The sequence below is a fragment of the Excalfactoria chinensis genome, chromosome 1 (assembly GCF_039878825.1).
Source record: "Excalfactoria chinensis isolate bCotChi1 chromosome 1, bCotChi1.hap2, whole genome shotgun sequence".
NCBI classification, from domain to species: domain Eukaryota; kingdom Metazoa; phylum Chordata; class Aves; order Galliformes; family Phasianidae; genus Excalfactoria; species Excalfactoria chinensis.
Window position 1 is genome coordinate 41,206,012 of NC_092825.1, and position 72,089 is coordinate 41,278,100.

Consider the following 72,089-nt stretch of genomic DNA (forward strand, 5'->3'; position numbering starts at 1 on the left):
ACAAATGCCTTCTCAATTAGGTGGCCGTCAATGTATTTGGGTATTATGTATCCCAAAGCTTAGAGAACATTGGTGATTCTGTCTGAAACTGACAGTAATGAAAAAGTGACAGATGCTTTCCTTGTCTGCTGAGGAGTATGCATGAGGAACTGCATGTAGATCTCTGGGCCATTTAGTATAGTAATGTGTTAAAACAAAACAAAACAAAACTATATTCTAAGTTAAATACTAATCTCCAATTGCTAGAATAAGGGAGAAAACATGCTTCATGTTGAAAGCAGTTTTTACTGCGACATACCAGGAGACCAAAAGTTCTTCATGAGAAGAACTCCCTGTTGGATGCTTAGAAGTTCAAACCACAATCTGCAGGTCTCTGACTCAGTTTTTTTTCATGAGATGAAGACAAACAAAAAAACTACAGAACTCATTCTAAGTGAGGTTGCTCCTAAAACATTGGAAGCAAGATTAAAAGAAAGGGTTTTCCTATCCCATTGCTATTAAAGTTTGGGTTGAAGAAAATACAAAAATAGTAGAGTATATATTAAGAATTTTCTGGGAGTCTAAGGCATCACTTTTATAATGCTACTCCATTATTGAAGTAGAAGACACTTTCTGCTGACTCATTAAACACAAGGGAAACCAGCTGTGTAGGTTTCTGGCTAGTCACATTATACTATTCAGGGGGACTTGATGGTTACTCTCAAGGAGATTCGCTTTTTGGCAAAAAGCTGCTGATTACAAAAGGAAAGATAAAGCCACGACTATTGAAAGAACACCTGATACTCAACAAACAAACAAACAAAAAACAACAAAAGAAACCCACAGTCAACAATAACAAAAACCCACAAAATCAAAACCTTCCAGACTGAGAAACAGAAAGCGAGAGGAGAAGATTCACTGTGCCCAGAAGAATTTGATTGAGTGCCACTTAACTGTCTTTTACTAGTTAAAGCATCTTACTAAAGCCTCCCCATGCTCTACTTTAGCAGGTTGAAGGGCAAGGCCTTGTTGATAATCACACTGGCTCCAACTGGGTGATAATATTTTGTGACACACTCTGCAACTATACTCTTCCCTTAACCTTGAAGAATGGTTCTCACAATAATGTGTGACCTACAAGCAAGGATAATCCAATTACAGAATGAAAACTAGATTGATGCTCTGTTTGGAGATTTCTAGCTTGTTCTCTCCTTCCTTCACTCCCAGCAAGGTAAGGTAAAGTGAAACTAGAGATTATCTCCCTGCTGACTTCTGTCTCTTGCAGGCTGTTTTTAGGTGGCAGCATTTGTTTTCTCCTTTCTCACCTGTCCTTGTCTTTCAGCCATGGGAAACTCTGGGTAGGTAGCATTCTTTTCCACACTCTTCTTGTATCCAGAATCCAAGCAACTCTGATGTGAGAGGCCACAGGAGGTGGGACATCAGCCATCTAAGAAACAAATGTTTATTCTCAAATGGCCTTATATGTTCTCTCTGTAATCAGCTGAGAGGTTCAGGCATTTCCTAAGTATGATTCACATCATTAAAAATTAAATTTGCAGAATAGATGGGCTGAACCCTCCAGAGGGACAATTTTCTCTGCACTGTCTGTTCAAGTAACCTAGATGACAATCTTGGAATAGAAGCTTAAATTTTTCAGGGCTGCAGTTAGGTGAAGTGAATCCTATCTGAACTTAAATTCCAGGCACAGTATCTAGAAGGGTACTTTAAACCACAAATGTGACTGAGATTTTCAAGTAGCTTAAAGACCTTTCTTTATTGCAATGAAATGGACTTTGGGTGTGGAGATTCTGAAAGAAATTTTGGAAATACAAGTTTGCCTAATGGAAGCTGACAAAAATCGTCTGGTTGATATTTATGGGGTGTTTTTTTTTTCTCCCTTGCAGATGAGTCATTTACATGACTAGTCCAAGAACTATAGTCCTGTGTTTCTTAATCAAACATGATCTCCGAGAGTGACCGTAATCCTTTCAATTTCTTTTGAGGAACAATTCAGTGATTTCTATTCTCTTTAACACAGATGTTGCTTTGATTAATGAGTTAATTGTTTGAACAGTTTGAAAATGTAGAGGTTACCTCTAATTCAAGCCCCACTTAATGTAGATAGGCTGCAGTGTATGTTACAGAATTAAAGTTGTGTGACCCTGGTGAGATCACCAATTCACTTGTCCATTTCTACAGTCTAGTAATTATTTTCCATGGAACAAACTCTGCCATCTATACTCAAAATTTAATCAGGACAGAAGTCACAATAATGGCGCTGAGAGCTACTTCTGGCACAGCCCTGCATGACCTGAAGCTATTTAGCCATCTTTGCAGTAGCATGCTTCATTTTGCTTGACATGATGATAAAGCTCAGCAATAGGCAGCACTGTCAGTCCTGAAGAAAGCCAACCCACATCCCTGTCTACCCACTCTTAGAAGTGTGATGAGAAAGTTTCACACATTACCTTTACTTCTTTCTTTTAAGGATAGTATAGAGAGAGTTTATTTGAAAGAAATATTAGTCATTATCTCTGAGCTTGCCCATTTCTCGCCAGGTGACACTGTCCTCCTTCTTTCACAAAGTCTCACCCTGGTTTATCTCCACTCCTCTGACATATTCCTTCTTCTCTGTATCATGCTTTACCTCTTGTCTTTTGGGTGGTCATCTTGGTTTTGTTAACTGACTTTGATCTTGTCACAATACAGGATGGACTGCTGCACGGGTGTACTGCTCTGCACCAGCTTCCATAAAAATACACTTTCCTCTTTCTTCCATTCAGTGCTTCTGTTATTTTAGAGCTCAATGCACAGGGCTATCATTGCTTTACTTGCTTCCTCCACCAAGTAGTAGATCAAGAAGTGGGAAAGGCAGTGAGTTTTCAGCTCAGAGTGACCACTCAAAAGTATAGAAGGAAAGCTCAGTCTCATAATGTGGGAGCTGTTTAGTTCCCTTTGTCAGAACCAGAAGTGCTGAGAAATGCTGAGCAGATGCCACTGCTCTCCAGCTCACTGAGACCTACAGTTTGTGCTGACAAAGGGCTCTGTGCTTGCACATGAGTACTCATGATAAGGGAAGTGATTCAGTGTACAAATGTCCTATTATCAAGAATGTACAACATGTAAAGCAAGTACCTGCTCCTGGACCAAGATAGCAAGGTAGTCTGAAAAAAAAAAAGTGCCTACATGTTGCAATCAAAACCGCAGGAGATAATGTGAGTGCTATGAATCTCTGTCTGTCTGCTATAAAGCAGACACTATCTTCTGCCTTATTTTACTTTTATCTGCTTTAAAAATGCTCATTAAGAATGAACTCCAAGAGAGTGGTTTTTAGATAGGCAGGGGTTGAAATGAACATACAATGAAGGGTGACCTTTCAAAAGGGGGATTACCTATAAATAGTGATGGTTATCCCTGACAGCCTTCTGACATAAGCCTACCAGGAGTGTGAAAAGGAGACTCCTTCCACCAGTTCCTCCGACATGATTTCAGACTGGCACATGACACATTTTGGCCATGAATAGCTGAAGAGAATTTGCAAGGGATCAAGCAAAAAGCCCCAGCAGCTGGCTGCCTAGTGATATTCCCTTGGATTTAAAAATTAGCTCAGAACTACCTCCTCTTTCCCTACGAACACTGGCACATAGTTCTCTAGAAAGGAATATTAAGGTTTTGTGTTTGAAACATGTCATTCTGGGAGCTCGTTTCTTCAAAAAATTAACTGTAGTAATTTTTTAAAATTAGCCAAGCAGTGTCAGCAAAGTTTGTTCAAATCCCAGAGGGTTTGGTATCAGACTGTGGATTTTAACTACTGCTTTAACTTCTGCTCAGTACCATGGATCTACTAATTCCTTTATTTGCAATAAGGAAGAGTTGGTATTCCTGAGTGTTTGCTATTGTAAGAGTGAAAGAGGCAACTAAATTAACCAGGAAAAGATACACTCTGATCTGTTTTTAATGCATACTCTGGTTATTTGTCCTATGGATTCATCGTAAAACAGCATTTCAGAGTTCTTTCCTTGTTTGTATGAAATCCTCTGTCCAACCTGAAAAAAAAGGTTGTGCACAGCAGTTCTGAATACTCAGGTGTGGTCAGTGTCCAAATGCCCACATGTTAATTGCAAACACGCATCTCTGTATTGCCTTCCCAGGGGCATCCCACATGGAGCAAGGGAATGCCAGCAGCTGCTTTGCAGCAGGCAGAGCTGCTCTGCTTCTGACTCTTGTGGCCTCCTGTGCTTTGGAAAACAATTCTGACAAAAACAAATAAGTAGCCTCATTGTGTTTGTTAGATTCATATTGGTTAATTACTGTGTTTACTGTCACTATTAAAATAATGATTATTAGTGACCAGGAGCTGTGTACGAGACCTAAACCCATGTGCTACTCACTGTTGGTAAACAAAATAAGAGGCAGTCTCTGTTGGAAGGCATTTACAGCCTAAATAGACATGCAGACAAGAGGTGTTATCTCCAGTTCACAGAGGGTGACCAAGATAGGCTGATAGTATGTGCCAATGGACAGGACAGGTGTGAGGAGGCCAAGAACTTAATGGGTCACCAGGATGCCTGTGCTTCCACCACCCTCCCTCCAGCACTCACTGCCAACCTGGGAGATGCCAGGTTTCCCAGCACATAATGATAACAGGGTGTGACAAGCAACTTCTCTGGCTTCTCCAGCCCTGTTTTTGCCCTCAAAGCTGACTTCAGCCCAGCAGTGCCAGGTTCCTGTTTACCCAGGAAGAATTTCTGACTGGTTGTTGCCAAAAATGAGATTTTTTTATTCATTCTATATTGCAGACGTTCTTTCAGTGCACATTTGACAGTTGTTTCTCTGCTTTAGAATCATGATCTGGAGGCTGTTAACAGCTGTTGCATTTAATGGCAGTGCTTCCTTCCAGCCTTTCCACAGCAAAGTTCCTCCGAATTTGTGTCAGAGAAAAGTTGCCTTTAAAAAAATTAGGGTTCTTAAGGATGAGTTAGTGAGAGGAGTTATATAATATTGTGCATGCACTAGAAACAGACTCTGTGACCCAGAAGATAGCTTGCAGTCCTGTACTGCTGCTGCTTATGATATAATGACTTATTTTCAGTGCAACGGCACTGATCAGAACAAGTTATTTTTTGACATGAAAATGCCCCAAATGGTTACAGGAAACAGATCTTTGGTTTTGCTGTCCTGTATTCTTACTCATATGCAACTCCAGTTAAGACTGGTGTCCTGTTGTGACCTCTCCTACACACACAGGTATAAAAATGATCCCTGTCCTCAGTGATGAGGAGAATAGGAAACGCCAGCAAATGACAGTTCACATCTCCTGGTCATCCTTTCACTGTAAAGCTGGGGGTGGCTTTATCATGTAGTTGCTGTGCTGCCCTGATCTAACTGGCAGGTTAGTTTTTAAATGTGATTTATAACGTGGATCTTGTTTCCGCATTGGAGTGCTTTTGGATTACAGCATGAAATTTGAATGTGTCTAAATAAAGGGAATGCGGTAGTGGCAGTGGCTGGGAGGCAGGGATTATGTGAAAGCTTTCAGGACACTCGGAGCAGTGTGCTGCAGTAGCCAAAGGATTTTTATGGGCACAGAGGCACAAAGTAACCCCTCTAATCCCTTTCTCACTGGCTTACAGACTCTGAAGAAGCTTAATAATTACAGGGGAATGCAGTCAAAGTGTTTTTAAGGACATATGTGCAGAGGCTTATTTTAGTCATTTCCTAATAGCAAATGCACTGGCAGATTCTCAAGGAGAAATGTGAGTGTAAATTCTCTCTTCTCTCCCCCTAGCAAAAACATGATGATTTACACTTCTATCAAAAATAGGCTTAACCAGTGGTGAGCTGGAAGAATGTTTCTCAGACTGTAGGATTATGATCTCTTCAGCACCATGTCACTCACTCTCCTCTTCTGATGAAATGCAGGATGCATCCCTCTTCCGATGAGTCCCCCAGACTGCTGCAAAAAGACAATCAGAAGGCCTGTGCATTCCTGTTAAGACACTACTCTCCTGGAGAAGTATTTTACCTTCTCTGAAATTACTGGCTCAGCTGACAGTGACTCTGCTACATATGCATCCCTACCCATAAGTATGTCCCTAGCTGCACGTGTGCTATATATAAGCACACGCAGGAGGTGTCCAGGAACTGTTTCTGTGCTGAGCTTTCAGTTTCACAGCTCTGTCATTTTTGAAGGAATCTGTGCCTCAGGGGAGAATGATATGGTGTTACTCTTTCACCCTGGAAACTCTCTGTGATTTTGCTTTATTTTGCAGTCTTGCCCAATTCAAAAATCTTTGCACAGATTTTTCTTGATTCTTCCTCAAATGCCACTTCCTTAGAAAACTGAGCACAAAAAATTACAGCAATGGGAAAGCTTCTTTTTTTGAATACTAATAGAGGATGACAGAATGTATTGCATCATTTTATGGTGTGTGCTCGTGCAGTCCTTGCATCCCACTGTTGTTTGGGATATAAAACATATATAAAAAAAGAATTTTTATATGTCATTGTCAAGCTACTAACTAAAAATGATCTATATGCTCAGCTTTGTAACAAAGATGAAAGTTCTGTCCATATACTTGCCATTTCTGTAAGACACTTCTGCAACCTGTAAATTAACACAAAAGTATATGGGGTAAGAATTATCCCCAGTTGCCTAGAATTTCTCTTTTCAAATTGCATTGTTTTGCCTGCATCATCAAAACCTGATAGCTCAAATTCTGGTTCTTTTCTGCTGGGAAACATTGTTCAGGTTGGGATTGCAAATTAACTCGAGTTTGAATCCTTGGCATTTGTTATGCTGGGTCCAGTTTACTGTGTGTGAACCTTGGAGATGAAATAGTATAAACTAATCATCTAAGACTTTCCTTTCCTGTCTTAACATTAAAAACTTGTAGCACATTTTGAAAAGAGTTTGTTTGCTGAAGTGAGATAAACCTGCATCTTTTTTTCTGTGACCCCAAGCTTTTGTTTTGTTTTGTTTTCTGGAGGACTTGGCTGACTTTTACTTAGTACTTTCCCACAAAGGGAGGATATCCTGGTTCAGGTGCTCTAAGCAGTTTAGGTTTGAGCTAAGTTGGTGCATCTTCAGGTTCAAAGATGGAGTCTAGAGACTGAGTTGAAGCAATGGACGTAAATTCCTGTGCATGCTCCCACGTGAGCCACCTCAACTCTATATCTTCCTTTGCAAAAGAGATGCCATAGACCTACTTGGCAACAGTGGGAAAGAGAGAACTTTCATACTGTGATCAGAAAGATATCCTTCCCTGTGTGGTGGCTTCACATCTGTACCTCAAACAGCTTTAAGTCATCTGAGATTCATCAGAGAACCATAATACCTTTGCTGATTTTTTGAGATTGTTGTAAAGTAGACAGCTGAAATGAGCAGGTTTCTACCAATCAAATGTCCTGTTAATACATTCAGTATCCTGGACAGTACTATCCAAAATTACACTGAACAGCATTTCTGCTAACTACAACCTTGTGTGGAATAGCTTAGTGTGAACACAAGTGGCTTAATCTGGCCTTTCAAATCAATAATTGCAGTTACTAACTAAAAAATCAAATCAAACAGTGGAATTTGGATCTGAGATACCATCACCCTGAGGTACTGACTGTGACCAGGTTTTATTCTTTTTGAATGTTTCCAGTAAAAGCTGCTTCCTGGGCAGGAGAAAGATGAAATGTCAGGAAAGTGACTAACAACATGGAAACCTTAATGATGCTTATCACATGCAATAACTGAAATCACCATGGATTGAGGCAAGGATAACAAAGTGGGCTGTTCAGCACAATGAGTTCAAGCTATTGTTTTTCATGAAAATGTCTGAAACTTGGCAATGATTAGTCTACAAGAAGTGGAAGGGGAAGGCAAAAAACAAACAACTGAAAAAAACAACAAACAAAAGGAGAAAGAGATTGTAAAACCAGGAAATGAACCCCACAGATAAACTCCATACAGACATGAATTATACTGCAGACATAGTGATCCACATTTACACCTCATACATGACAATATAGTCAGTTCTTTTTCACTGGATTAAGTTTAATTTAATTGTCTTATTCACAAGCTAGCTTTTTTTGGTAATAAACAATTATTCTGATCACTTCTTGAACTCGTTCAGCCTTATCTTGTACAAATTCACTCTGTCCCATTGGCTTTATTTGTAGAAGGGAACAGAGATGATATTTTCTGATGAAGAAACTGTAAGCATTTGCAGCAGAAACTCACTACTGATGACAGTTCTTCATACTAAAAGAAATGCCATCCATAAATGCATCCATCTCTGTGGTGTCTGTCTGCCCCAGAAGGGACCTCATGTTACAGAAGGAACAAAATCTAAAAGGCAACATGGCATTAAAATATTGATGGAACAATGTTAGAAGGAAGGGGAATGCATATTTAATAAGTGTCTAGATGCTTTTCATGTACACATGTGACACCAGATCTCTCAGGCTAATCAGAGTGAGGTTGGGTTAGTCTTTGTGAGGGGAAGGTTCCAGATGATACATAGGGATATTCTGTTTTATCTGGCTTGAAGGTGTCTTTCAGTGAGTGCTTTGGCTGGAGGGAAGGAATAGGATAAGCGATGTCTTGATTCTAGCTTTCTGCTTAGGGGCATTGTGCAGGTACCCCTCCTCAGATCTCAAAAGGTTGATTCCCTTCATGACAACCTCCTTTATAAGGAAGCTCAGGCTTTGAGTTGCTTCTGTTGTTGCCTTCTGTGGGCTGATATGAAGGCGGAAAAATATTGCATATATTGTGTTTCCCCACCTGGAAACTAAGAGGTGTCAAGACTTCTGAACTGACAGTGCAAGGAAGTCTCAGTCCACATGGAGAAAGCATTTGAATGAGTAGAACAAGAAGCTCATTTTGTCCTTAACATGCCCTCACAGGGAAGGGTTAAGAAGAACATGATCCAGGCAGTTACTGGCAATGAGCTATAAATCTGTGACTTCTGCATCACTTAACTATGGTTGCAACTGTGATGCACATCGAAGCCTTCAGTTTCGCCTTAGTCTATGCTGGGCCTCCACATATGGGATTGTAAAAGTGCAAGTAAATGGGTATGCACACCTCTGTACTCAGACTTTTAAAGATGTGAACTCTAAGCAGCTGTTAAGTTTTACAGACATGAAACACACCTTTCAAACTGTTGCTTGTAGGTCTATGAATGTTAGGCTTTGAATTGCAAAACTGACCTTTGTGCTAAAGTACATAAGTAGTCCCACATGTGCTGATCTGTGTCTACGTGTTTGTATTTGGATGTTTGCTCCTTTATTTAGCTAAAAGTGATTCCTAATGCTTACAAACAGTCCTCTGTACATCTTTTATTATGACCAGATCTTCTTTAGCTCTCTCACTCCATGCACTTGGTATGAGTAATAAAAACTACTTAATTGCCCCAATTAAGGCAACTCTGTCTGATTGAACTTTTATATCAAAGGTTTTTCCATTATATCACTATGTATTTTTATATAGAGACAATAAAGTAATGGCTTCATAGAAGACTACTTGGAAACAGTGATAAGCCCCATTACAAATACAGTCTACTGGTGACAAGAGTGAGTTGCAGATTGCTTTTCAGTCTTAATCATATCCAACACATATTTTCCATATGTGGGTTTGTTTCCTTTCAATCCGTTTGGTTAGTGGCTAGAAAAAAAAAAGTAAGAATAAAAAAGAGAAAAGTTCCATTCATTTAAAGGAAGATAGTGTTTTCACAGAATATAAGCAGAAGTAAAACACACTGCAGACAATTTGTAGTCCATTACATTCTAGGCAAAGCATACTTGCAAAGTATTAATAGTAGTATGCTCTGAGCCACAATGTTACTTTCATCAGTAGTGTATTCCATGTTCTGCCACATCAGTGCAGCAATAAGACTCCGAGGATCATTGTGTTATCACAGAGTTCCTCTAAGATGTATCTAGTGACAGCACTGGTTATAAAGAACTTTAGAAAAAGGTGGAAATATTCCAGTTTCTATATAACTTTTATATACATTGCCAATTTGCCATTTATAGACTCACATGATTCATTTTACAGCTGTTTGTTTGTTCGTAAAATATTTACAGGAATTAGAATTTATTTCTTAGAGAAGTGCTGGAAAATAAGATGACATAAAGGAAATCAGGAGTATGAATTTGATGACTGGAAAAATTTTCCAGCTCCGCCTTTTAAGAGAACATTCAGGAGAAGTTGAGTAAGTTCTGTTAGAACAAGTGAGAGTGGAGAATTTTTAAAGAACCAAGTTATTCAAATCATCCTTGTCTGATTTAGAGCCTTTCACTGAGTGAAGGCAGGACAGTGAAGAAATTTAGCATGTGTGTGGAAACAGACAGGAAGATATTAGAAAGGGGTCCACAGCAGTGTCTTATCTATTTATTTGGCTTTTTGAGGACTATCAAAGCAACAGAGCAACCTATGTAAAACACTAGCAAATGAGCTGGAACAGTAAAAATACATATAGTTGGATATATTCAATACATACTACACCTAGTTGGAAAAACTTTAGATTAACCATACTGTAAGGCATTAAAAATACCAGTTTATATCTTTATCTAGTAAAAACACAAAAAGAAGAAAAATGGATCTTCATTTCCCTCCTGGCTCATTGCCTATAGTCTTTCTCTTTGGAAAAATACATTAAATTGGGCTGTACTGGAAGGCCTATCAATGAGCAGTTGTCCCTATAATACTGAAGTTCTCAGTAAGGAATAGGAATGCCTTTTGCATGGATTTCCTTTGCAAGGCAATGTCAAAAAGGAGATGGCATAGGTTCATATTCCTTCTGCCCTCTTTTCTCTTGACTTACTTCAAAGACATGGTGCCTTGTGAGGGCGCAAGAGCAGAAGGGTCTTTGGCAGGATGGAGGACAAGGTCTATTCACAAAGGCTCCTCTCTATATCAGTTGTGAAGAAAAATGAGTCATGGGGGACAGAGCTACCTGAATGTAGACAGAGGGCTGCATATGCTGATCTGCCTAAGTTGAAAGGATTGGATGCTTTTTAATTCGTTGCTGCTCCAGAGGAGAATAATTAGTGAATTAAAGTGGATTTTCCACTATAAGCAATGTGTTGTTGAGGCTAGTTTTAGGATGATTCATTTACCTCCTTGTCAATAATAAGAACAACAAACAAACAACAAAAACAACAAGCAAATAACAACAACAAAACTGAGATTACTGTCTTGTGAGAGATCTCTATTCAGTATTAAAAAGCTGCACAGCTGTGGAGTCTGGATTCCATTATAAAAACTGAACTGCGTAGACAGGACACTACTGGCATACAACACACTTTCAGTGTGTGTGGGGTGCTGGGTGCTTGGAACGTGTCTATCATAAAGTAAAAATGCTGTCTATATTCAAAGTAAAAGAACCAATAGGCCCATGGAGCTGATGTAATGAGATTCAGGCTGCCCTCAACAGCTGAAATATTCAGTTCATCAAATGGATATTTCAAATGTAAATATTTATATGGGCCGAAGGCTCTTTGTTGCTGTGCTATTTTGACATTTTCAAATCCCTTAGCTTTACTTCTGTTACAAAGATGGTCTATTTGCTGACAAGAAGAACAAAGGTCAGTGGCTGGTTATGTAGAAATGGTGTTATTATTGTAGTAAAATACCAGTTCTCCCAACCCACAGCGCTCTGGTTCCATGTGCTTCAACATCATAACCTGCATGTTGGAAGTAATGCATCCTCCTGGTTGTTATGAGGAAATAAAAATACATTAAAAATAGAAAAAAAAGAAATAAAATAAGTTATTAGGAGACTTGATTGGATGGAATTAATAGTTCATGAGGAGTAAATCTTAAATGCATTTACTTTTCATTTAGGAAACATTCCATAGCAGCTCTTAATAGGTACTTGTTAAATTTTACTGAACTTGTACTCACCTTCAACACCATTGCTATTGCAGTTCCTCATGCATCAACAGTGTGCTTACCTTTTTGGTTTCATCTTAAGAGTAAGAAAAAGTTTTGGAGAGTTTTATTATGACTAAAATAATTATTTTCTATTCTCTAAGATTTTAAAATCAATACTGTATTCTTCTTGGTATTATTTATACAGGTGATTCCCTACCTTTTCATAGTTGAGTGTAACAACTGCCACCGCTTTTCCTCTTCCTTTGTGTATCTCCCATTCTTTGACATTCTCTTTCCTCACCTCTTCCCTACTTTTGTTTCCCTTCTTCTCTTTTCTGCATGCCTCTCCTTTTACCCCATTCCTATTGCCCTCAAGCAATGTGCCTCCTTGCCTCCCACCTTCTTGCTGTCTTCTACCACTCTTCTGGGCAGCTGCTATCTCCTTCATAGTCCGCTCCCATCAACTCAGATCCTCAGGCAGAGCTTCTTGGTTTGGGTTTCTCCCATTTTGGCATGTCTCATTAGTGAGCACTGTTGAATTATATATAATGGCTTCTTGGAAACTGGAAACAAAGATTGAATGTTTACCAGTCACTCTTTGGCAGATACCCAGATTTCTATTCATATAGTTGGACTTTTGCCATAAATTATTTTCTATAAAATAGGATGTCAATAGTTTTCCTGATGAATATGTAGGTATGAAAAATCAATTCTTCCAAGATGTTCAAAGAAATTATAGGATGCTATGGCCTTGCTGCTATTCGCCTTAAATGAGATGATAGGTTACATTCTGAGGATATTTCTTTGAGTCTTCTTAAATGTTTGGGCCTCCAGCGCTGCTGGCTACCTGGCATTGTTGTTGTTAGTGAATGTTACATTGAGGCATCATTATTCATATTTTGTTGTATTTGCTGTCCCAGTCAGAAACTGAGACTTAAGCTTTCAGCAGGAATCTGGAACTGTATTTGACTTGTCAACCAAAATGTGGTGAATCTATTTCATGTGAAATGCCTTCCTTGAGCCTGCGGCATCCTGTGTGTACAAATCTCCTCTCATTTTCTCCACTCATCACCAAATTTTTAATTCCTGGCAACTGGCTCAGATTCTCAAGGCTTTTTACATTTTTCCCAAAGAAAGCATTGTATCATCCCACTTCAGAGCTAACACTGTGCTACCTTAATTGCCATGGAAAGGAAGTTTCTAAGAAATAGCTGTAGAAAAGAGTAACTGTGAAAGTATATGGGAGATGAGGAACACATGTATGTCCTAAGAACAAATGACCAAGTTTGGTACTGTGGCTGCCTGTATTGAAAGGCAATGAGTGTAATATAGAACTGTGCTGTAATTGCAGATCTCCAGCTGTCCTCTTAAGAGAGGCAGCCTGAGGTAGAAGACCTCAGTTCTCCTCCTGTCTTTCCACTTTTGAATAGTTTTCAGATAGGAAAATTTATGTGGTATCATCTGGACCATGACTAGCAATTGCTTTTTTGATGGAGGTATTTGAATTTCCACTTGGAGCTGAGTGCACATTTTGCTGACATATTTTGATACTCTCAAGTCACAACGTTATGTGTATCCACTGAAGGGAATGGATTTGAAGAGATGCACTGATGTGACTGTGAGAGCAATTCCCTGATTGTGAAGTTTATCATGATTCAGATGAACAAATGTCTCATTAGCCCACCCTGTCTTGCCAAAGAGGAGCAAACAATGAAATTTGCTTTCATCAGGCAATTTTATTTACTTTTTTTTTCCTTGAGAGCATTCTTTCCAGGCCACTGAGAAGCTAGTGCAATTAGTTGCTTCCTTTAAATTTTTCTGAGATCTGTGTGTTGTGCTTATGTATGCATATACATTTACATTCTGGCTTGCAAGTTACCCTAAAAGAACTGTTCATTGACAAGTAATGTTTGGTTGGAATCCTATAAGCACCACCCAGATTCAGTGTCTAGGGATTATTTATATCTTTATTTTATCACTCTACTGTCAGGTTTTCTTTTAGTTTGTTACTAATGTAATATTTTTGTAATCATTTTGTTCATGATTTCTTTCACACTGACTCCACTGCTACCTCTGCTCAGGCTCTGTGAGATCACAGCTGGACTAAGTACGGGTTTCCCAATACAAGAGAGACACGAACATCCTACAGTGAGTCCAGTGAAGGACTATAAACATGATGAAGGGACTGAAATGTCTTTCATATGAGAACAGAAGACTCATGAAGACTTTCTCAGTGTGTATAAATACAACATAAAGAGCAAGAAAGACCACCACTGCTTGGTGATGCACACTGAATGGAAAAGAGGCAGTGGGCACAAATTGTTTAAACATTAAACAGTTTTTTACTTTGGGGATGGTTGAATACTTGACCAAGTTGTCACAGGTCATTATCGGATTTCCATCCTCAGAAGTATTAAAAATGCAACTGGACATAGCCCTGAGCAACCTGCTGTAGTTGGCACTGCTCTGTGTGGAGTGATTGGAGTAGGTCATCTCCAGATGTCTCTGCCAACCTTAACCATTTTGTGTTTCTGAAATATTCCACTATACTCCCAGATGGTCTTATTTTTTCTTTTTTTTCCTTCTCATTTTGCATGCCTTCATTGTCTACTTTTCAAGACAAGCCAGATCAAGAGCATTTGTGTGTATATCTCATGCTGGTTCTTACATCAGTGTGAACATATCTTTTCTTTTACCACAACTCATATCTTGAGAATAGTTATACTAGAGATTTTCTTTCATTTACATCTGCTTATGCTCTTAAATTCAAGATCCTTTTCCACCAAACTTTCTGGTGCTTTAGAGTGCATGTATCTCATTATTCTAAACAATTTGCTCCATGCAGTTTTCTGACTTCTGCATCTCATTGACGTTTCCTTTTGCTCATATGTGTTGCCTTGCTAGGTATTCTGGCATGTTGTGCCATAACTGTTGTAAGCTGTATACACACAAATATCAAAACATGACTTTCTCCCAGATCCCGCAGTTTCGCAGAAATTCTCTTCATGAGAACTTTACACATATTTGGATAGAATAAAATGACTTCATATTGCCAACACCACCTAAAAGCCATCAGAACCACACTCATATTTCTGGCAATATTTTGCACCTGAAAGGAAGTCAGTGTTTATGTGCAGGTGACAGAAAATCCCATCTCCTCCCCTGATGGAATGAAGGCACCAGTTCCATCTGCTTCTTCCCTCACAAGCTTCAACTTAAACTGAGTAAGTGACTCATTAGGATTTTGCTGAGGTTTGTAGGTGTCCTACTCCATTAAGTTAGTAGAAAGAAAGAAGCATTTTAATAAAGTCAGTGGAAACACAGATTTCCTAAAGACCAAGGTAAAACCTTTGCGTGGTGAATGGCAGAATTTCCAAAGCCTTTTGGCAACCGTGTTTTTTGCTTACTCTCTTCTCTCCTCATCAGTTCTATTCTCCTCTTGGCTGTCTATCAGTTCCTGCATTTCAGTGCTGGGAAAATCATTCTCAATACACTTGGAGATATTGATAACTTATAAAGTTATTTCTGCAATGCAATCCTTCAGAAATGGGATTGACAGGATGGCTTAGCTCATTTATATGAAAAAGTCTTTCTTGTAACTGACCAGAATCTTTGATCATCTTTGATCATAATTATCATAATTGCCTATTCTGATCCCTTTCTTCCTTGATTTTTTTATTTTTTTATTTTTTTATTTTTTATGTGTATGTGTATGTGTGATGGTGGGGATCCTTGTGCATTAAGCATCTATTTTTTCCTCCTGGAAACTCTTAAAAAAATAAAATTAAAAAATAAAAAAAATCAGGGTTTCTTTATTTTCTTCCTGATTATAAGCTGACAACTGAGCAACACGTAGAGGAGAACAGAGCCCTTCTGAGCTGTGGCAGCTGGTAATTACCTTGCTCTGTGCAGGGCTCTCCATAACCCCAGCATTGCGAGAAGTATACTTGATTACAGCGTGTAAGCCCAGCTCAGTGTGAGAGTTCTGCTTCATTAGGGAAATAGAGCAGCAGTGCTTTCCCTGATCTCATTTCCATCTCCATTTTTGCCCTTCCATGTAGAGCTAAACTACCTTTATACTCAAGTAACCACCATCATTTTGTCCTTGGAGGGAGCTACAGGTAAATGCATGGAGGCAAAACACATGGTGAAATACTTGTAAAAGTGGATAAGGCGAGGGGAGGATAACCTGTAGGACCACCATATGCTCACCAGAAAAGAAATAATGAAGTTGTGATAGACTTTCTCTGGGGAGGGAATAGCACATATCATTTGAATGAGTTTACTGAAGGAAAAGAAAACAAATTGCTACCCCACAGGGGAAGAGGAGCAATCCATCTCCTCATAGAGCAGGCAGAGATTAAGTACAATGATACCAATGATAATTAGAGATCTTTTAATTGAGAAAAATACATGCATTGACTATTGTGGTTTGACAGCCTGGCTCCAGCTTAGCGCAGGGAGAGCCCATAGAAATCGTAGACATTCTATTAAAGTAAAGTAGGGAGGGATTTGGTGCATGAACTTGAAGGGGCTGTTTATACAACAGACTGATATTTGCCAGAATACATGCTTTCTTCTGTCAGTGATCAAATATTTAAATTATAATTATGCAGATTTCTGATTTGTCAGAATTTAGGACACTTATAATGGGATTTGAAAGGTACATCCTCTCAGCTCTTGTGCTGTTCCTCAGCACTCATCAGGGACTGCACAACCCTGAAAGCAAAACAGAAAGTTTACAGGGTAGAGAAGAATTGTTTCAGTATCTTTAGACCCGAGCAAAGATTTGAAATTATTTATTCTTTCATAGCAGTGATATTTAGCCTTTATGTTACAGCTATAGCTCCACGTTCAATAAAGGGAAGGTACAAACTAAGGGATAAGTAGGAGGTATCTATACCTTGTAATGGAGCAAGGAGACTCCTGATTGAAGGCAGACTGGGGGTAGTGCACACACTGTATAGTGCAGTCAGAAGCAACTAAGTTGGGGCTAGAGGCAGGCAGTATTCTGACATGACCTAGCTTGCAGCAAATTCAAGCATAGCAGGCAACTTTTCAATGGGAGCATCTCTCTCCAGCATTTGCTGTTTTCATGCTATGGTATATGATGAACTACCATCACATTTTTTGTGGCTGTGGAGTTCCCTTGGGGTCAGATCTGGGTTACCACCATGGCAATTGCAGATCCAGCTTGGCTTTCACCTCACTGCTGGCATAGATGTGCCCTTTGCTTATCATATCTCTCACATGTGTTTCACAAGCTAAAGACAAGCTACTCAGTTAACTTTCCTCAGTCATATGTGCATTCAGTGGGTGCTCCAAATGTTGCATTTCAGCTTACAGTGACTTTCTGGATGGCTTTGAAAGCTATAGCTTTTGAGCCTATTTTTTCCTCTTTCACATCATTAACTTTAAAAGGGTTCCTCTCAAGTTAGCTGTACAAAGTGAAAGAGGACTCTGATCTGACTGTCAGAAAATAATGGCCTTAGCTTTTGTTTACATGACTGTTTATATCCACCCCTAATACCTCTTTATGGTCCTGGGTTTGTCATGAATTTGTGTGTGCTGCAGTGTATTAAACATGCTAGAAACAGTAATGGGGCTCATTGCCTTGTCAGCCATCTATGTTCCTTCTGCTTTGCTCCATGTGCAGGGAAAGATAGTAGTTGTGCCCCATCTGGTACAGTTTCCATATCTGTACACTCAGTGGCTTCTTCATTTTTTAATGTATGGAGAAAGAAATCTATTGTCAAAACTACTCATAATGCTACTCTGAGTAGCATAATGCTATTTAGTTGAAACCACCACTGAAGGAAAGAATAGTCCATGCTATTATAAGATGGAGCAAGGCAGTATTACTGGAAAGAGGTAAAACAAACAAACAAAAAAGCCCTCATTGCAAACAAATCTTTAACCTACTTTTTAACATTCCTCTGAAGAAGAATGAGTTGTATTTCCACCAGTGTCTGAGGTTTAAAATAAGATCTTTCCTATTATGCTGCTCATGACCTCCTTAGATCTTGTCTCAGTCATAGTGTGTGGAATGAAATGGAGTATTACAGTGTTTGCTCCCAAGGGACGCTTGAGTCTTAGTTACCTTTTGAATTAACTAAACCATTTGGAAAGATTAAGCCATTCCCATGCTATTGTGTTTCATCTGGTCATTTTATTGTTTCAATTAGTGTTCTATTTTTTACTAACTTTGGTTGGTATTGTTAGGCCTCTCAATCAGAAGGCAGCTCACCAAATCAAATTCTTCTCTGCTTCCTCACGTCAGTACAGTCAGTGGTCATGTCACAAGTAGCACACGTGGATCTCACCATAGTCTCTCTACCCTACTGAAAAATGTAGAGTGTTCCTAAGACTGAGGATATTCATAATGTGAGGACTGCTGAAGTTGTCTCAAAATAACTTTGTAATATGTTAATTTCTTTCTACATAGCAAATGTAGTGGAACCCTTGATCACAGACTACATTGTCTCTACATTTGAGTATTAGCCCTATGCTCTTGTTCTCAGGTAAGTCTGTGCTTGACTCAAGAATGGGAATGGAAGCGTTATAGTCTAAACTGGGTTTCTAAGACTATTTCAAAGCTTTTTTGAAGCAGCACTAAAGCCTGCTTGTCTCATTTATCCCTATAGCATTTTGAGTTCTCTGCAGAAACACAGTCTGCTTTCACTGCTCCCATCACTCCAGAGCAGTGAAGTGTTACCAACAAAGCAAACTCTTTTGTCTCTTTGTCCGCATTCTTTCTAGCTAGATCTCAGATCTTTCACATTCCTCTGCACAGGAAACCAAACTTATCCAAGGCTCTTGTATCGAACAGTTGAAACAGCTTTTGTAGAAATTAGGTGCACTTTTTTTTTATTTTCTCCCTTAAACATCCCCTACTGAAGACATGGTTCAATATCAGGACACTCGTGTGACTGAAAATCAACAACAGTACCTGCTTTTTTGTATCCCCTTGGGCTGACAAAGCCTATGTGAAAAAATAGTAAGCTGCGAGAAAAAACTTTTCAAGAACGGTGCAAGTGTTGTGTTTTCCAGCTGATATAACTGATATTTTATGCATGTAGGGAACTTGTCAGCTTAAGAACATTGTCCTTGTCTAGTAAAGAGTTAAAATCTAGTGAGCAATTGAAACACCTGATCATTCAGCAATTACTTTCATTTGAAAGGTAAATCATTAATAGTGCTTAGGTTGGCAGTAGTGTGGGACCCATGGCAACTGGATGGTACATTTTGACTGTGGCTGTGCCCCTCACACAGTTACGTCTATATTGAAATCTGGAGATCCAGTATGTCTTTAAATCAGCCACCTTCAGCCTGGGAAATGCTCCGGTTGTGGTTAAAGAGAGTAATTCAGTCTGGCAAGAAAGAGGGAGAGAATCAAAATAAGGTTTAGGGGGTGCAGGTTTGTGCTATGCAGGTTAAAAACAATGCTGTTTCAGTCATGTAAAAATGAAGCCAGAGAGTGTTGAATCAGGCTTTTTATTTTTAACTATGGGAAGCAGACTCTGAAGTGTGTATGGGAAATGCAACAGAATGTGCTAGTGCTTGGGAATCTGCAGAAAACCTGCTTTCACATTTTGGAAAGACTGTTAAGGTAGGAGAATTAATAGCATTAGCAGCCTCTGAGGAGATACGCAGCTTTCAGATTTCTTAAGTGGGTGGGTGTTAAAGCAAGGTGGATGATGGCAGGATGATTTTCAGCTTTAAAGAGAGCACCCAGAGCTCCAGCGAACAGCTCGAACAGCTCACTAGCAAGATGAACAGCAGTGCTAAAGCTAGTAGGGGGAGGAATGGGAAGGGAAAGGAGGGAGAAGAGAGGGATGGAAGAAATAGCCTGCTGATTACCATCAGTCCTTGGCTGAGTGTACTAAAATACAAAAGGATGACTCTGTTGATTCAGCTTCACCTGCTGCTGGAAATCTTCTTCCCTGCCCTCCCTCACATCTGATCTCAGCTCTATGCTTAAAGTAAGTGTTAAGCACAAGGGAGAAAAGCTGCTGAATATTTTGGGCACAGGCTGTTTCTTTGTGAAAAGTACAAGACATTTTGAGACTGAAACGTCGCCTGGAAACACCTTTTCCTTTCTCTTTCCAAACCACATCTACCAATTTTTTTCTCCCAACATTTATAATCTGAACCCAGGTCAATCTAATTTTAACTGTAAAACCTACCTTGCTTTATCTTCTTTCCTGGCTGCTGTTTGGTAAACTGTTTCCTTTACAAACACAATTCACAATGCTGCAGCAATTATGGTCTTTTCATTCTCTCCATTGAAATCATGCAGTGAGATATCATCCATTTTGTAGAAGTGCACACTGGTATTATAATGTGAACAAGAAATGTGCCTCACATTTATTTACAGTTCTCCTTCCACAGAAAAGCCAGATACTGGTGAATGAAGGCTTAAGGTACCAGAGTAAAGAAGATAGTCCCTTTCCTTAGGCCCCCTTTCCTTTTCTCAGCTCTTTGGTGCCCTGGCCTGTGCTCCTGGCCTACTTTGGGCACTACTGTGGGCTGCAGTCTATGTCTCAGGCATCTGCTCCTGTTGCAGAGAATGGTCAGGAGTGGGACACCTAGTAAATGCAGACAGATTTTGTTTGGGATGTACTTTAAAAATAAATAAATAAATAAATAAATAAATATAAAAAAATATTATTTTGTTTTGCCTGGAAACCACTTATGTGATGAATCTTTGCTAGCACACATTTCTCTTATTGTCACCCCCTCCTTGCAAAGGGGTGTTAAATGAACTTTTCAAATCCTCCCTTAAACTAAACTGCAGCATCCATGCAGGAACTCTCCCATTCTCTCTCTCTCCTTTTTTTTTTTTTTTTTTTTTTTTTTTTTTTTTTTTTTTTTTCATTTTTTTACCCCAGTTTTTGTGTGCAGAGCCCTCAGGACTGTGGGACTTCAATCTTAATTGAGCTGGTAGTGTGCACTTGTAGCCCAGAAGGCCAACCATATCCTGAGTTGCACCAAGAGCAGAACCTAGAACCTAGCAGGTCAAGGGAGGTGATTCTGCCCCTCTACCCTGTTCTCATGAGACCCCACCTGGAGTATTGTGTCCAGTTTTGGAGTCCCCAGCACAAGAACGACATTGAACTCTTGGAACAGGTTCAGAGGAGGGACACAAAGATGACCGAAGGGCTGGAGCACCTCCCCTGTGAGGGCAGACCGAGAGAGCTGGGGCTCCAGTACCTGAAGAGGGCCTACAGGAAAGCTGGGGAGGGACTTTTTGTAAGGGTAGGTAATGACAGGATGAGGGAAAATGGTTTTAAAGGAAGAAACTCTTCACTGGGACAGGTTGCCCAGCGAGGTTGTGAATGCCTCCTCCCTGGAAACATCCAAGGCCCGTCTGGATGGGCTTTTGAGCAACCTGGTCCAGAGGGAGATGTCCCTGCCTATAGCAGGGAACTAGATGACCTTAAAGGTCCATTCCAATCCAAAGCATTTGATACATCCAAAGTTTTGATACACTTTCAATGTAAAAGTAGGCTTTCCCTCTCAGGCTGTTCCAGCTGAGCTTTGTCAGGCCATCTTGACAGTTGCAACATGAAAGTAGAAAAATGTCATTTTTTATGCATTCTTTCTTGATCATACTACCTCATCTATATTTTAATCATCTTTAAAATGCTTTTTTTCCCCCTATAAGGATTGTTTTGTGGTGTCTGGGAGCCCCAGATGGACTGCACAAAAGCATGCTTCTATACTGTGGGGTTCCATCCTTTCTGCCACTGGGAGCCTGATGGCAATGGGCTGCCTGACAAATATGTGAGACAAATGTGAAATCTCAGTGACTGCAGGTACTACACGTGTGCCAGGTCACTTTTCAGAAGGAAAATGAGTTCAGGTCCAGCACCTCCAGTTGGGTGATTCTACTTTGTTCCTGTCAAGAACAACTGAAGACTAAGAGGTGGTTCCATAGGATGGAGCTGGGTGAAAATGACCTGTGAATGTGCTGGGTGGGCTCTTTGCATCGCTTGGCACCTGGCAGGGACCCACAGGTACCCTAAAAAAGTCATGGGACAGGGGGAACATGTGGGGTTGTTCTATAGCAGGATGTCCTCAGAGCAGTACCCCCATGCCATTGTGGCTGTCTCCCCAAGTCATCATGGTGGTCAACCTGTGTCACCACAATGGTGACCTCATGATACACGATAAAGTCTCCCTGCACCACCATGGTGGTCACACAGTACCATCATGATGGTGACTCCATGACACATGGGAAGGTCTCCCTGAGCTGTGCCCCATATGGCCTGGGGTTAATACAGAGCTTTATGCTATTCTCTGGGACAGGCAATGCAGTGGAACTTATCCTCTCTTGGGCAGTGCTGGCTATAAATAGATCATGCTGTGGGTAGAGGAAAGGCCCACCACGATGCTAAGGGGACAGAACCTGTATGGAGAACTCTGGCAAGGTAGGCAGCAGCAGCCTCCCTGCCAGGCTGCACCTCTCAAAGCCTCCTCTGTCTTTGCTAGCTCCCTCTGAGCAGTTGCTAGGTAAAAGCAGGTGTGTCAACTGAAGTAGTGGAAATTTCTATTCATCTTATAAATAGTTGAACAGACCGACTTAGTGAAATGTGAAACGAGAAAACATCCCATCTTATCCTTGGAGGGCAGATCGGGATTCAGTCTATAGTGCTGTCATGTCAACTGTGTCAGCGCTGCTGTTCATGATGCCAATGCTCTATAAGTTATTCATGCGAACACAGCAAACAAAGGTTTAGCTTAACTGAGGGATGAACATTCCTCTACCTGCAGCTTTCTCCACAGCAGTTCGCAAAAAAACTCAGAGGTCACTTAATCTGTGATAGAAATAGATCGCACTATCTTTGGGGTCATTATGCTTTGCAAGCATAGTAATATGACTGCAGGCAGCCCTGAGGGCTTCTAGCACAGAGCTCGTGGTAGTAAGAGAAAATGTCATTAAAATCCTAATGCAGCTTGACTGGTTTACTTGATACTTGCTTGGGAAAATTATAAATTTCCCCTATAATTATCTTTATACACAAGGCTAATAGAAGGCTTTTTTCTTCTGCTAACCTCCAGTGTTTCTTGACTGAGTACATTGACCCTTGTTCTCTGGTGTCTTAAAACAGATTCCCATCAGAGATTAATACTCCCTGTGAGACTGTGGAAGCTTTTCAGGTCCTTTTCAGCAACTGAAGATTTTCTGCACTTAAAAAGAATTCACAGACTGAATTTGAATCCAGACATGTGCTTGGTAATATATTAAATGGAGTTTATTGAGTTATTTCAATCACAGTCAATTTTAAAGAAAGGGGGTATCTGTGCTATTTCCTAGAAACAGAGGTGTCTGAGAAAGCTTTTGTACGTATTGAAGAATCAAGTCATCAGAATCATCTACTGGTTAAAGCAGAGGGCTCTGAGTGAAGGTATGTTGCTCTCAATTCTGCTGTGAGCACTTCAGCTGGACTGACAAGCCAATCCTTCCTGCATCTTAGATTATCAGATTGTCATTTGGATGCTGAGAATAGCAAGCACAGCATGTTGTGCTCATGAGATGAAAGGGAATCTAAGTGCAAGATTTTACTTGTTTGTTTGTTTATTTGTTTGTTTGTTTTGTTTTGCTCCCTTTTATTCTTGTTAATTACACAACAGTATTGTGCCAGTCGTGGCTGATCTGAGCTCAGTCATCCACACAGACATAGGGACGCCGTAACAGCCCCAGGTAGCAGTTACTGGCCATTACTGACAGTGATTCCCTGAAACTGAACCACCATTACAACTGATGTGCAAAGCTGAACACATCCATCCAGCTCAAAGCTTCCTGGTGAATGGCAAGGCACTACTCTTGTTGATCCTTGTTCTGCATAGCTGCTTCCAGGAAGGAGTGACTTGTGGCACACTAAAGATGAGTGCTGTGATGAGGAGACAAAGGAGGTATGCAAATGAAAACTGAGCCGCTTAATGTTGGATTATGCCTGTAGTGTATGCCTGTTTTTTTTGTTTTTTTTGTTTTTTTTTTTTTTAATTTTATTTTTGTTTTGTTAGACCTGCATTCACAGAGAAAGCAAAATTTGGCTATGTCATGTTAGCTGTTATTTTTAACCACATTTGCCTTTAATGTGATGGCATAGAGGCAAAAGGAAGAGGAAATCAAAATTAAGACAAGACAGCGCTCAACACAGAGGTGGTACTTTGCCCCTTAACATGCAATGCAGACTGTAAGTGAGCCTCCTTACCTTTCTCGGAGTCAAGTAAATAAGCAGAGCAGTCATATTTAGCAGATGTAGGAACATGAAAGCCTATAGCTACAGCATTAAGGGGGAGGATAAACAATTTGTAAGTACTTGTAAGTGACGATGGCACAGATCTGAGCTGTAGTTCTAATTTACTGCTCTTTGCTTGTCTGCAGCCAGCATATTGCAGGGCCATCATTTTTTGAGCTTTCTGCAGTTTCAGAGCTATGTTGTATGAACAGCACTTGTAGTTCTGAGAGCATACATGAATATCCTCACTAAAGCCAGTGGGATGCTTTGCATAAATACTCACTTTGTGAGTGAGCACACAGCATAGTACTTAGGAGGTAAGCCACTTAGCCACAAAATGTACCAAATGCATAAAAATACAACTACTTTTTCTATAGAGCTACTATAGTTCATTGGCCTCAAAAGTCCTTGTTTTTATCGTGTTGAATGGCTAGCTCCCAAGAGCAGGCATTGCTATTATGGAGTACAATCTGATACAGAATGGCAAACAAGGGTTTGCTTGATGCATATTATCATAAATGAATTCATTATTTTAATACTGCCTTTTCTACTGGTATAATCAAGCACAGTGTTCTTCACTGTGTGGATAAATGGCTGATTTGAACTTTCCACATGAATGTCAATACAGTAGTTCTTAAAGTGTTATGTGGTCTCATTTATTTAGAAGCAAGAAGCTACTTCTTGACAGGATTCCTTATCACCTGAATGGAAGGATAAAGATTTTTTTATAAACTGTGTGCAGATCAAAGGTGCTGTTCGAACTGTACCTAAGTATTTGTGAAGTCTGGGAAATGAATTGTTATGGGAAATGTATTTAACTGTGAGAGAATATATATCTTACAGCAGGAGAAAGGAAATTGTAACTTCCTTAGAACTTCAAAGGGAGGAAACTTTATAATGAAAAACCAATATATGTCTTCACATAACACTTCAGATTTTGTGTCTCCTGCCATTGTGTAACATTGCATCAAAGGATACTTGGGTTATTACTTGAGGGAAGCCAGTGGCAAGGACATCTATGGAAGGAGTGAGAGAAAGAAATGTATCAAAAGGATCTATGATTAGATAAAACGAGCAAGGGATAGAATAAATTTTGTTTCCCTGTATTAAACATTTATTGATGAAGAACAGTCCTAACAAGCTGCTTAGACATGTTGTGTGACATACTGTAAAAAAAAAAAAGTTCATAAATATTCATCTATTACCAGAGTGATACTTTGCACTGCTTTATTGTGCTTGCACGTAGCATAGGATTTGCTTCCCACCACAATTCATGAAAGTTGTTGGACACAGCTTCTTTCAAGCAAATGTTGAAATGTTGATACTTTTGAAAATACTTGATCTATAATAATTCTTAAATACTTAAGATTTCCTGAGAAATACATATATTCACTTGTCAGTTTCTGAGAAGGAACAAGTTACTCAAGGATGTGGCTCATTTGTATATTAGAACTATGAGTACAGTTTTGAATATTCAACACCCACAAAAAACCACTCTGTGCCACAGATTATTAAAAAACTACAATTAGAGCAATTTTGAATACTGAATGAAGACTGCAGCATGTGCATGGGTAATTAGAGTAAAGAAAAAAAGAAGTAATATTCATTTAAGATATCATTTACTAGGGATTGTTTGACAAGTTTTGTTGTTTGCCATCTTTTATTTTCTATTTTACTCCAGCTCATTCACTGGTTATACATTTTGTTGTTAAAGCCATGAACAGCAACTTAAGCTAGATATAGGTACTCAGAAATCACCTAGCAGATACATTCCTAAAATGATTTTTATGTTTGCTTAATGAAAAACAAAGTCATGCAGAAACTGAATAGCACCACATAGTTTGATTTCTGCTTGTGTGTTAACCCTGGACAAATACATAAATCTTATGCACACCTGTGTGAGAGAATCCTTCCCTTTCTACAGATGTTACTTGCTACATGAAAATATAGATTTCACTTATACCTTTAGAGTTGAGTCAGTGAGCAGCAGCAGCACTACTTAACTCCCTGGCTCATGAGAGATGTTACTATTTGAAGGCTTTTTTCTTCATTCCTTCTCTTTGCATGTTACAATATCAGCTTGGCCCGAGGTCATGGAAAAGGAGAGGAAAAGGGACTCCATTTACAGTGTGCAGCAAACTGTGTATCTGTGAGAAGAGGGTGTTTTGACAGCCTAGCTGGCACTCGCTAACATTCAGTCAGTTATCTACCTGCAATTCTCTATATTAAACATGTGCCGCTATAATGCTCCAAAGCTTTAGAGCATATCAGATACCAAGCAGTTTGATTTTACCTTCCATCATTTGACAGGAATCTGCAAGAGGCATCTGTTCAGAACACTTCTCTCTTGAGCTTTTTTGTTTGCAGCCCCTTACCCGCTCACAGGAGAGTCTGTGGTGTTTCCTTAACACCACTTTATGTCTTTTTCTGGACCATGAGAAATTCTCCTTCTGGGGGTCTCAGTTAAGACAGAGCTCTGTTGAAGTTTGTGGCTTAGCATGAGCAGAGAATGGACAGACAAAAACGAGATATGGTGTTTCTGTACAGTTGTTTCCCAACTAGCTTTGACACTTCTGGAAACTAGGACAAGTCAGGCCAGGCACCAATACAGCTCAGAAATGTAATACATTCTCATGAAGCTCCTAGATCTGCTGCTGAGCAGCTGCAAGGGGATCCAGATCAAAGGCAATGAGTATTTGCATGCTGCTGGGGATGGGAAGCCATGCTCCACTGAGAGGCAGCTGTCCATGCTAAAGATTATTCCAGTTTTGAGGAAACTGATTCCTTTGAATTGCTTATATCCTGATGTTATTGTTCCAAATCTTTAGAGGACATATTTAAATCTGAAAACCCTTCTCTGGCGTGCTCTGAAGGAGAAGGAAGTCAAGTACTCAATTCTCTTTTCTGTGCTCACTGATGATGGCACTTTTTTTTGGAAATAGCTGCTTTTTCTGACATCAAACAGGAATTTTATTAAAGAGAGCAGCCCCATTTTTTTTTTTTTTTTGTTTTCTTTCCGATAGCATGAAAATTACATTGTTGTAGACTATACATTAAAAGCCCTTAGCATGTACTCTAAAATAAGAACCTAAGTCTACAGTAGTTACTTATATTTGAAGAAGGACATAACTCAATATGTGTTGTATCAAAGGGTGGCCAAAGTTGTCACTAAGTGAGCCAAATATGTTGCTTTTGGCAAGTATATGTACAAACTGCTGGCCGTATGTAACAATCTATTTCCTGCTATGACCTTGGATAATAGTTCAGATATACCACAGGATGTACTCTTACTGGTGGTCAAATCTGGAGTGTAACTCTGTTCTCAGCACTCAGATTGAAAGCCATCCTTCAACTGTTTATCTCTTACAGCATGGGGCAGGGTAGGTGGTTGTCCAGGGAGAGGAAAGACAGGAGTCTGGGAATAACACTGAGGATGGCACTTGGTAAAAATAGAATTATTTGGTTAGTTTTATTTCTTCTTCTATATTGAGTCATAAAGAATGAAAAAATAATGCCTCAAGGCCACTTCCTGTTGTAATTATTTAACGGTCTGTCATCTCAGGCATTATATGTTTTTCCACTATATCAGGTCTTTTTTTTTAAACAGCTGCACCCTAGGTACTCTGATTCCTCATGAACTCTGTGCTTGGCCTATCTTTCTGGCAGGCATTCAAAGCATTAGAAATTATCAGTACTTCTGGTAACCTGACAAAATTAATGCTGATGTTTGATATCTTTATTGGTTTTGACTTATCACTTCACAAACCATTCCACAGAATAGTGCAAACAATGGGAAATAGCACCAAAGTCTCCTGTTACAAGCACTAGATAAAGAATTTTATGGATAAAATGAACCAAGCTGCAGCTTTATGTTCATCTACCATTTCTTAGGGTAGAGTAAAACTCAACAGTGAACCGTCAGGCAAAGACCTATCAACAACATGACAGAAATGGGTTACTCCTTGTAACAGAAATTCACACTTTTTTGTCCTTGCTGGAATTGACACAATTTGATGAAACACAAGCAGTAGAAAAAAAATCACTAAATAATAAATGGATTATTACAAATAGCATTTTTTACATTCTTGCTGCATGTGTTTCTACATTTGACGTTAGGAAGCACTATCTCTTATACTGGTGATAACAAAGCAATTCTGTAAGAGAATAAATATATCAAAAAGGTAAAATATCCCATACTTAGATTTCCTTCCTGTTATTTTCCTAAATGTTTCTCCCCCCTCCTTTTCAGAAATGCACAATGAGCCTTTAAAAAGTGGAGCTGCTTTCAGAATCGCTATCGTCATCCAGATCAATTTGGAACAACGTCCTGCCTCCCAATCTATTTTAATTTCAATGTACACACTCTACTGGCTGGCTGCCAGCACGGAGCTCAGGAAATGATTAGTACCCGTTTAGTCACAGGCGCATAGACTTCCCTGGGATGGTAGGTTGGAGTTGCTTTAATATCGCCAAACTTACTGCACATTTATCTATTCACTAACGTCACTCAGAGTGATATTTATATGCTGGGTGTAGGAAAGACACATGGAGGGAAAGGACATAACTTACACATTATCTTCAAGTGGGCTGAAGCTATGAATCTTTTTTGCCTGCCCTGAGTTGATAGCCTTCCACCTCAATTAACTGTATATAACATGAATAGAAAATACGGTTGGACTAATCTTGTTTTGAAAGAAGCTTGCCACAGCCAGATACTTCAAATTCCAAACAAATATCTTAGGAAAGAGTTATAATAAATATCTGACATGCTTACTAGATACTGAACATATCTCTCTGTAGTTGTACAGTACAACACAATATGCAAGGAAAATTGTCTGCGTGTATTAATTTGCTTGTTTTCTTAAAAATACATATATATTTTGTATTTTATTTGCTGACTTTTTGGGAAGATTTGTGTGTGTGTGTGTGCTCATCTGGGATATTTACAGAAAAAGGATGAGTATGCTTTTGGGTATTATTAAATATTATATCCTACTGTACAATTACTTGAATATTGGATGTTTTGCAAAAACTGAATCTGAAGTCAGTGTAATACTTTCCAAAGTAGTTTGAATTTTTTTGCTGTTTCTCTTGCTGGCATGCTAGATAGTCCAGTGATGTTAAAAGCATCAGATTTAGCATAACCTTGTATAAAAGCTGGTAACTTGCAATACAGACAACCCCAGTAGCTAGAAGAAGGTTAACAAATAACTCAGTTTTTGTTTTTTTTGTTTTTTTTTTTTTTTCATTTGTGCTCACAACCCTTTGAAAGACCAATTACTTGGTTAAAGAGTGATTATGCAAGGAAAGTCTCTGTAATTAACTCAGAGTCTTGTTAAGTATCTGTTGTTCAATGACAATGTTAAAAACACATTCTTATTTTCACCATTGCTAATCGCAAACAGATATTTTTTATGTGGGAATGACAGTTGTGCCAGATCCTTAGGTGCCCTATCTTTATTAAAAAGGAGATTATTATGAGCCTCTTCTCAGCTTCTCAGCCCTCTAGATCCACATTAGAGCTGGTGATAACAGACTGTTATAGGGTCACCTATTATATGGAGACTAATGATATTTTGCTTCTTTTCTCCATTACAGCACAGTCCTTGTTCATACCCTATGGCAGCCATGCAGATCCTCTTTATAATGTCTCCCCTAGACAGAGAGATTTTATTGAAGGAAAACAAAAAAACATTCGCAGTTGAGGATCATCTCACCAAGAGCTGAGTGAGCTAGAAAGGTGGAGCATTGTTTCTCTGATCAGGTGTCTGTTGGTGAGATTCTTTGCTGATGCGTACACAAACAGGTACAAAAGTTAAAAAAGCAGTTACCAAGTACACAATCTATGCGAAGAACATTTATCTGCTTTTATTTTTGTTGTGCTTTTCAATGGATGCTGTCCTCTAAAAGGTACTGCACAAGGACTGCTCCTCACAGCAGTCCCCCACTGCTCTGGTGAAAGGGAGGGAAAGTGAAGAACAGATATTTCTAGAGCAGAATTCATAAGACTTACTTTAGACAGTATGGCCTGAATCAGTCTAATAGTGCCTGAATCTGTTGAGGAGAGCCCAAGGAGCCTTGTTTGGACATATGCTTCTACATGATAGATGTGTAAAGTCAATGAAATGAGTCCTGTGCCTGTTGAGGGATTCCCTACCCCTGTTACAGGAATAACTCAGGCAACTACTTAACAAAGTAGTGATTTTTTTTTTTTTTTTTTTTTTTTTTTTTTTTTTTTTGTTAAAATGTTTAACTAGATATTTCTGCTAGATGGTAGAGAAGTTTCAGTTTCAATTGTCCTGATATGACCTCACTAAGGTGAGGCTATTTTTGGAAAAGTAGTATTTGGTAACATTATAACTCTGATCTTACTGTGTCCATAAGATGGTTTGGACTACAGATAAGTTCCTAAAGTTCTAACCAATGAATACACATTTCATAAACATTTGTGAATTAAATTAGGAATACAGACAAAATGTCAAGAGAGACCAAAAGCAAAGAAGAACACTAGTAAATATTCATTTTCATGTTTCTGTCAAACCAGAAAAAATAATAAAAAATAAAAAATCAAGTACAGAATTGCCCAGGATGTGACTTTTTTTGAGGAATTTACTTGGTAATAAATATTAATAGATGTTAAATTTACATTTCACTTTCTTCTGAGTAAAATATTTTTTTAGTACTTCATAGTCTGATTTAGAAGAAAGAATCAAACTAGAGTCAGGTGCTTAACTATTTCTAACTCCACATTATTCTTAAGGTCTGCTGATGCTAACTAGTTTCAAGTACCCAAATTCACTTGCCAGAAGCAAAAATAATTTCATCCATTATTTTTTCCCCCTTTTGTGTAAATCAAAGAGTGTGTCTGAACTGAAGGCTTCTCTGGAGGGGGCTGAATATCTTTGCGACCACAGCCATGTCTCAGGACATGAGATGTTCTGTTTGTCAGATCTGATACTGACACCTGGGGGCTACTGCAGCTTGAACCTTAGCTTGTGCCTAAATGTCATGTATGAATAATTGCTAATTAAGTTGAACTTTAAAAATTATTTTGTATTCATGATCATAGGAATAAATGAACACAGGCTTTGTGGAGTGTTTTTATCTCATAATACACAGTCTTTTAGATACTGCATGAAGCTGTACCTTCTGGCTCCCTCACACATCTTTTTTTTTTTTTTTTTGCCTTTTAATGAATAATCACAAGGACACAACATACTGACAAATATTACCATAAATATACCATTAGAGAATAATTAGACAAAAGCAAAGTTCTTGTTTTCTCTGGGAAAGGATATGTATTTTAGGAGTGGAATAGCTGAGATACAATGGGCTTAAAACTCACTCATTTATACAGGGATGTTTGTGTTTTTCTAGTATTGGTCTGTGAGTCATCACATCCTAAATCAAGTAATATGGTTAAATTCCAGGGTTATCTTGTTTTATTTTATTTTTTTCCTTTTCAACGGAGACATGAAAATTTCCTGGAATGCTGTATTCTCCAAGGTCAGCAATATGCAGTTTTCTTTCAGTGATCTCGGAAGGAAAAACATTCCTGGCCTTTAAAAAGATGCATTATCTAATATTGGATCTGCAAAAGAAGCATAATGAAATCTGTGTGCACTACAAAAGTTGTTTTGTCATTGCTATTTAAAGACAAGCTAAGTCAATAATAACATTTTCTTAGATGCATAGGAATGCCTGTGAAATAGAAAACACTATGCAAAACCAGCACTTACAGGAAGAAGACTTCAATTTATACACTGGTCACCAGTGAAGATAACATATATAAAGCTACCCTGGCCTCAAGCCTTTTAGTGTACATCTCTATCCCAAAATGTATAAAAACTTTGTTTTTCTGTTCCTTGCTTATTCTGCTGAGAGAGAGCCTGGAGAGCTTTAGGAAAAGTTGTACAAATAAATAAAGCACAGTAGTATTAATTCTAACTTAAAATAGGATTGCCAGTTCATCTGCTTACTAAATGTCAGAGTAGGTTTTCCATGGACATGTCATTTTTTGAGGGTACTTTTCAAATATGCTTGCAAGAGGAGAATGGTAAGCTTGTGTACTAATAATGTTCCTATAGACTGTTCACTTAAAAATTACGCACATCTGGTGTTTTGGTGATGTGAGCAAAACTTTACTAACACTTAATGCCAAGAATAAATAACTTTCCTGAGGTGTCTGGTTGTTTCTCAGGTATGAATTAAAGAAATAAAAACTAACACTTTCCCCCAATTACTTTTGAGTTTGTAATTAATTCCATATGAGAAGAACTGCATGGTGGATTGGGGTAAAATGTGCTAATAAAAACAACTATAATTTCCTGTCCAGTCACAGTTTTCATTCCCTTATGCACCACTGGACATTCCAGAGGTTGTTACCAGATCTGCAGCCACGTCCCCTGAGGCTTTGGTCTTGACACATCTTTCAAAAGAGGCAAGACAGTAGATGAAGACAAGTAAATCAGTTACACAAAACAAGGTACAACTTCAGAAGGATCACAACCTGTGGGTCTTGTAGATAAGTGTTTTTTACTGGGTACCATGGAAAAAGACATGGATATGGCATTTCCAATGAGGTAATAAATAATTCCTACGGTTTCTTATTTTGGGAATGTTTCTGACTAAATGCTGAGCGTGATTAAAATGCAAATCCTGCTGTATCCCACATTAAAGTTATCTTAAACATTCTCATTGCCTTAATGAAGTTGAAATCAAGCCTGTAGATTGGCACCTCAAAGGAAAATGTGGGCACTACAATACAGTGATGTGGGTGAACCAGTAGGTGTCAGATTGCTGAGTCCATAATGAATAATTATCTCAGCATAATTATGTGTGCTGTATTTCAGACAAGATGTAAAAACTGAGGTCCTTTTGTCTCCTGGTAATTAAAAGCATATCTCTGATGTGATTTCACATTACAAAAGAGTCTCTCTGTTGGAATACATGATCTGCCAGTGGTATCCAAGGTTGGATAAGGAGCTATTATACTAACAAGTAGCATTGGCTATCCTGTATAATTTTTACTTCCAGCCACTCAGATACTCTTTTTTTTTATTATTATTATTCTTTACTTTCAGTTTATGCACATATTTTGTAGAATTAGATTGCATATCTTGGTTTTGTTCACAACAACCATACTTAATTTCCTTTGTAATATAACGGTAGAAAATAAATGTGTCATCATCAGGATTTCTTAGTAAAGCAAGGTAACAAACTTGGTTTTCAAGAAATAATGCAAATTTAAGTACATTATATTCTTTTGAAGAAATGTTAAATGGGAAATGCACACACACACACACACATATATATATTTATATTTTTTTTCTATAGAAATGCTTTCTGATTTATGTTATTACAAAAATGTACATCTCATTTGAAGATGGATTGCAATTTCTGTAAGTTATGGTAGATTTTTGGAAATTGCTCCTTGGCCTAGCCTTGAAGATACTATAGGAAATTGGATGTAGGTTGCTAATTTCTCCTGCTCTATCCAACTTTTTAATCATAGTCTCTTGGATTTGATAGGTGCCAATACAATTATTTTGAGTGGAAGGATCACAAGAGAGCAAATGTCCAAGAGGTATAACTGTTACCACTTTTATACATGTGACCCAGAAAAAACAGTTACAGCATACTTTTGTGAAGATCATTTAGTTTGTTTAATGAAATCTGGACTTCTAACCTGTGACCCAGAGGCAAAGTAGCCTTTTTGCACAGAGAAAAAAACACTTTGTTCAATTACTTTATAACCACAACAGTAATGGCTGATTTGGTCTACCCATGGTCTACATCTATGCTACCTCAAAATGTGAATTTGAGATGAATATATACATTTCTTTGGTAAAACTGAAGGAGAAAGGAACAGAATATATGAAACTTCTAAATTTGATATCAGTTGCAGAGTCTGAAATTTGAGACGGAATCTGTCTGATCTCTGTATCTTCATCCTTGAGACAAGAATAAAGAGGAGAGGACCCCTCTAATCATTCAACATCTGGGAAGAAAGAGTGAAGAAGAATGGCTTGACCATTAAAATGGTAATTATGAGATGAGAAGAAAAACACTAATGACTGAAATTGTAGGAAAAAAATAGTGTCATACTTAAATTCAGACAACAAAATCACACAAGACTCATAGCATGGTGCATTTGCTTTGTAACACTAATTAAGGAGGCTGTGTTAAGCAAAACAAATGATTTCTCTTGGCTGAAGCTTGACTGATCAATGGTGAGTGCAATTTTGTGCTTATCAAGACCTTCAAATTCATCACGATAGCCCCGTCTTTGGTTAAATATTTTGATTAGGAAGGAAACTGAGGAACATCCTGCAAATGTCTTGAACTGTTTGGAAAATGACAAATTTTGTATATTCAGGTTCTGATCCCACTACCTTGGTGTAAGCACTGAATAATGAGATAAGAAATTATAACTTTATTATATTTCAGAGCGTCTCCTGGGCTGATAGAACAGTGGAATCAGGTCTGGCAGCAGGTGCAGACTGCAGTGAGCTACCCCAGGGGCTCAGGTGTACTGATTGAGTTGCCAGACCTAGTCTTGCCATCAGACATCGTCGAAATTAAGGGATGTGTCATGCGCTCAGAAAGGCATGGAATAAGGCAGTTCTCAAGCAGGAGGCAGAGGTGTTTTTTTTCTCTTGAGTTTGCCAAGTGCATTTACACATGGAGTTCTTGGCCGCCACTTGGACAGACTTCCCTCGGAAACATTTTCCATCTGTCATACTCACATGAAAAAGAAACCCTGGAGATTCCACCCCCATTTCTGAAGTGAAGCCTCTCTGTGTCTCTCAGAGCTTTCACAGAGCCCTTTATTAAAGAGATAAGGGGGAGAGCAAAAAAAAGGCAGACAAGGTACTTTCAGATTTGGAGCTGTGGCCGGCTGGATCACAAATGCCTAGGATGGCAAGGAGAAAGAGATTCAGTTTCACCTTGACTCCTTGTTTCATCCACGAGCAATCCTCCCTTTATCTGCAGCACTCTAAGCTCTAGCAGCTGCTCCATCCAGGCCTACTAAGAATTAAGAGTCTCCTTATCTGTGGAGGACAGTCAGACAAAGTACAGCCAGAAATTCTTGACATTGCCTTCTACTATACTTAGAACTGCATGTAAAATACCAGTCACCTTCTTTACAAAACTAGCAGAAAGTTCTCTTTTAATATGTGCCCTAACAACATCTTATCTTTTAATACTATTACTAGCACACTTTTACAGTAAAATGACTGAAAAAATAATCACTGAAAAAGTACCCTGAGAGTATTGGCCATCCTAAGCCTAATCAGTAATGACTCGGGGGAAATATAAAGGCCTATTACGTCCTCTTTCTTCTGAATAGTGATTAGCTCAAAATAAACCTCTGTCTTTCCCCGTGGTTGTGATTTTCAGAAGATAAACTTTGTTACAAGACTTTGCAATCTGTAGAAGACCTCGACAGAAAGCACCGAAAACTGGGACATTAGATGGCAAGAAAGCCAATTGGCTTAGGGGTTGTGTTTTTGGTTTTTTATTTTGAACAAATGGGGTATTTCTTTATTAGAATTTCCTTGATTTAAATCCGTACTTTACATGCCATGTGAAAAGAAGCTGTACATTCAGAAAAATTGGACAGAAAGTCCTATGTAAAACTTTGGCTGCTGTTCCTATCATTGATAGGGAAAGTCTGAAATTTCTATAGTATTTCATTTGTATTCTGGGAACGTTTAAAATTATCTTTAAGAATATTAGGAACAAGCCTCTCTCTTATTTTTCTGAATGTTTCTTTTGCTTTCCCCATTCCATACAAGCCCCTGCCTTTAAGGCACTGAAAGCAATGGGCAAGCACATTTTCCACGTGGGTGTTGGGACTACCACACATGAGCTGAGCTTCTCCAGCTCTCCTACGTGACACTGCTCAGTGTGCCAGGCTGTGGTGGGGCTGACAAGGCTTCACGGTGACTCACTGCAACAGGAGGCACGGTAAGCTGGTGCACTGACAAAAATGCAGGTTTATCAAGGGTAAAGAAAACAAGTTATTCAGGGAGAAATGATCCATAACTACCTGCTATTAAAGCCTTTAAGAATTACTAGCACAAGAAGAATGGAAATGCATAAGAAATTTAACTTTCTGGTTTGTTCTCAGAACAAGAGTGAGTCAGGCCAAAATTATCTTGGTATCCAAAGCACACAAGAGCTGAATATGCTTTTCGGTAGGCCTCGTGAAGGTGTTTGTATGGAATTGAATGCCATTATTGATTCATCCTATACTGGGGGAAAAAAAAAGAAGGGGGATAGAGCCAACAAGGAGGCATCCATGTGAAAATTTCATTTTGTTTGAGAAGACAGAAGGTAGAATATGAGTTGGAAAAATTCCTTTGAGAGCTCCCCCTCATGTGTCCAAAAAATGAATACATATCTGATGATACCACTGTTAATAAAAAACATACAAGCATGTATATTTGCAAGTACTCTCAGCTTACCCAAACCACCCCTGTTTCAGAGCTCATCATGGTCTACTTCAATGGATACCTTTTCAAGTCTTTCTGTACAATTCTTGCTTCCCTCTGTTATCCAGTATCTGTGCTTCACCAAGAGAAGGAGGCTTCAGTTCAGTTTTGGTTTGCAGCGACAAGGGAAAGGGCAGCACCAAATGGCAAAAAACAAGATGAATCTTGCAATGCCTTCTGATCTCCACAGGCTGCTGCTTGCCAGCAGTAACCCTGAGCAGAGAGCAGATAAGCAGCTATATATCGCCAGTCTCTCCTCCCCTGCAACCATCTTTGTCTTGCCAGCTGTCCTAGCACCACAGGAAGATATTTCTTGTTCCTGGGCCTGTGGAAAGGAAGGGATGAGGGAAGGAAGAAGAGGCTGTTGCCAGGTTGTGGGGGCAGAGTAATTCTGCCAGATGATTGCCCTGCTGAGCCCAGCCCATCTCTGGGGAAGCCCTTGGCCACTGTCAAATGCGGGTAATTAGATGGGATGTGTCATCCTGAATGTGCCTGATGGACAAATTGCAATGGCGCTTGCCTATCTATTGTAACACAGCAACTGATAGATTCCTGTTGATCTCTTAGAACTCTGGGCAGAGCAGGTTGAGACGCAGAAATTCATCTGTATGTACACAGGCACTTAAGTATGTAAAAGGTTGATACCGTCTTGCTCTGGGTGCCAGAAGAATTTATTACAGTCACCATGCAGTGGTTACGTCATGTTTATATTCTAATACCCTGCTTTTAATGTCTAATAACATTCAGAAACTTTTCTCTGTTCCAAATGCAGTTTCCACCCAAATGTAATTTTATTTGGAAAGTTTGAACAAGAATGGTTCTGATTTTTATTTCATTTTTATTTACTTTGAATTTGAGGATGATGGGAAAATCAAATTGCTTTTAAGTAAAAAACTAATAATTCTGTTCTATGCTTTAGTCATGGTCTGATGAGAAAAGGATTAGAGTCAGACTAAATCCACCTACTTTGTGTGCATGGGGGAGAGGCACCAGCAGCCTTTCATCAGAACAGCTCTGACCTCTGTACATTACAACTTCATTTGTATACATAAACTGAGTCAGGACAAAAAGTATATCTGCCAAGAAGAATGAAAGGTGTGAGATCAATATGAGAAAGCAGAGGGGATGTGGGTGAAGAAAAAAAAATGTGATGTGCTGTAACTAGGGATGTTCTCTGAAAAAGGTAGGAAGAGAGGACAGAAAGGTGAGTTAATCATATATCTAATCCAAAAGACATTACTATATTTTAGTTGTTTCTCCTTCTTCTCACCATTTCTGGTAGTTAGGTTGCCTCTGGGAAGACCCTTGGTATCATTTCTCAAGTTTATTTTTTCCCTATCAGTGTCTTTTTGTCACCTCATGGCTAGTGCTTTTATGTGCCCTGACTAAACTCCTTGCAGAGCTTCTCTATAGGCCACAGGGATGTTACGCAATCAGGTATTTTCTCTAGGTCGCCAGCATCACCCACACTGACAAATCCACCAGGGAGCAGAGAAAGGCATTTTGTTTAACCTTTCTCTCTTTTGCAAAGTGTTTCTTGGAATGTGAACGCTTATTTTTTATTCTTACAGCAAACAGGGCAGATAACAATCTGTGATGCTGCACAGTCTTTAGTGAGCACAGAAGAGGCTGTATGAGACACTTCAGTGCTTTTTGCTTGTGCTCTGTGAGTGCCATTTCCTGTTGGTGTGCTGGTTTCTACCTGGCACTGCAGATGTGGCTCAGCAATGTGTCTGATCTCACCCTGCGCTGTGCAATGCCTCCTGCTGCTGCTGACTCGACTTCAGTAATGGCTCATATCAAACTCTTTTTGTACATTTTCTCACTTGTATACATAGGTTTCCCACTGTGTATGAGTGTTGTGTCATAGTTGGAATGACAGGATTTGTTCCTCAAACGTGTTTCTCTCTTCTCTTTCAGCTCCATGTGACCAGAGTCAGCCATGTGCTTTCTGCACTGACTTTTCTAACTTAGCCTTCACTGATTCACTGTGGTCTGTGTGTCACACAAACCTTCCAGCTGCCATTCGCAACATCATATTTGGGGTGGAGGACTGTGTTAATGACTTTGCCTTATGTCTGTACCCACCACCAGCAGATATTTTCTCTACTTCCCTAGCAAATCACTTACACACTGTAATTAACTGGGAGCCTATGAAGAGCTGCACCATTGTGAAATGTATTTCTGAAAGTAAATGAATCTAATTCTTAAGTCCTACATCGTATCACTGTCTCTGATGTAGAAAGAAGAAAGTTACGTTCTTTCTGTCTTTGGAAGTTGTTATTTCCAGAGGCTTAATGAGACATTTCATTTCTTTTAAAAATTATTTTTGCCAATATTTCACGGTTTCAGAATATGAAATAAATCTAGTGATCAAGCAACAGAAATTGGGATGTATGATGTATGTATGGATACTCCAAATATTTGCAGTTGAGCACATGGGAAGAAAGAAACAGCATCACCTAACAGACTTTTCAGATAGCTTTTTATCTGTGTATATCCAGAGTGCCTTTTGTCTCTGCTGCTTACTTATACAGTCAGTTGTATGCCTTACTGTGAAAAGGAACTTGTCATCTGAAATCCTGAAATGAAAGGCAAGGCAAGAGGTAGCTGCAGTGATCCTGACTTGGAGGCCGTTGTATCTCAAGGGCTGAAGGCTCCACAGTACAGTTACCCTTAGCAGGCACAGACCCTAGGATGCTGCTCACACAGTGGGGCTCTCAGACCAGTGTTGTGCTGCACTAACCTGGTGGCTGCAGGGCAAACCCAGGTGGCTGCTTGTGGTGGAGGAGCTGCAGGCAGCTTTCATGCAGAGCCAGCACTTACACCTCCTGCATGGCCTTGCCTATCTCTGACAGCACTAGAAGAACTTTCTGTCTCACAGTAAAAGTGATGAATATGGCTGTTTTCTTCTAAGAAAAGCCTGCAATAGCTTGCATGACTGAAAGGGTGGAATTTCTATAGACTGAGTTTGCACGGCATTACTGAAGATGGACTGGAGCCTATTTCATGCTGCACCATCTGGAGTTCCCACCGTCTAAATAGATGTCAGACCTTTTTTACTATCCTCTCCGTACAGTATTGGCTGTAACACATTTTTTTATGTGACACCTTAGGCAGTCTGAATGCCTTTCTTACTGGGATTATAACAGACTGGCACCTCCTGGTGCAAGACATTAGTACAATGCAGATTCACCATACAGCCCTCTCTGTGCAGGAAGAGGACTTTTGATACAAGTGTTTATTGATGAGCCTAAAACATATCTCAATTTTAACAGATCCCTTTGTATCAAATCTAGAAACAGCAAATTTAGGAGAGGTTGCTACCTTAGGAAACCAGGAAAGAAATGACAAGTAGTTGAATGGAAAAGGTTGAAAACCTCGATGATCCTTATGGTTCCCTTCTAGTTCTGGATAATCTACAGATGATGGGGGAAAATATCAGACTGTGGCAGATAATCTCCTTATAGGTTGTAAAGGAAATGCAGAAAACACATGAACTATTATTGTCCAATCTCAGGGTGAACCCTTTATTTGTGATTTTACCTTTCAAGAAAGAGTTACTAATGGTTAATAATAATCATGGCTAACAGACTGGAAGATACTCAGGTTTTTGCTAATGTTGATGACCAAAAAGAAAAAAATCCTTAGAAATATCAAATTACTTGAAGATCCATTGGCAAGGAAATAGGAAGTTTCTGATGCACTTGAGACACCCTCAGTGTATCTTGGACTCCGGTAAGGAGCTCTGCATCTGAAGACACTGAGGACTAGAAACTTGCAATGCAGTTTGCTTCAGAACATAAAGTGATCTTTATTTACAGCAAACATTAACATGGAGGGATAAAGAGTGCAAAAAAATTTTCACTCTATATTTTCTGATCATCATAAATGATGGGGGAAATTTGGCTTGAACAGAATATGGGATCTGTTCACATTAAAGTGCTGGGGTGATTCATTTGATGAGTGTGCCCCATCTGCTTAGAAGAGTTTGTAAAACTGAAGAAACTGATTTGCAAAGATCAAAGATTTGAAGATGACACATTTGTATGAAACCAACTATATAATATAAGAACTGGAGATCTGGTAACAGTCTGTTGTTGATGTTTGATGGCTACAGATACAGTGTCCTATTGCAGCCATCACTGAGTCTCAGCTAGGTGCTGTACCTGTGGAACATCAAATTGGGCACTCACAACTTACCATGAAAAGCAAAGTGTGCAGGCGAGAGATGTGAAAATCAGCTGTAATATGGCCTGTCTCAGCATCAGGAACAGGAAACAAACAGCTAAGAGGGTAGCTGTGCTGACAGAGGTATGACTCATGTGGTTCAGCATAGCTCAGGAATGATTATCAGTGATCTGACTAACAATTCGTCATAGGAGAGGATCAGAAGTCTTTGCCAATGAGATTACACACAGCAGTAGCGAAGCATCTTCGTTGTTACACAGTGGCTTGTGTTTCAAGAAATAGAATATCTTGAGTTGGAAGGGACCCATAAGGATGACTTTTTGGATTCGGTGTGTCTGGAGGTGTTAAGAATAGGATATCAATTTTTGCTTGGTTTACCTCTCCAGAAAGGAATCACAGAATCACAGACTCACAGAATGGCCTGGGTTGGAAGGGACCTCAAGGATCATGAATCTCCCATAGGCAGGGCCACCAACTTCATGTTTAATACTAGACCAGGAGGCCCAGGGCCCCATCCAACCTGGCCTTGAACACCCCCATGGGGCATCCACAACCTCTCTGGGCAGCCTGTGCCAGCACCTCACCACTCTCATAGTAAAGAACTTCCCCCTGACAACCAACCTAAATCTTCCTTCCTTCAATTTAAAACCATTTCCCCTGGCCCTGCTATTATCTACCCTTTCAAAGAGTTGACTCCCCTCCTGTTTATAGGCTGCCTTTAGGTACTGAAAGGCTGCAATGAGGTCACCCCACAGCCTTCTTTTACCCAGGCTGAACAAGCCCAGCCCCTTCAGCCTGTCAAAGGAACACATGATGAAGGAGCACACAAATCCATTAGGGAAAATGTCTGCCTCTGAGATCACTGAACTGACTGAAAAGGACTGCTCTTGGAAACACCAACTGGAGATCAGCCGGTGCTGACAGCATGTGACAGCTTCTCCAAGTATGAGATGGAGCAGCCACACATGCATAAAAAACCTGACAGTTAGAGTTACATTACAGAGTCATTATTGGCCTTCCGCCATCCTTTTTGTTTTTCTTCACTGGATTATTTTAGGACACCAGGAACCTGTCTAAGCACCTCTCTGTAGCTTAGTGCCCTGGCAATCCTAACATTTCAGGAGGTAAGAGCATTTGGTGTGTCCCTGACAGAAAGTCTTAACTGATGCTGAAAAGACAATGGGAATATCCAGCACTCAGAAGAGAAAAGCAGAGGGAAAACCTTCCTACAGTACTCCTTCTACTGTTCCTTTACATACCTAGCTTGTCTGTTATGGATCCAAAAGATTATTAGAGCCTGCTCTTTTGCAGTCTGTGAATTCCCTAGAAATGAGAAAGGTCAGTAAAAAACAAATCTCAGTGGCTGGAAATTTCAGTGGGAGAAAATTTAGAAATATTTTGGTAAATTCCACGTATCCTAAATAGTTTTTTTGCGTTGGTCATACAGAGAAATTTGCAAAAAAGAAAGAGCTGCCACCTGAACCCAATTCACTGCAGTACATATCTGCCCCATGGATAGGTTGGCCTAAACCAGGGACCTGTGACCACTGGTAATACAGATGCATATTTGAAAGGTGACTTTGAGGCTGCATTTAAGGTCTGAGTATGTATACTACTTAAGAATATCATATAAAGGGATGGGCATTTGTATTCCTAGGTGTTAAAGTAGTAAATGCTTATTAAAGCTGTCTGGAAGGAAAGAGTTGCAAGGCTCAATACAGTGCAAACAAGTATGACCAGTTTAAAGTTCTGGGTGGTTTTGTGTTGTCACACTGTCTTTTAAATTACAACCTGCCTGAATGTGCTGGTGTTAGTACTTGTGTTATCACATTAAACCTATAAATCCTTGTTCATGAGTATTAGAGTATCCTTCAGTAGATAAGCTGCTTAATTTTCCTTTATGATACAGTGCCATACTTCACAAGCCTACAAGACCAGGTATGTATGTCAGTTACTCCGAAAGTAATGCCTCCCATTTATTTCCATGAAAACTACAACGGATATAAATAACACAGTAAAACTATTTGGTAGAACAAATTCGCAGCCATAAAAAATATTTTTTCAACACAGTCATCACCACTAGCTGTGCATTTTCACCATCAGTGAACAAAAACCTGCATAACATGATTATAAAAGTCTACATCAGTGGATGCACTGACCCACTGTTGCTGTTGATACTGCTGAAACACACCACCCACTACATCACTGAGTTCACATCCCCCGTTTGGTCTCCATAAATGCCCAGCAAGTATTGATGAATGTCAATGGATGCAATTTTTTTTCTGCATGGAGGAGTTTAATGACATATTTGCTTAATATGCACTTTCATGTCAGACACCAGTTTGCCAGACTGCTTCTCTGCTGCCATCTGTCACATGGCAAAAAAATCCATATTAGTGAAAGGTTCAGCCTCTACTGCCATACCACCAACATCTGACTCTGACTTCGTGGACCAACAGGATATTATTTCTTTTTCATTCCTTTTCTTGAATCTTTCACTGATAGACAAGAGAAATTCCTAGTAAACAGAGGAGCGCAGCATCTGGCTTCAGAAGCAGAGGCTTCAGAACGGTCAAAAACTCAGCTTTCTTTTTCAAAGGAGTTATAGCGGCGATCAGGACAAACACAAATCCTGCAGAATCATGAAAGTGTGGTCACCCTGTGCACAGCAACAGTGAGCCAGACAAAACTTGCCTCATGGTGCCGGAGCCAGCAACAGCTTGCAGGTCTGTGGGAAGGGTTCTGGAGATGGATGCCAGCAACAAGTAATTACTTCTGGAAATAAAAGAGGGGCATGAAAAGGGACATAATATATTAGAAGACTGCCTGAAGTCCTAAGCATGATTGGGTTCATTTTGAGGATCTAGCTAGGGTATTTCACTGAGTTATTTTCTCTGTTATCACTTTGAGAAAAACAAGAGGAATGACTCAATGCTCCAGCATCTTGCATGTGTCTTAGTCATTGTCAATCACAAAAAAGTTACAGTCTGGTTCTCATGTTGAATTGAAACACTTCCTGAGAGAATGGGCACACTTGATGCAATGCTGAGTCACTCTCAGCTGCTTACCATTATTAGGTATTCAGCATTGCTAAATTGATACAATTAATTCTCCTGAAGTCCCATAAAAGCCTCTTTATCCTCCTGAGAGTACTATTTCTTTTCTTTTTATTAGGGTAGTCAGAGTGCTGCTAAAACAAAGACAAGCCAGCTTTTTCTCTTGCTTTTATATTTGAGAGTCTTTTTCTTTTTCCACTCTCACTTTTGATGGCTTATTTGTAAATCACTGCGTCTTTCAGATTATGAATCTGTAGAACATCATGCTTGTAGATATAAAGGGAAAAAACACTCACATTAGCCTTCACGTCCTGAGAAATTCACAGAAAAATAGTCACTGGAGAAGCTGGCCTCCATAAACCAAAGGGTCCCTTAAACAAAAATTGAGTTGGAATACTTGCAGTGTATTACTGAGGCAGATATTACTGTTGAACAGATCACATAGAAATAACCCAGAAGGCTTTCTATTTAGCATTTTGTTCTTTTGTTCACTAGACCAACAGCAAGCTTTCAAATTTTTCTATCATTTCCTACCGCCAGCTTGCACACACTAATATTTCTTTTTTTTTTCCCTTTCCTTTCCTTTCCTTTCCTTTCCTTTCCTTTCCTTTCCTTTCCTTTCCTTTCCTTTCCTTTCCTTTCCTTCCCTTCCCTTCCCTTCCCTTCCCTTCCCTTCCCTTCCCTTCCCTTCCCTTCCCTTCCCTTCCCTTCCCTTCCCTTCCCTTCCCTTCCCTTCCCTTCCCTTCCCTTCCCTTCCCTTCCCTTCCCTTCCCTTCCCTTCCCTTCCCTTCCCTTCCCTTCCCTTCCCTTCCCTTCCCTTCCCTTCCCTTCCCTTCCCTTCCCTTCCCTTCCCTTCCCTTCCCTTCCCTTCCCTTCCCTTCCCTTCCCTTCCCTTCCCTTCCCTTCCCTTCCCTTCCCTTCCCTTCCCTTCCCTTCCCTTCCCTTCCCTTCCCTTCCCTTCCCTTCCCTTCCCTTCCCTTCCCTTCCCTTCCCTTCCCTTCCCTTTCCTTTCCTTTCCTTTCCTTTCCTTTCCTTTCCTTTCCTTTCCTTTCCTTTCCTTTCCTTTCCTACATTCTCTTTGTCATTTTTGGATATGGATGGTTTAGAGATATAAAAGGACAGCTTGACAAAAGCTGTATCTGAAGATAACTCCTAACCAACCCTCAGAAGGAAAGCACAGTCACTGTGGGTGCTCTCCCCAGCCAAGGAAACTGCATGAGCCTTGATCCTGGAGTTCCAAGACACAGTGACTCTGTTAACAGCAGAAAGTGTATTTCAGAAAGGAACACTGTGGCTCGCCTCTTAGATCTGCTCTAGCTTATCTATCTCAGCTGCCAGTCTAATTTACTGGGAGTAACTGATTTCAGGGGAGGCAGATCCCCAAATGGGGCTGGCCTTGTTGGCTAAGCCATCAGATAGTGGGCATATGTGTTCAGCACAGTGTGGGAATCGCAGCTGGTAAAGGTCCACCTGAGGAGGTTTATTGAGGGAACATGTATTATATTTTGCACTTCCTGAACAATCTTTCATGAAAATACAACATTGTATTTCAAGCTGAAGGGGAAGAACTTTCCTGCTTCCCTGAAAGAACAACTCCTATGTAACCATGGAAAACTATTGCACAGTCTTTACTTAACAGGGCAGAAAATCTGCACTCTCTCCTGGTGCATATCACAGGAACGAATAAAAAGTAGTCCTGTATTTCAGAAGCTTCTAACAACAATAAATGAAGAGGTTTTCTAGATTTTATGTTCCCTAACAGAGAGCTTTCATAATATTCCCAAAAGAGAAAGGAACATTACCTCTGTTAACTTCAAAAGCTTCTCTTTTCTTGAAATGTCACCTTCCCTTCCTCTCTCAGTTCATTCACTTTCTTCAGTTCACTTCCTTGACCTTCATTTCTGTATCTCGAGACCTGCAAATTTCCAATTCCAAGATAAGAGAAAGATTCAAGCTATGACACTATGACTGATAAGAGGGAATTAAGCTTTTCTTATGGATGACATAGAGTCTGTTTTTGAGAGTCACTGCCTGTGTAGAAGCTTGAGTCAATGCAGACCGAAGGCATCAGTGGTTCCAAGAAATGGGGTAATGTGTTTTGGAAAAGGGATCCCAGAGGAATACTGGATTTCTCGTCTGTAGATTGCCACTGTCTGTTCAGAACAACAAAGAAGGAAACAGCATCACATCACCAATCATTTTGACTGGGGCTTCTCCCCCACACCCTTTTTTCTGTCTAATGCTGTGCCAAGATCACAGCCTAAATATTATCACAATCTTTGTTTATATGGGACTTTCCCTGTGTGAGTTCACAGACTGCAAGGCCCTGATAACTTCTTGTGATTATGTTTGGAAGATAAATCGGGGTGAGATATGAATATAATCTGAAATGAAAAGAGCCTCAGAATCATCACTTGTCCAGTGTAAAATTCAGGTCATTTCTTAGTGTGTTTTCTACTTATTTTATTAGAAAAAAATGTAGATAGTTTAGAAAGTTTCTTTTATAGCAAGCTTTAGACAGCAGAAACATTTTAATAATTTTAATAAGAGATTTGCCTTGAGCATATAAAATTAACTGTATTGCACTTAAGTTAATTAAGCCATTGGAACATTCTAATCTTTTCTCACTTTAGAAATGAATTTAAAACTCAGTAAATGTGAAACTGCAGTTCTCTTACATGAGGTTTTTAAACTTTTAGAGATAACTGTGCCTTAAATCTGGTCTCCATTTTCTTGTTCTCAGCTTTCTGTGGGACTTTTGGTTATTTTTCCTCCTTAGGAAGGCTGCTGCTTTTGTAGCACATTACAATAAATTTGTGAAATGGAAATGCATGCAGTAGAGACCAAAGGGAGAAAGGGAGACTTTCAGCAGTTATGTATGTGGCCTTTGTTTGCTTTGGGCAGAAAGGTTTTTACCATAGAAAACCTCTCACAGAGCTATTCTTGTAGTAGATGTCTATATAAAAACTATATAAAAAGCCAGCAAACCCCACTGTGATTTCAAGTTTTCATTCAAGCTAGTGGATCTTCATTTATGGTAAAAAACCTTTAACACTCCTTGATTTTTTTTTTCCCTTGTTTTAGTTAATTAAAACAATTGCCATTCAAACTTCTACTTTCCAGAGCCTCACTTTATATATATATATATATATATTTATTTATATATATATATATATATATAACATATATAACATAAATAACAATTTGAAGTTTAACTGTAACAGTGTTCTTACATCCCAAACAAGTACTTTTTTAACATTGTATAGGAGGTAGTTTTCCTCTTGTTCCCTTATTGGAAGTAAAAGAATCATAGAACCACAGCATTACTCAGGTTGGAAAAGACCTTAAAGATCATCAAGTCCAACCACAGCCTAACCATATTACCCTAACTCTAACAACCCTCTTCTAAATTATATCTCTGAGCACCACATACAATTTTAAACACATCCAGGGACAGTGACTCAACCACCTCCCTGGGGAGCCTATTCTAGTGTTTAACTACCCTTTCTGTAAAGAAGTATTTCCTAATGTCCAACCTAAACTTACCTTGGCGCAACTTGAGGCCATTTCCCCTGGTCCTGTCACCTGTCACCAGTGAGAAGAGACCTGCCACGCTCTCACTGCAAGCACATTAGAAGATGTATTAACTTGCATAATTAGAGACACCCTGAGAAAAACTCAGTTAATCTTCTTGCCAGTACCATTTTAGGGGAAGACACTATTGGTACTTTACTGCCCAAACTTCACATTAACACAATTTCCACAACTAATTGATAGACTGCTGCAAGACTTTTTTCCATATCTGTGTTGACATCCTGAGGGTAACTGAAGTGACTCACTTTATATCTGACAGTCCAAAGAGTTCTTATAAGCCTTACATTCATTTTCTGTCTATTTGTTGAAAGAATGAGAAAAAAAAAAGAAAAAAAAAAAAGGAAAATCAAACACAAAAAACACAACACGCTAGTAGAGGTGGGAAATTTCAGATTTAGTACTACTTTGCTCTCTGTTCCCAGATACAGATTTATAGGGTAGACTTGGAAAGCTAGTTGCGTTTTTCTAGAATCAGACAATGAAGAGAGGAAGGCTAACAATTGGTAGCAATTGTATAGAATTGTATACAATTGTATTCCTCAACTAACACAGAAAAACTGGATTTGGTGTCATGCTCTGCCATGATACCAAATCAGCAATCCTAGAATGATTTTTTTGGAGTATTAAGAATCATCCACACTGTTTGCTATTACAAATGCAAATATCTTGATCTCATCTGTTCAAATGTAAATACACAGTAAGGTACTCCTGGTACATTCTGCTAGCTTTTTATGTAAGCACTGTAGATAGGCAAAATGAAATTACTTTGTGGACTGAGACTTTCTAGTAACTAGAAAAGAACATGGGGTCCTCTATGCTTTTATTGTTTTGCCAAGTCTGCATGAAGGACAGGCAGAATTGCAGGCTCTGAGCTAAATGTGGAACAGGAATTGTTCTCTATTACCTCAAAACGGGCAGAGGAGAATAGAGAGCAGCAGGATGAGGCCTCAACACCAGTTTTTCTTGGCTTCCTACAGAATGGAAAATGTACTGCACCATTTCCATACAGAGCTTGTGCTCCCCCTCTACTAAATAGAAACTGGAGGTTCCTCCTGGGATGGCAAGGTGTCTGCTGCTCCACTGAAGGTCCATGCCTACAAGATACAACTTAGCCCTCAGATTAGCAATGAAAAGGAGTCAGTCTAGGTAGTGTAGGATTTTTCTGCATGTACATGAATTGCATTTATATGTTGTAAATATAGCATACACATAGCAGTACATATTTATATCGCTGTGGGTTGGATCTGCAAAAGGCCAGGACTTTCTTTTTACTATATCTGGACACGTCAGTTTGCAATGTGATACCTCTGAAGTTTCATTCTGACAGTTATCTACAGGTATCTATGCTTTTTCTTGCTGATTTTGTAGATGTTTTGGGCCCTCGGAGGTCTGGAAGTGCTAAGCTCTTATCCTGACTATGGAGAGTACTGTTGGCCCTGGAGCACTGCATGCTTCAGGGCAATCTGACCTACCTGCAGCATGCAAGATATTGTAGATATTTTACAACCAATAAATTTGCCATTGGTGACTGAAGTAATTTTGAAGATTGCCCCTTTCCCAGCTTCCAATTTACCACCCTGAGAACTGCAGCTTCTTGTAATAACATTGCCACACTTCTGTAGATAGCCAGATCTGCACTGGAGTGACCTGTGTGGAGGCTGTTAACAGGAGCAACATGACTTGAGACCCATCTCATGCTCTCCAATTGTTTGCACATGCCCCTATACCTCTGGTTTACAATATTGCTACACTTTCAGCTTTTCTCCAGGCTCATGCATTCACCAGATCTGCAATGTATTGCATCTTTTGGTTTAGCTTTTGGTAAACAGAACATAATAATTAGAATGAAATCAGTACATCAAAATTCACCCCAAATCAGGAATTGCTCTCTTTTGTCATGTTGAAATGTTTCAGTAACACATTTTTGGAAATCATCATCTAGAGGCATCACTAGCATGATATATCCTTTATTGTTTTGTCAGACCTACAAGCTGTTGCATAAGTTAAAAACCTTTTTGGCCCTCGATGCTTGGATGTGTGATAGGGAGCTTTAACATGTCTGCATGAGAAAGGAAGGCACTGTGGAACAGTTTCAGTTTGTTTGCCCTCTTACACATTTTCAGAGTTTAAATAATGAATGAAAGACCATACAGTCTTCATGCTGTTTCTTCTGCTCTATATGCTCCACCATGGTGTCTTTGCAAGCTTGGTAAAATGACTTCAAGTATAACATTTCTCAGCAATCAACACTTGTTCCTAACACATCTGCTTGGATTTGACTTTAATGCTTCTTTGCTTAATCTGTATTTAACAGTATTTCAGACATTTAAGTGTCAGCTAGACTGTCTAGCATGCCTCCAGTATTGATTCAATAATCTGAAAATCCAGAAAAAGTCAACAGTGAAATAAAATAAATCTAGGTGTATTTAGATCTGACAAATACATTGTGACTAACTGTCAGTATTTGTATGGCATTTTATGCATTAGGTTTTTTGGTGTCCATTTAAAACAAACAAACAAACAAACAAAAATCACATTTTAATGACAGAAAATGTCTTAAGAAGAGTAGTTAAAAGTGTTAATTTTACCACAGCTAATAGATTTACATCCATGCTTGAACACTGAAACAATAATTAGTGAAGATACTGGCACTGGAAGTTTAACATCCATTAGACAACATTGTAAACACATGTATATTTCCTGAATATTAGAATAATGTGTTCATCTTTTTAATCTTAAAACTTTGATTTATTTGGTGCTGGAAATTTCAGTAAATTCTAATAATGAAGAAACATGTTAACATGAAAATACTGTGCACACCCATTGCCACAATAGTTCTTGTCCAAAGTGAGATACCTTTGTCTTATTGAAGGCTATGACCAGGTCACAAAGCAAGTGAATGACAGAAAGAACACGTCTTCTGAGATGACCTGTGTAACTTCAGTCTAAACCCTGCAGATAAAGTAGTTCTAATGCTGAAAGCACACCACCCTTTTCATTTTATAACTGTTCTGAGATAACATTTTCTGCAAATAGGTATAATCTGAGAGGCTGATCATGCAAGTTTAGCTGTCTCAGAAGAGTTCATAGTCACTGAAATCAGCAATTTATAATCACTGGTGAGTTAATGTGAGTCTCTGGGCCACTGACAGCATTTTAAGCCATCCCACCTTTAGAGATAGCAAGCTGAGAGCAGACAAATATGTATCTGTCTCAGGAAATACATACAGAAGCATCTGGTGTGTTTCTGATGTTATATGAAGGCCATAAAGGATTTGTAATTTTATCAGAGCTATAACCTACTTCTCAAAAGGATATAAGCATGTCAGATTGCTAATAGTTGTTGGGGCAGGTGGAGTTGCTGCAATCCAACGTACTGCAAGCCTTGATAACCAACTTCTGGGTTCATGGGCTTCGTGTTTATGCAAACTTATGAGCTTTCCCCTCTCTAGTGCGTGAAAACTTCCTTTTTTTATTTTTATTATTTTATTTTTTCTTTCTCCTCCCCTTCCTTCCTTCCTTCCTTCCTTCCTTCCTTCCTTCCTTCCTTCCTTCCTTCCTTCCTTCCTTCCTTCCTTCCTTCCTTCCTTCCTTCCTTCCTTCCTTCCTTCCTTCCTTCCTTCCTTCCTTCCTTCCTTCCTTCCTTCCTTCCTTCCTTCCTTCCTTCCTTCCTTCCTTCCTTCCTTCCTTCCTTCCTTCCTTCCTTCCTTCCTTCCTTCCTTCCTTCCTTCCTGTCTTTCTGTCTTTCTGTCTTTCTGTCTTTCTTTCTGTCTTTCTCCGTCTTTCTCCGTCTTTCTTTCTTTCATTAAGTTGCTTTTAACTTTCCAGATGTGCATCCAGTATTTTATATGATGACTCTGAATTCTGTGTTGGCAAAGCAGGTGTGCTCTGTTTTACCCAGATATACTTCTGATGAATATGAATATTTCTCCAGTGAAATTCTAGAGGCATGAACTGTGATCTTCCTTTTGGTTTTCTTTTCTCCACCGCCTTCAGATGAACTTGAACATTACAGAAAGAGCAGGATTATCCTAGAATACGTATAGCTTTTCTTAACCAGATTTGTGGGATTCACCTGTCTTTTATTTCTCATTCTCTTCCAGGGTTTACCTGGAATTGACATAATTAAAACACCAACATTTCAGACCACCCTCCTCCCCAGAAGATAACAAAGGAAGAATAAATATTAAACAGTAGGTTGTTAAAATATATTTTTAGATAGGATTATAAGTAATAAATAAATAAATAAATAAAATCTCTCTTTATAAGAAGGTTAAATACCTCAATCAAATAAAGAGATAGAAGATTTTTACTGGTAAAAGACACGTAGTTGAAATGTAGAAGGCAGCTTGCAGATATTACATATTCTTTTATATTATTTCAGCCTCTATATTGACACTTTCCCACCTGTTTGTACTGCCATAATAAATCTACCATCTATGCTAATTTATGATAACAAGTTGAAGAATAAGGATTTAGAAATAACGAGAGGAAACAATAAATGATATTCTTATCTAGTTGTCTCTATTTTCTTTTTGTTGTTATTGGGTCTAATTTATTTCCCATTATGCTTTTCCAAACATTTTTTTGCCTCTCTTAAAGATCACTCAAATCCGTAACCTGGCTTGCGGAATCAAACTCTATAATTCAGAGACTGGTTATAAAGCAGGTATGTTTATTCCAGCGTTGCGCAGTGCCGGGTGCAAGGGGGATAACTCCTCCAAACTTGCACACCGTAAGGAGAAAAGTGTGTTACAGATATAGGTCAAGCTAATACATAATCAATAGTCCCCTCCCCAGTTTGATTACATATTCATTACATTCCCTATGGCCCCATTCCCCTGCAACCCCATTCCCCTGTTCTCCCTGGCCCCATTCCCCCATTCCCCCTGTTGTTTTGGGGTGACATTCTTCTTCTGTTTTCTTCTTGGTGTTATCTGCTGTTATAGTTCACAAATTCTTTACGAGATATTGTTAAAAATGTCTCAGGTCTCCCTTTATCAGGGAGCTGGCAAAAACAGGAAGTACAGGCATCTCCATGATGTCTCTCTCTCCTTTGGGGAGACCTGTCCTGACATGGAGCATCTACCTAGTGTGACTGAACCCCTCTTTTTCGTGATGGAAATATGTGGTCATCAGAAACCATACTTGGTCACCACTGAAACAGCAGAAAATATTCAAGTAATTTACTCTGCTGATTCAACCACACACAGTTCATAACAATGGGAAGTAATTAGATTTTGAAATTAATGGATTTCCCTGATACCTCAAAGTGGACTCTTTTTCTAGCATTTGATAGAATTGCTTCATTATCAAGATTCTGACTGCTCAGTATAACTATTGCCTCAGATTGGATGCTGGCAAAGATCTATGAGTCTTATTAATGACTGAATAACAAATGAGAAAATGCTGCAGACATTGCAGATTTTTAAATTAATCACACTTACCTTAAAAGACTTCTGCTCCATTTTATTTATTTATTTATTTATTTTCGGGTTGCAGATAGAATATACTTCAGCTGAGACATTTTCCTAATGATTTGAATTCTGTGGGATGTTTCTTCTTCTGCTCTGGAAATCAATTACTTGGATGACATAATAAGACCCCATTAATCTGTATGGAGCACAGTACAATCTGTTTCATTTCAAGCCAATGAGGCCCTGTTGATGTAAATTATGGAGCCAGTCAATTTGTTGCTATTTATAAAATTAGTCACCTGCAGCAACATCTTGGATAAAGTCCATTGGATGAAATAATGTTGGAACAGTACTACCAACACTTAAAATATTCAGGACATGAAGTTTCCATTTTGAGTTGGAAAGTGCACATCTCTTACTATGAGGATGAGCAGTCCATTTATATTCATTTTTAACCTACTACTATGAGGATGAGCAGTCCCTTTGTATTCATCTTTAACCTACTAGACACAAACAGACAAAAAGAAATTAACAAACAAACAAACAAACAAACAAACAAAAATAAGAGTGAATTTCATTGAGATATTTTAACTCTCTAGCAAAATTTTACTTCTTTTCATTCCTAGCAATTATTGAAAGCACCAAAATTGCAATTAGAAAACTGGAAGATTAATATCAACGTTTTTCAGAATTAAAGGATTTAAAGAAGAAAATCTCACTTTTTCTTTTGTTGTACAAAAAAAAAAAAAAAAGAAAAAAAAAAAGAAAAAAAGAAAAAAATCTATTTATCTAAATATATTTGTATATTTATCTATGTATGTATGTACAGATGTCTATATCTATATATCTGTATATCTATACATCTAGCATATCTTCCAAGATGCATAAACCAATTAAAAAATATCCTCAGAAATCAATGGGATTAATCTAGCAAATAGCTTCTCTTTACTCAGAGTTATCATGATTTGCATTCCTATGTTGTTTCTTTCAGCAAGAAGTTATGAGTGTCATTTCCCACTTGATTTTTGGTAGACAGAATTTAAAGTCAGAAAGATTTTGCTGTTTTCTGTTACTCATGATGACTATTGTATTAGTAGGGTTTTTTTTTGTTTGTTTGTTTGTTTTTTTAAAGAGACTATACACAGTGCTGTCAAGATGAGATGTGCTGAGACACTGTTATAAAGAAAATTCAATTCTTATTCAAGCCAATGTAAAACTAGAATAATTTTCATTCAGTAATGTTAAATTTACATTCACATCAGTGAAAAATGAATTTGTCAGACATATTTCCCTTATAATAAGCTTTTCCTCTTAGTAGCTATTTGACTTATATGTACCAAGAGGTGCCAGTTTTACTGGGCAGGAGTAAGTTAAGCAATGCTAGGCTAATGCTGGTGGCATTAAGGATGTTTGTCAACTGCTCCGGTTCAAAGCAAACAGCTCAAATGTCAAATGTGTATGTGTATGTATATTTTATACTTACACACACAATTCAGGAGCAGAATTATTTAGAACAGCCTTGTGCAATACAGAGCTGGAAGCTGAACTATGATGCAGACATAGCTGGACTTTCAATAATGAACTTGTTTAATGCATGAGTGATTCTCAGTGTTGGAATATGACTGCAAGAGTGTGTCTGGGATTTGTCCAGCTGATTCTTGGAAAAATAAAGCATTAATTCAAATTTGACTTAATGTTACTACTCACTATGAGTGGGAAATCCCTCATGTCGTGAAAATGAGGGTTTTGTAGAAGAATGCTGCTTTATCATTAATTTTGATTAAGTGACTAATCTTCTAAAAATCCTGGACCCAGTAAAACAATGCTAACAGTTGAGAAGTGTCCATGCAAGTGTGAAATACAGTGATGAGCTGACACCATTTAGACCGTGGCCTTAATTTATGCACTAATCTCATTCTTGATCTAGTCTGAGATCTTTCTTCCACTGTGGCTGATGTCACTCATTAGATTTGATTAATCAATGGAGTTAGTTTACACTTGAGCAACAAAAAATAAAGGATTAAAATTCAAAGTAATAAATAAATAAATAAATAAGAGAAGAGCAAACAAAGAAAACACATTTTTATGGGATATGTATCAAATGCCATGCTTCATTTTCATTTTTTTTTTTTTTAACTTTTTCATATGAGAATTATAAAAAAGAATCAAAACAAAATACTTATTATGATCTTAAGGAAGTTCCAAGATGATTAATTTCATTCAAAATTCAGAACAATCAAACAATATTCTCTTCAACAAAAAAGGAATCAATTGTGTGACAAAGCTGCAAATTATTCCAAAATAATTCCAAGTGTGCAATATATGTGGATGTCTTTTCTGTGTTTATCCACCTTTATGAATGCCCCCTCAAGAAAGAGATGTAGAACTATATATCCATGGAGAGATATTTTTTCCTTGGTTCATATTTTCCAGATACTAGTTTATCTCAGAAAAACATTAAAGTTGTCCCTTGCCTTGTGTTTGTCTCTTAATCCTTGATGTTTTTGCTACTTGTAGGCTCCTACTACTTTGAACAGATCAGAGACCTCCTGTTGTTCTTTCCAACCTGGGCAGTGCCACGATTCCACCTGTATGATCAATACTTGTAAGTACCTTTTAAAATTTTCCTTTTCTGAAATATATAATCTTCTTCACTACTGAGGTAATAAAATAGAACTTTTTCACTCAAACAGCTTTGACAACTCAAATCCTTTACTTAGACACAGATATATAGCAACAGAAATGCATTTATCATTTGCTTAAAGTCAGATATTTCAGGCTACTATGAGCTTGTTCATTTTATTGGCATGTTCGCCTAACTTCTGATGTATGCAATAGAGATTTCAGCGTAGTTGGAAGATTCACACTTGAGATAACAGTGGCAACTCCAGTGAGGAGCAACCCTCTTTCATGGTGGAGCCATTGTTCGTATTCTGCAGCATTAAAGCAATTATTGCAACCCATCTGCAATGTTCCTAAGTACAGCTGAGAGAGAATGAAAAGGACATCTCATCTGTTTTGTACCACAGTTAGGAAGGAGGTGTCAATTTGTCTCCATTGCCCAGAAAGAGAGCCTGCATAGTTACTGTAGCCCAGGCAACTAAATCTTCAGTTTCCAAAGTTAGGCTGTGTGGGTCTTGTCCTCAGTTACTATTGTGAAGATAAAATTGGAAATCTGGAGTTTAAAGCTGTGATTGGACACCGTGAAAGTCTTGGACCCCGGTCACCCATAAAATATTTTTGTAAATTCTTCCATCTTTGAGACACCATAATCTAAAACCGCAGTCAAAACCTCTACTCTAGAGACACCATATACAGTGACCTCCAAAGCTTTCCAGGTATCTTTAAATGTGTTAGTTCATTCTGTTGGCATTTTCAAGGTGTTACTGAGATGAAATGATAGAGTTATAAATCTTCCTTAAGGATATCAAATGCTCTCAGGTTATCATAAATACTGCAATAAATAAATACAGGTTTGATTGACACCTAGTACTGTTAAGTGCAGATCACTTTTCCTGTAAAGACCTTAAAGTACATTTATTGGTGCTTCTACTCAGTAGGGAAAGTTAGTGTCTATTCATAAGAAGAGTGAAAAAAATAAAGGATGGGGAATTGCAGACTGATCATTAGAATTCAGTTCCCATAATACAGCTGGAACAGTCTGCAGTATGTGGAATACAACATGGAGAGGAGAAGCAGCCAACATGCAGATTTGTAAAGATCAAATCCGAGAAAGTGAACACTCCTTCATTGATCAGGTAACAAGTGTTGTGTTTAGACAGCAAGCACAAGAGTTTGTATATCTTTATTCAAGCAAAGCTTTTAACAGAGTCTCAGCTGACATTTTTATACCCAAGCAAGGAAAAAAATCAACCATTATTCTGTGGGCACAAAACTGATTAGATAACCACACCATACAGTAGTTAATAAAGTCTAATTACACTCAGGGTTCTGTGGGGGGTCTGCCTTAGATCTGCTTCTGTTCAAGGTTTTCATTAGCAAAACAGATGGTCGAATAGTCAGAATGCTCATTAGTTTTGAGTATGACACAGTACTAGGAAAGACCCCAAATGTGTTGGAAGGTAACAGTAAAAATAAAAATCTGGAGAGACTGGAAAGATAGGATGTAATTTACCATAGAAGAGGGGCTGAGGCAAGGTTAGGAGACAAGGGCAAGAAAAAACACAGGAAAAAATAGTGGATCTAATTCTATATGGGAAGCATTAGGGAGCAGTGCTTCAAAACATTTTTTAGGATTATAGTGGATCACAAATAGTTTCTGAATCAACAAAGTGACATTTTTGAGAAGACAATCATTTACTCATGGTATACAAGCAGAAGTATAACTTGACAGATGCACACTGTAGAAAACTTGAGCTAGGAGTTAAGATTTAAAGGATGAAAATCAAAGACAAAAAAGGATACTTGTGGCAAGAAAGGTTGACTATATTGAGTCATTCTGTTGTTTTAAAAGGGAAGAATACTTTTCTCTGTATCCACCATGAAAGGGACAAAAGTAAGATGATTAAAGAAAGACTGGAATGTATTAATTCACAACAAATTCATTATACATATTTTTTTAATCGTAAAGCTAATTGAGCATGGGAAAGCATAGAATGGAAGGACTGAATATTCTGACTCCGAAAGTTGTTAATGAAAATTCAGTCAGTCATACCATGTTTCAGAAATGAAATCAGTACTGCTAATCTTCTTTAAAGCAATGGGATGGCTCAAATTGGCTTGCATTCCTGAGTCTGCTGGGAGAACACAGCATAGTAGGTAAAATCACGATAAGTATTTTTTCTCATGTGCATTACTCTAAATCTGAATTTTACTTATTTATCATCAAAATTTGTTCAAAATTGACCGAATTAATGTAGTCAGGGACCTGTATCTAGTGTTGCCTTTTCAAGCAAATTCATACTGAGGCTGCAGTGGAATTTCAGGCTGCCCCACTAGGGAGAGTGATGGGAAAAAACAGGTTCTTGAAATCTCTATAGGGCACGCTTTAAAGCTGAGACTTTTCCAATGCTGGGGTGTCCGGAAAGTTTTCCCTCCTTTGGGCCTTCCCGTGTAATGCATCTCTGTCTCCTGAAGTAGAGATGGGTGGGGAGATAGTTGGGCTGAAGTGGTGCAAACCTACTGCTGCAAACTTTCCCTCAGAGAGGTGTTATCTAAATTCCTGTTAGTCAGACCTTTTGTTTCTTTCTGTCTGGAAACTTACAGGACAAGACATGTAAGTCAAATATATATCAGAAAGCACTATGTAATTCCCTATATTATTATCAGACTGTAAACTTCCCAGTGTTACAACAGTTACCCAAAAAAACTCCATACCATCCTATCAAAAGATCCTGAGCATCTCATTTCTGTTCCTGTATAGATTAACCTTAGTTCCTGTTCCTTCCTGCATTTACTACCTATGTCTGTTTAGTCTGGAGGCTGGCCAAGAGATGATATCTGCTAGACTAGTCCAGACCAATGTGCATGTGAAATGGTTAGTTTGGTGCTTCCCCTGCCTGGCTAAATCCTGCTGCCTCTTCACTAAGGAAATCTGACAAAGAGTCAGCCTCAGATCAGGTCCACCACTGAGCACTGACTGTGACCAGTGCCACATCTGTGGATATCAACTTAAAAGGTGCTCAGGGTCTGAGAAATTCTTGGATGGGGCTGGCAGATAGACATCCCCCTCTTTGAGGCTGGACAACGATCATAGTGTGTTGTTCTACTCTACTTGCCACGGTTCTATTACTGTGCATCTGAACAAACAAGCAGTGTCTCTACTGGGTAGGACAAGGGGAAGTGTCCTTCCAGAAAACACAAGCAGTAGAAGTAGAAATGCAAATGTAGAAATTAAATCTGAGATTAAAGGAGACAGCAAAAATCACCCCCTGAGTCACTGCCAGAACTACTGAACTTATGATGGAAATTTTTCTCCAATGAGGACTAACTGGAAAGCTTATTTCTTTGGTGGAAATTTAATTGAAAGGAAAAAAAATAAAAATAAAATAAAATAAAATAAAATAAAATAAAATAAAATAAAATAAATAAATTAAAGAAAGCAAAACATTCTTCACCTGATATTTATTACTTAAAGTGTTCTAAGCCTTCAGTTTATAAACAGAAATTTTCTTAGAAGTTGAGTGTCAGAAAAATATTCTGTGTACACATAGCCTGGCAAAAAAGGAACTTTGACTAAAGATATCTGTTAAGCTAAAAGATAAAACAACCAGAGCCAGTACAATTTGCCTTAGTGTTAGGTACAGAACTGTTTCACTGTCCCTTCTTGGCAGATAAACTAGGGAGCATCATGTTATACAATAGAGAAGGGGGTAAAGCATCTCTTCTTCTACCTGCATATTTCTGTTGTTCCTATTGTGGGTGCTTCCTGGTCCCTTTCTCCCACCTGGATCCCATGAGCTACCCCCATGGGTAAATGAGAGGCCACGGTGTCATCCTGTATACATGGATTATATTTGATTCTTGCAAGGGAATAAGTGTCAGGAACCAGTCAGGCATTTGAAGCACACTGGATCACTATAAAATGCCTCTCTGTTTGCTTGGGTGGGGATGAGTGGGGAGGTAGGTTTGCTGACAGGCTTTTAGTCAGCTGGTCGAGGGAAATGATTGTCCCACTCAGTACTGCACTGGTGCATCCACACCATGAGTACTGTGTTCAGGTTTGGGTGCCACAGCACAAAAAGGGCATAAAACTATTAGAGAGTGTCTAAGGGAGGGATACAAAGATGTTAAAAGGTCTAGAGGGGAAAATGTGTGAGAAGTGGCTGATATCTCAGATTTGCTCAGCCCAGAGTAGAGGAGCTGAGGGGAGGCTTCATGGCTACTGCAACTCTGACAGCGACAGGGCCCCAGAGAACATGGAGCTGTGCCGGGGGGGGGGGTTTAGGAACAGGTTCTTCACCAAGGCATAGTGGGCACTGGAATTGGCTCACCATCTCAGTGGGCACCAAGCTGCAGGAGTTCAAGAAGCGTTTTAGACACCACTGTCAGAAATCTTGTTTGATTTGGAAACTATTCTAAATATAATGAGAATTAATCATATATAGTTAATAATCTATTTATCCAGTCTGGATTCCTTACAACTTTTTCTCAGGTTAGAGGAAGGATTTTGTTATTTCCTGCTCCGTGTGGGAATCCAGGCACAAGCAGTTCATCCCATGACGTTTCCTCACACTCAGACAAGGTGACACATAAAGCCCAGGGGCAATGAGAAACCTGATAGCTGTATGACTGAGCTGCAGTCGGAAGTGGTGAATTCCCTTGACCACAGGGAAAGCTTCCTGTTCTTTGTAGATGAGCCTATTATTGGAATACACTTGCCTGCAGTTAATCCTCAAAATAATTAAATGGAAAGGAAGCAATTAAATCACTGAAAAGGAATCACGTCTGGTTCAGAGGGGAAAATTCAGGCCTAGGAAAGATTCCAGTGATGGCTGGATGTACTCTGTAAACAGGTATCTTCCCTTTTGCAGAGATAATTACCATTTATATGGTAATAATATCTTGTGGTAATCAAATGAGGCTGAAATGCAGAAGTTCTCATTATTGCAGTCTATGAAGTATTAAGCAATAAATTGTTGATATAGACTGTTTCTATAATGGAATAAAATTAAAAACCATGCCCCATATTCTCATCTTGCATAAATTAGCCTTACACCTTGGAAGCCCATAAAGCAACGTTCATTTATGTTTGTTAGGAACCTAACTCAGCATTTCAGTGAGCATGTCCTGTAGAAGAAAGACTGCAAAAATGGAAGCAAGGAATATCATAATTTATTCATATGGTTCTCTAGAGAGAAAGATTAGCCAGGTTCATAAGGAGGTTGGAATGGATCCTTAAAATCAAGGGTCAAAGCAGCACTAAGCAGTATAATATGTTTTAGAGGTTGACAAAGGTTTTTCAGTAGATACTATATTGTACATTTTGAAAGCACCAACCGCTTTGGGACACTTTTTTTACACTTGCTGACAAAATTTGCTGTTGATTCAAGACCGAAAATGTTACAGAATTTTTAAGGTGCAATTTTTGTTCACATTTCTGCAGTCTGTAGGATAAATATGAGAAAACAGATCAAAGCTTTGACTGATTGCTTTCTTTGTCTCTCAGTGTTAGAAAACGGGTAGTTAAAAAACAACTATATTTATCTATAGTCTATAGTGAAAAGTAACACTGAGACTGTATTGTGAAAACATAAGGAATGGCAAGTGCTTTTTTTCACTCCTTCTCTGTTATTAATTTTTAATTTCTTATTTTTTGGCTTATGTTCTTTATTTTTCCATTGCCTTGTTCCCTGGCACACTCTGGCATTATAATGGATCTCACAGTTCTCACTGTTGTTATCACCTAAGGAATTGGAAGCTGGGCTGGTTGAAGATTAATGCTGTCTTGATAATGAGCGAATGACAATAGAACAATCTGCCAGGGACTTTTAACAGTGAGCGCAGATAAAATATCTCCTGTGGCTGATGCAGAAAAAGAGCTAACATGGTTAAAGCAACAGATTCAGAAAAGTGTACCTGTGGACAAATCTAGTAGGAAAGAAGACAGTGGTAGTAAATAAGACCTGAGAGGATGAAGGCATGGATGAGAGCTGGATTTGTGTAATTGAACGTAAAACACATAGGTGACAGATGATGTGGTGGCAAAGATAGATGGAAAGAAATGTTAATATTCTAGTTGCTTGGTGTGAGAATCATTCAAATGGGACATATCTGTATATTAGATAGTTTATTTGAGTCATTCTTACTGTATAATATTTGCTTGCATTCTTAGAGGCTTGTCTAGGGCAACAATTACAGTTGAAACTTGACCAATACAGAAAACTCCAGATTTTGCTACTCACCTGAGGGTATTAACCGGAGATGTCACTTCTCATGTTCAAAACTACCATGGCTGGTTTTGTTTTCTTGTTTTATTTTTGTTTTATTTTCTTTGTTCTCTATCCCAATGTTTGAGAAAGGGGCGTATAGGTAGGAAATGAGGTTACGTAGACCATGTCAGAAAGGTTCTTCCTCAGTAGCATTAGGCTTCTTATCCTTGAGGCAAGGACAAGCTATGATGCATTAGGGGATCTTTGTGTGAAGAATATACTTTCAGCTGTCTGTGATCTTTGCCAAGCTGGAAGGCTTCAGAAAAATTTCTGTTTGTTCAGTAGAGACTACAGAGACTTTAATGAACAAGCGCCATTCCTCCCCCATGCCATCTGCAGCAACAAGCTAGAAATCCACTGAGCTGCCAGAAAATTTCCTGCCTGTGTAAATGCAGGTATTGCAGCTGCCTACCCAAATTCAGTTTGATGCTGGGCATAAGGAAGATAGGGAAGAAGAGGAAACTGCAGAACTTGGCACACAGAAAGGAATCTGGAGCATGTTGAAGGAGGAAAGAGAGCAGAAAGAAGAAATATAATTTAAGACTACATCTCCAAGTATGTACATGAAGAACTGAATTAAAGCTGATGTGACTGCCTTTAATTAATATTGTAATTTCTTAATTCTGGTATCCCTTTCTATAGAACCATGATTATCGTTTAGGCTCAGTTATGCTGCCTGCACTTTGGCACTTAGTACTATTTGTAATGCCCTGGATTATTTGCAGGGAACTGACAGTCACAACAGGATCTGCAAGAGATCCGTGCACTGCTGGAGCTGGGCAGAACACCCCAGAGTGTTTCCCATGTTACTAAACACCTTTCTAAAGGCATGTGAATTGATGCCTTAGTTCTCCCTTTGAGGACAAGATATAGATTCTGAGAGTGCTTCTATCTTATATGTAGATTCTTGTATGTAGGCCCTTCTAGAAATACAGCTGAATTTACCAGTCTCCAAACTGCATCAAACTTTTATGTTGCTCATATTTTAGCTGTTTATTCATACGGTGTTTCCTTTTCAGTTCTTTTCAGAGTCTTGCACTGCCTGCATGCAATCCTCACGCAGCTGAACTATTGCAAATAAACATCACATAAGTGATTTTTAACCAAGTAAGCAGTTGTTTTGCTAGGAGTATTATACACTACTGTCAACAATGAAATCCACAGGGCTTTATAAGGAAACCTAAAAGGCCAGCTAAGGGGCTTGTGCTGGGCAAAAATAAATGGTTCATAGAAGATTTAGGTAAAATATTTCTCTGTTCCTAAGTGCAAATCTTTGGGCTAAAATTGCAGATAAGAACAGGTAGTCCTTGATGCTCTTAAACTTTGTTTAGATTGCAGTGCTGACAATTAGAGGCCAATTTTATTTGAGTTTTTTGCTATTTCTAACTTTCTGTACCTGTGGAATAAATTCCCAAAGGTTTGTAGACAGCAGTTATCTTTGCAATGTATTATTCTGGCTACTGAAGAGAGAACAGGATCACATAAACTACCAGTTGGTTTGCTGGGGTTCGATAACTAGAATTGGTCTTACTTTGAACTGTATGGCAGGAGATGCTGTGTCCATGCTATCTCTGTATAATATGGCAAAGGCAGAACTTTGGAAATGTTGAATTTTGGTTGTTTAGTGGCTTTGCGAGAGAAAAAAAAAACACAACAAAACAAAACAAAGAAGTATTTAAAACCATCTCAAACCAGTGCAGCAATACTTAAGTAGAAGTGCTTGAACCTACGTGTGAGTGACACTGAAAAATTGTCCCATCTTCTCCCTACATCGTGCAGTGAATGAAGCTCTTACAGAGCCAAAGTGTTGAAAACTCACGATTTAAGCTTGCTTGTTTGTTTTTTTTTCCTTTCTTTTTTCTTTTTCCCCCACAAGTGTCATGTAACACTGTGAAGAACATGGTGCAGCTGCTAGGCAAGATTGGCTAAAACTACAGCAGTACCCTTATAAATCAGAATGCCTTCTCAGCCTTTGTATGGTGCTGTTGGGAAGGATGTGATGCATAGCAATGAACAGATTACCTAATGAAGCTAAAATAATGTTATGAAGTTCTTTCCCCATCTATCGTATTTAATCTTGATTTACAATAATTTAAAATATACATAACTGATGTTTTGTGGTGTACCCAGGAGCACTGCACCCTATGCCAACAGAAGAGCAAGGCACAGCAGGGATACATTATGCATGTTGGAGAAAGACCCTAGGGAAAGGTATAGTGGAAAAAAAAATCATTCATACACATTTGGAGATTTCATTGAGTGCTAACCTAATATAGGAAAAAGGATCCTCCTTTCCCAGACTGTCTGTTAAATGAGATACCCCTGCAGAGGTCTTTTAAGTACAGGGCTGTGTAACTGCACAAGTCACACTGTGCAAAGTCAGGCCTGGTGATGATAGAGCCTTCCAGCTGGAAGGGACTTCCCGAGAGGAGCCCATGTCATCACTCACTTCTCACAACACTACAGAGGCTTTCAAGGACTTCTAGAAACTGGATATAGCTAACAGCAGCTGCTGTAACAGGTGTGCTGTGCAGTGATCCCTCAGGGTTAGATCCACAAGAGAGTGAAACCTCCACTAACTCTGACTTTTAGGGGCCAGCCTGTAAATCTGTGATCCTCACACCCCTTTATTTTCAGCTGTCACCTGTCTTTGGAGGTGTTTAAAGCCAAGAGCCTCAGACACGGGGAGGCAGAGGAGGCCAACGCAAGATCTGGTACATGATTTCCTTCTCTCTGGTGAATTGGATGAAGGCTCCTTTTTTGGTTCTTGCTCAAGTGTACATTTCACTGTGCCCTGCAAACTGAAACAGCCTCAAGACAGAGAGAACCCATGCAGCTTCTCCTTCCCTTAGGCGGCCTGAAGCAAGGTGGTCAGTCTCCACCATGCTGGTGGTGACTGCAGAAGCTTGTCTGTGCTTTGGGGAGAGCAGGAGGCCAGTCCTAGACTGGCAGATCCCACATGATTGCTGTGATCACAGTGCACAGTGTCACACAGTGAATGCAGTGATGGGAGCACAAGACACACCTCTAATCTAGTGATCACACAGGAGAAGTGTGATGCATTAACTGTGAAATATGTCTTTGGTGATTCATAGTTTAATTTAAAGGTTATCCTAATCCTTTTGAGGACAAAATGTATGTTTAAGTGCTATTCTCCTGATATGAATCACCAAACCAGTTATGCCTCTAGATTAGCAATAGAGACAAAACTATAACTGGTCAGGAAAAAGAATAGAACTTAATTGTAAACATCTCAGCTCTTTTTAAATTAGGAAAAAAAAAAATGTTCTATTTTAGTTTACATTTTCAAGGGAATGAAGTCTCGAAAAATTGAATTTAGGTACTCTTAAGTGCAATTTTGGCTAGGTAGTTCTTGGTGCTGCCCCAACCTGTGCCTAGGACTGAGAAGCAGTGGGGCATTTGCTGTGGGAGGAGCATTTGTGTGGAGGAACTGGGAGACCAGTGAATCTGCTGTTGCTGAAGCGCCTTTTGGAAAGTGGGGAGCTAAAGTGTCGAAAGTGTTACTGTTGCAGGAGGAGGTCAACTGGGCAATCTGGAAAACTGATTTATGGAGCCTTGAACTCTGTGGCATTCAGATGGGGAACCCAGGAAAGCTGACAGGAAGGCAAAGACTTGGGTGAGTGGAGCAGATCTCCTTGGCTGTCTCATTTTATTCAAAAGCTTTGATGGAATTGCATATTCCTGCAGAATACAGGTTGTGTTGCTGTTTCCAGTGGAAGTCTTTCAGCTAGTCTTTAATTTCTTAGTTTTGGATATTGGAAGCTTAGAGCATTAAGCACAGGCTTCCCCTTGAGTGTTCAGATTAGGTTTGAGGCTTGGAGAACATGGACAGAGCAAGATCACTTGTGAACTTAAAAGATAAGAGAAATAGTGGGAAGAAGAATCACCCACACACCAAACTGAGCATAAATAACTGGAAATGTTTTTAACAATAAGGTCTACTGAGCCCTACCAAAGTGACTGCAACACATCCTTGCACAGTTCAGCCCCAAGAGAAGGATTTGACTCACGCTGCTGCAGTGCACTACACAACTGCATACTCATCAGCTGTTTGAACTACAGTGGGCCCTGGAGCCTATTCCTGGCTCAAGGCTGGAGGCTGGGGGTGAGGAAGGGAATAGGTCAAAAAGATAAGGATATTTACAATACTTATGTCACCCGATAAGGCATTGTAGGGCACTAGATTTGATTACAAGGTGGTAAATATTGTATGGAGATGGTTTGCAGTAACAGGGAAGATATGAACAGCATCTTCTATAAGTTACTTTAAAAATATTCTGATCAGTCTTAATTCATCAGCATTCATGGCTTTAGTCAGTGATAAGATGAGGGAATTCTTTAAGTTCCCAAGAGGAATGACAGGAATTGAGTTGTCACCTTGGCAATATTTTCTAAAAATGTATGAGGATTGAAGTAGCTCTATAAGCACAGGAGAAGAAACAGTGTAGTTTAAGAACAGTAACCAGAGACTTATGAGTTGGTTCTTTGGCCAAAAAGTGGCCAAAAATTGATGAGTTTTAAAATTTTCTTCCTTAAATTTCCAAAACTTTCAAGTTTTTACCAGATCACTGGAACAATTTGATAGTGTTCAGGATTTATAAACTGTGCTTCAGAATTTACATCAACTTTTTATTTATTTATTTATTTATTTATTTTTTATTTTTTCAGGGAAATAATAAAGAGCTTCTGAAATCTAAATTATTGACAATGAAATATAATTTAAAGGGCAAGAAGAAATGCACTAAAGTATTAAATGCACTAGAAATAATTAGTTTGCTCTTCACTGAGTTTATTGTTCTTCGCAGCTAGAGTAACAGATACAAAATAGTGGTTATTACAGGCAGCTGCTATTATCTGACTGTCCTATTACTTACACTTACTTACTGCTCTCAAAAGTATTAACAAGTTTACATTTCTATCATAAAAGGACACTGTACTTTGTGAGAGTGGATCTACTCCACTCTTCATCAGTCTTACACTTCAGCTTTATAAGCATACTTCTCAAGTCAATTTGGTATTTTTATTACTTTCTGATAAACTCCTTCTGCCCAGAAAAGTATCTTGAATATGTTTTTCAAATTCAAGAACAGTCTAATAGATGAGTTTTAGAAATAATTGCTATTTTCAGAGGACAGTGTAAAGTCGAGCTCACTTAAAGTTGAGTGAAGTCAGATAGCTCTTACTATGAAAAAACTGCCTACGTGGGCAAGAGCTATCTTCAGGTTTAGGACTTTAGATCTGAAGACATCTCATTATATTTCAAATGAAATGTAAATAATTAGGGAGGAAAATCAATTAAATATTTCTGAACAAAGAAAAGGCATAAGAAATAAAAGTAATATCTTACTGTATATGTTAATTTTTTATGTGACTAGGAAAAGCTTTTATGTCTGAGCATTTGTTCTTGAATTGTTTGTATTCATAAGTCACTCAGATATATTTTTGCAGCCTTTCTGATATATGCTTCCTAGGCTTCAGATCAGTACACAAACAATAAAACTTAAAATGCCAGATTGCACTGCTCTCCAAAGACTGTTAAGCTTTTACTGCACAGTATTGTGACAGTGAAGGTATGTTGATGCTCATACAAACATACATTACAATACATGGGTATATTAAGGGCAAGAGATGTGGATGAAGGATGGATTTATTCTCAGAGGAAAATTTATATTTCCTTGTCTCATGTAATGTGCCTGATTGTGAAAACTTTCCCCATCTGTCCTTCTGTTCTGGAAAAAGTGATGTTCGTGGAACTGACAAGTAAATGTTGCATTATTGTTAAACTACTACAGAGTGGTAAGCATAAGCTGTGATTGTTACATGCTTTGCTTAATTTCTTCTTTCAAGTTCAAATCTCTTTCAGATAGACCTGAACAACAGCATGTGATCTTTAGCTCTGATAGGTATTTTGACACTGTGAATAAAGGCAAAAGGGTGAATTTCTACCTTTCTTTTATTTGCATAGCTTGTATTTGTCCAGAGGGTTTTCTGTATCTCATAAAGTTCATTTTGAAGTGAGTTCATAGGATCAAATCATAGGATTATAGAATCGTAGAATTGGGTTGGAAGGGACCCCAAGGATCAAGTCCCAACCCCAGTGCCACAGACAGGGTTGCCAACCTCTAGATCAAGTACTACATCAGTTTACCCGGGTTCCCACCCTACCTGGCCTTGAACACCTCCAGGGCTGTCATCCACAACCTCTTTGCACAGCCTGTTCCAGCACCTCACCACTCTCAGTAAAAAAACTTCCCCTGACATCTAGTCTAAATCTCCCCTCCTTTAGTTCTAAGTCATTTCCCCTTGTCCTATCATATAAGTAATGGAATGGAAGTAAATAACTTATTCAAAGAAAACTCTAGCAAACAATTTAAATTCCTCTCAAGCAAACAAGTGTGGCCTATTTTCAATTATACTGTGCTATGGGTCTGCACACCTGTTGTGAAAAACATTCATGTTTTTGTGCTGTCAGAGAGGAATGTAATATGCATACATAGGATTATCTAACAACCTAATCATTCTCTTAGACTCCATCAGTCTCAGAGTTTTGCTTTACATTTTTTCATTAGTATCCACTAAAGCAGCAGGAGAGATTTCTTGGCAAAAATTGCAGCTGCTCAATCATTGGAGATCTCTTAGAACTTGCTAGAATAACATCTATTTAGAGTACCATAAAACAAATTAATGTTCCTTTTGGACAGTGTGATGAATTAGATTGCCCCTAGCATCTCTTCCAATCCCATAATTAGATCATGTTTCCTGAAAAAGAGCATATAATATGATTTTTGGCATGTGGAGATTTTGAATCAGACTGTAGATTGACCCTATTGACCAGATGGCCACTTCTCAGCAGAATGGCAATGTTAAAAAAAATAGAGTAAGAGAATTTATAGGTGGATGTTGAGTAAACCCTTATGGGGAATATGCTGAATAGATGAAGAACATAAGACATTCTATTGTCTGAGAATCCAAGAAAGAACTCTTTATCCCAGCATGTAGCCTGAGATGTCTCAAAGAGATGAAAAACTGGTGAAAGAACCAATTTTAACCACTCATTTAGGATGGAATGAAAGACATTTTAAGTACTCTGAAACGTAATTTTTGCCATTCTTGCAAGTAGTTTGAGGGGCAAAAAGCCACATAGTATTTAGCATAGTACTAAGTTCTTAGGAGTGAAGATTAATAATAATAAGAAACTGCTGAAGAATTTGTTAGAACCTTCTTTTTTCACTCCTTTTCCAATAGTCTGCAAACACTGAGAATTTAATATGATTTTACAAGTTCTAGATCCTTTATGTCTATTAAAAAATACTGTTTGTACTACAGCAGCACCTGGAGACTCTAATGGAACATTGGCTTTGCAAAGAAGTGCATACTTAGAACTCTGAGGAATCAATGCCTTTCCCAAAGAGTTTGCAATTTAATTAGAAAATCCAGGAAATCCCCCAGAAAATGTCTCTTTTTAATTTCTTTGCGTCATGCAGGAATTTGATGGGGTGTCTCATGTCAGAATCCATATCTGCCAAACATTCGTGCCTAGAAGGAAAATCTCCACTCTTCAGAATTCATGATCATTTAATTAAAAGACACTAATTCTATAATCAGATGTACAAACTGCAAAAGGTCACCTGGAGGGATCCAATGGCAGGTCCATAACCTCTGTAAACTGTTTAGGAGTCAGTAAGAGTGAATTTACATGTGTATGTTTGCTAATATACCTTGCTATATGCACCTGAAATTGAGCTACTGCTTATGTGATGTAAAGTTACTTAGCACCACTGTCAGAACAGTATCAACAATGCAGTGTGTCATGTGAAAAAAGTGAGTAATTGAAGGAAAAGTCTATTAGTGAAAAAAAAAAAAAGGTTTAGTAGATATGAGGGGAGATTTGTGTTTCAAGTATCTCAAGTACTGTCTCTAGAAGTCAGTGCAGAATAATTAAAGAACTACAAGCCCCATTTAGCATGTTTGTCAGGAAGAAAGCAAGGATCTTCTATCATACTATTGCTGGAAATTTTTGATGTGAAAAACTTTACAAGCTTAATCTGTAGGTACCCAGGCACTGCATGTGAATCTCTATTTTGTCATTTTACAAGGTCTTAAATTACTATGATGTCAACAGATCCCGGAAGATTTAGTTTGGCTGACACAACTGGGAACAATATTAAATGACAAAAAGAAAAGAGAGACCAAATGGAGAGGGAAATGTGACAAAACCTAAGGTATTTCCTGAAATCACAAAACATGAAGTAAATATTGTTAGCTGAGGATTTTTGCATTTAGTCAAACTAACACATTATCTTCTTTGTGAAGACAGGAAGAGATATCTGGAATAGGAAACAGATGAGCACATCTCTTCTACTTGGTAATAGACAAAAACTCCAAACAGTAAGATCTACAATATATACTAAGTTTATGGACAAAATGAAAAATAAAAAGAAATTTTCATTTCACTTAACATTTTCTTTTTATAGTAGAACCTTGTATCACTTCTGTAAATAAGTTAGCTTCATCTCTAGTATATTATATATGATTTTACTACATAGGCAATGCTCTTGGTAGTTGCCAGGCAAAGAAAGTTTAGAAACCAATGCCATGCACTTCTTTGCTGTTCAAGTATAGGGTTCCCAAAGAGAACCTGAGCTGGACTAGCACATGAGACTATTTATATCTTGATGTCTACTGGGCTCCCAGTTGAGAATTCCTGCCTGGTTGCCAAGCCATGAGTTACATTTTCCAGTCAGTCTCCACCGTGACTGAGACCTCCCATATTCCTCTGTCAGTTATGGTGGAAATCAAATTATACAGACATGGAAGAAAGACGACACAGTCAAGAGGAATTTGGAAACATTGGCTGTGGAAGGGCCAGAGTCCATCCAGCAGGAGAGAACAATGAAAGGGAGATTATTTTTAGCAACTATTCCAGTTGACAAGGTCCATTTAGAAAGAACAATAAATGTCCAGGGTAGAGCACAGTGCCTTTACTATTCCCAGTGGGAAAAAAAAATAAATCTCCTGGACAAGCCTACTTGCAACTCTTCAGTCAGTTTAAGTATTCCTATCCAATATAGCCAGCCACCAAAATCTTCTCTTAGATAAAGTCTACAGTGGTATTTGACAAAGGCAATGAGAAAAGAAGACTGAAGACTGCTAATTCCTGCTTCTGAACCTCCAAATTAAGGCCCTCAAGAGCCCTGAATCCATTATCAAACAACAACAAAAAAAGTCATATTTCACTTTTTTTTCAGATGACATGCCTTATACTGTGGTGTAAGGGCTCAGAATCTGGTGGAATAGAAACAAAACAAATGAAAATTTAATTAAGCTGTATATCCTGCTTCCCAGTTGAAAATATCTCAGTGTGTCCATAATAGACAAAAGAATATTTGTTCTGTGCAAGAAAGAGTGATTTCCACCATGTTTTGGAAGGAGCTGGTTCCCATTAAATTATTTTAGGAACACTCCAACCAAACTTTCCAGCATGGGTTTCATAGAAAGTCATAGTTTCTGAACCTACAGAGCTTTTACGTGAAATTCAGTGGCCTGCCAAGACCAAGAGTGTTTTGGACCTTCATGGATTTTGTTGACTTCCTTCTTCATTTCTCACAGTTGGATTATACTCAGCAACGTCTCTTAATCTCTAGAATAGTTCCAAATGCTGTAAAATATGATCTAGGTCTTGTTGCTCTGTTTTCATGTTTTAAATACCTTCTGTTGAACCTTTGGTGTCACTTCTGTCCCTGTTTGTTTTCCATTATTTGCATTCTAAATTCAGCTGAGTTACAGATTCTTGCCTGCTAGGAGTTATGGAGAGCCTTTTGCCTTAGCTGCACTTAAGCTCACAATGGCCTGATTTCTCCCAGAAGGCCATGGGCTAGGCCACAGTTGAGTAGGCATTGCCAGGATTACAATTATAGCTGCAAGTGCCTAAATCCTCCTTAAAGTCCCTACTGAGCTTCTGTAAGGTTGAAATAAATTGACTAAAGCCAAGAGGTTAAGAGACAGATATGAAATGTGTGAGGTAAGGAATTCAATATATGCCTTATTGGGTATTTCATTTTCATAAGGGAGTAGGCATTCATTCATAGTGGAAGTGTTTGGACTGAGAATGTATGAAGCCTTTAATTAAAGTTGATTAAAATGGTAATTTTCGGCTCTTAGAATATCATATATTTTTTTCTCTTCTCACTCCATGTCTGAAAACCTTTTAAACTACTTCAGTGGACTGCAACCTAAGTAATCCTGCTCCTATTTTTAGGGACATAAGCCCTGGCTTCAGCAAGGCCATAGCAGTTAGAATAAGAAGATTTTGCAAGTGTGGAG

General features: G+C 38.8%; 1 long non-coding RNA gene across 1 annotated transcript; it reads right to left on the minus strand.

Moving 5' to 3' along the window:
• Positions 1-43,343: 43,343 nt before the first annotated feature.
• LOC140247077 (uncharacterized) lies at positions 43,344-45,760 on the minus strand. The gene is made up of 3 exons (XR_011902589.1): positions 45,646-45,760; positions 44,140-44,214; positions 43,344-43,562 (listed from the first exon to the last, which is right to left on the minus strand). It is a non-coding gene; the product is annotated as an uncharacterized lncRNA (long non-coding RNA).
• Between the last annotated feature and the right edge of the window lie 26,329 nt (positions 45,761-72,089).